Source organism: Ischnura elegans, chromosome 4, assembly GCF_921293095.1.
Source record: "Ischnura elegans chromosome 4, ioIscEleg1.1, whole genome shotgun sequence".
Classification (NCBI taxonomy): Eukaryota; Metazoa; Arthropoda; class Insecta; order Odonata; family Coenagrionidae; genus Ischnura; species Ischnura elegans.
The window spans coordinates 120237405-120309493 of NC_060249.1; the positions used below are offsets into that span (position 1 = coordinate 120237405).

The following is a 72089-nucleotide window of genomic DNA, read 5'->3' on the forward strand; positions in this document are numbered from 1 at the left end:
TATAAATATTTAAATTATATTATTTTAAATTAAACAAATTTAATATCGAGATAGCCTTAAAAACTCACTGAAATACACAAAACATTCAAAAATTTTGAACCCCTGGTGAAGTGTGCCCCCCCGAACATTTGACTCACGAGCCGCCGCTGGTTTCCATGCAGGCCACAGGGAATCTGCTTGCTGCGTGGATGGAGGCAGTGCTTAATTTCGGCTTAGTAATAAACGCAAAAAAAACTTCATGTCGTGTCAAAAAATGTCATTGTTTTTTCTAATATTTGGCAAAATACGTTTCCTCACAAGAACTTTTATTACAAGTTTAAAAAAAGTTTTAGTTTTAGCGGAGGGGCTAATTTTTGACAATCGCCTGGATTAAATGTGTCGGGAATCGTTCCGTTACTAAAATTTTAGATTTTTTAATCCGTTTTCTGAAATTCCCGCAGTGTTGTGATAAGAGCAGACCAATCCATTTATTCTCAATATTTGGAATAGAGTGTTTTCCCTCACGAGGATCAGGAGAAGTTATGAAGTTATGAATTAGTCTGAACGATGTCTCGAATATAAATTTATGTCATTGTTAGCTTACTCTCCGTGAATTTTGGATCGATCTACCGCCAGTGACCGTTATAGACTTGGATAAGGCTTTCGATAGGGTAAATTGGAAGAAACTGATGGAAATTATGAAGATGAAGAAAGTAGACTGGAAGGAAAGAAGACTAATAAGAGAATTGTGTTTGGGACAAAAGGAAGCAGTGAAAGTGAATGAAAATATGACTGAATGGGTGGAGCTAGGTAGAGGGGTTAGGCAAGGATGTTGTTTGTCACCAACTCTGTTCAATATGTATGTTGAAGACATGATAAGTGTGACATTGGATGAAAGAGAAGAGGGAATAAGTATTGGTGGAGTAAAAATAATATGCATTAGATTTGCTGATGATATGGTGGTTTTAGCTGCAGATATTGGTAACAGCGTTGGAGGAAGGAATAGAAACATATGGAATAAAAATAAACGTTAAGAAGACTTAAGTGATAGAAGTGAGAAATGTAGATGGTATGAGGGTGAAGACAAAAGAAGGTGAAATACAGAATGTGAGAACCTACAGCTATTTGGGAAATTTGTTAAGTGAAGACTGGAAAAGTATAGGAGAAATAAAAAGAAGGATAGGAATGGCGAAAGAAGTTTTCAAGAAGAAGAAAAGAGCCTTGTGTAACAAGGCACTGGAATTAAAATTGAGGAAGATATTGGTGAAATGCTATGTGTGGAGTGTGTTTATGCATGGATGTGAGACTTGGACGATGGGGAAGAGAGACAGGGACAGGATTGGGGCGTTTAAGATGTAGGTTTGGATGGAAGATGGAAGGGACGGTGGAAGGATAGAGTTAGGAATGAGCGAGTGTTAAATAGGATAGATGAGAAAAGAATGGACAAAATGAATCAATTGATGGACAAAATAAATCAAAGGAATGGAAACTGGCTGGGACATTTGATGAGAAGGAATGGAATTTTGAAAGTAGCTATGGAAGGAACGGTGGAAGGGATCAGAAGAAGGGGAAGGAGAAGGCTGAAGTTCATTGACAACGTTAAAATTGGCAGATATGGAGACTTGAAGGAGATGGCCGGAGGACAGGAGGGAATGGATACAGCATTGGCGCGGGGGACCTTCCGACGGGCAGAACACCACTAGATGATGGTGACCGTCAGTGACGCGAGTCGTTTTTATTCAAATTCACAAACTCATTTTTAATTGTGTGGTATCCCATTTTAAGCTGTCTGGGATGGATCTATCACTTCTAAACCTTCTTTTGTTTTTAAAAAAAGCGAACCGGCTTTCGATGAATAATCATCATCCTCCAGCGAATCTATTTATCAAATCATTGTAACCTTAGTTCCGTAACGGAGGAAGAGATGGATTTTGAAACGGACGCCGGAATATGGGAAAATGATGGGTATTTTTATTCGTTTAATTGAGCGTTATCCTGGTTATTAATGATTTTTGAATTATTCAACTGCTCTCTAGAATCTAATTCCCAGCGGTCGTCGCATAATTTTTAAATATTCATTTTAAAATCACTCCTATTGCACTTACGTATCGATGGCTAAGTTCTCACAACAAGTATCTCAAATTCGGCCGGTTTCATACAGGTATCTTAAACAAAGTGTAATAACATTAAAAAAATAATATACAAGCAAAAAACAACTATTTATTTAGAAAAATCTTCTCGGGATACCGCGCGGGTTAGATTATTTAAGAGCGCCGACGTAGTAAATCTTATTTTTAACAGTAGCCGTGAGAATGGGTAGCGAGTCGGTACCCGAAACGTCGGCGCTCTAAAATAATCTAACCCGCGCGGTATCCCGAGAAGATTTTTCTAAAGTTGTTCGCCGGGAAAGTGTAAAATCATGTGAGGTAGTGGTTTATTAACAGAGGTAGCAAGGATTATTACAGCACTCGAGTGATACTCCATTAACAAAACTCGCACCGTACTGTGAGGTAGCTTGTTATTAACAGAGGTAGCAAGGATTATTACAGCACTCGAGGGATACTCCCCTAACAAAACTCGCACCGTCTCTCTACACACATTCCGCGCGACTGACTCTTTACACACATTCCGCGCGACTCTCTCTTTACACACATTCCGCGCGACTCACTGCGCGTCACCCTCCTTACTGGCTCTACCGTCCGAGTTCCTCGGCGTCCCCCAGAGGGGCAGCACCTGCCGGACCATTTCGAACAGCCCGTTGATGACAGTCGGCCTTTCCTGATTTCAGGGCCGTCCTCGGCCCGCTCTTGCGGTTGGCTGACCTCTTCTTCTACAGCATCGGATTCCTCTTGAATCGGCTCGTTGGCTCCCTGGTCTCCGAGGCTGCATGGGGGTGGGTTGTCATCTTCTTCTACAGCATCGGGGTCCTCTTGGATCTGCTCGTGGGCTCCCTGGTCTCCGGGGCTGCATGGGGGTGGGTTGTCATCTTCTTCTACAGCATCGGATTCCTCTTGAATCGGCTCGTTGGCTCCCTGGTCTCCGAGGCTGCATGGGGGTGGGTTGTCATCTTCTTCTACAGCATCGGGGTCCTCTTGGATCTGCTCGTGGGCTCCCTGGTCTCCGGGGCTGCATGGGGGTGGGTTGTCATCTTCTTCTACAGCATCGGGGTCGTAGTCTGGTGGGGGTTGGCACCATGGTTTCATTCGATCTGCACAAAGGACCGAATGAAACCTCCTCTGGGTTCTGGCTGCTCCTGGGATGTCTGTCAGCAAATATCTATCCCTGGGGAATACCTTCTCCACCCTGTATGGTCCCTTAAATTTGGGTGCTAGCTTTCGAGACGTTCCCGTCGACTGGGCTTCTCGCTCGACTAACACTAACTCTCCCCGCACGTATTTTCTTGGCTCCTTGTGAGCTTCGTCAAACCTTTTCTTCTGCCTCTCCTGACATGTTACCATCCTGCCTAAAGCTTCCTTCCTAACCTCCTCTATCACTTCTTTGCTCACTTCATGTTCATCTTCCTGCAATGTCACTACAACTCGGTTCCTTAACGCATTCCGCGGGCGGTACGCGAACAACAGTTCATGTGGGCTGGCTCCCACCGTCTTGTTCTTCATCGAGTTCATGGCAAATTGAATGTCTTTCAAGCGCCCATCCCAATCACTTCCATCCTCCGTTGAATTCATCGTAGTGATAGCTCGAGTAATTATGGCGTTTGATCTCTCTACTTGTCCATTTGCCCTAGGCGTTGCAGTGGCGTTCTTGATGTGTTTTATCTGATGCCCCTCGCAAAATTCCTCAAATTCTCTCGACGTATATGCCGTTCCTCTATCCGAGATGATACGGTCCGGACAACCAAACAAGCTAACTATCTCACTCAAGGCCTCACAGACTGGTTTTGACCTCGTGTTTTTCACAGCTCGTAGTACTATGAACTTCGTAAAATTGTCTTGGTACGCGAGGACGTATTCACTGCCTCTTTTGCTACGAGGGAACGGTCCTAGGTGATCTATGTTAACGGTATGAAAAGGCGTACCCTCGCGCTTAGTTGGGTACAGTATTCCTTCCCTTTTCCCGCCTGGTCTCTTGTGGTACGCGCATTCGATACAGGCTGCGATATATCTCTTTATCCTTTGTCTCATCCTCGGGAACCAGAAATATCTTCTCAGGTGTTCCAGAGTCTTTTCTTCTCCGTAATGTCCCATGTCATCATGGCTCCCCTTTATGATTCTCCAAATCGCATCTCTTGGGACCACCCAACGACTTCCCCCCTCCACTCTTCGACATATTCGATGGTCTCTTACTACATAATCAGTGTGCACTTGCTTATCCTCGTTTGTCTGTGCTGGCTTTTTCAATGTCGCATGTATTTTCTGGAGACTCGGATCTTGCAGCTGCATGGTCAACAGCCAATCCTCCTGCTGAATTCTGGTGGTGAATATTTTTGAGTCCACCATCTCAGGTTCTACCGCCTTTTGCATGCTCTCTCTTTTTGCGTAAGGCAGACGATACGGACGTGACGTCACGGGTTTGTCGTCATTCAAGTCAATGCTGAGGCTGGTGAAGTTCGCCTTGCCTAACTCGCTTAAGTTTTTAGCAAAACATCCCCTGAATTTATTTACGAGGTCGCATAGTGCCCCTTCGTCTTGCGTCGTCAGGTTCTCGTTCATGTGTATCTCGTCTTTCTGGATCCGTGACTCCTCTTCCACCTTCCGCACTTGAGAATTCTTTCTTTCACTAAGGTCGGCGTTTTCTCTGGAAATGGTGAGTCTCCCAAACTCCTTTTCGACCCGAATTCCTGGTTGGTCTAAGGCACTCCGCCCTACAATGATAGCATCCTCCTGAGAATTTTCTGGGACAATTAAAACCTCTACTTCCACATTCACATCGTCTACTTTCAAGATCATTCGTTTCGTGCCAATAGCTTCACAACCCCTTGATCCAAACCCAACTAAACGCTTCTGGCTCGCCTCATATTCGACTCCTAGTTCTTGTGCAACGTCTCTTCTCAGGGTGACAACATCGCTTCCTAAATCAACGAAGCCAACCACCCTGTCGTCGTTTATCTCTATCCACTTGTGGTACTCGTCCTTTATGATGCAATTGGGTCTAGTGATTTTCCTAACGTTCCACTTTTTCTCATTCTGGGTCGTTCTCGGTGTTGCCTGCAAACAATCTTTCTGCATATGTCCCGTCTGCTTGCACCGGTAACAAATTCTCTCACGGGCAGCTACTCGGCACTCCCTAGCGAGGTGCCCCTCTTTTCCACAATTGAAACAAACGCCCTGGGTAGGCGTCCTTTCGCCCCTCACTTCCTTGACTTCAGCCCTTTTGTCAATGGTCACAGGAGGTCGATTGTGAAAGTTTGCCCTATCTCCCAATTTGGCCCTATCAGTGACACTCTCGTATCGTCTTATCTTGCGTAATAGTCCTTCTACATCTTCAAAGTCACACATAGTCAGCAGCTTCACTAGTTCCTTATCCCACATGCCATTTAGAATGTACTTGATAAGGGAGGCTTCATTTACTTCACCACGCCTAGCGATAGTCTTCATCGCGTAAACATATGACTCATGCGTCTCGCCACGCTGCATTCTTCTCTTTGTAAGACTCAAGTGCACGTCGGCTTGGTCCTCCACTGATGGGAAACAATATAATAGTCCTTTTTTGAACGCCTCCCAAGAGTGTACTTCCTCGGCTACGCTGTTCAGCCATAGTTTCGCCGCTCCGCGTAACTTACTAACGGATTGGGCTAACAACATCGACTCGTCCCATCCGTAGGCTGATGCAATGCTCTCTACTCGCCTGACCCACTGTACCGCCGTGAACCCCAGGGTTAGCGAAGGTTCAAACTCCGGCAATAATTGCTCTGCTATTTCTCGATAACCCACCATACTTTTATCAAGAACTAACGATTGCCCATTTAAAAGCTCTCGTTCACGTTCTAGAAGTTTCCTTTCTCTCTCTAGCAATTCTCTCTCGTGTTGCAAGAGCGCTTGTTCCCTCTCCGCTGCGCTTCTAAGGACGCTACTCTCTCCGACAGGATACCGCCAATTTCCCAACGACGGTTCTCTGCCCTTAGTAGGCCACACGACAGTAGCCTCGCGCGGTTGCTCACCGGGTCCTCTTGACTGTATATCCTCCGTAGCCTTGTCTCTCGCGGCATACGGCGTCGACGCAGGCAGAACCCACTTAGCGGTAGCCTCTCGGTGCATCTCACTATGCTCCCTGGCCACGCCGGCCTCGCTCTCCTGCTCTCGACATGTTCCCGCCAATTCAGTCGCGTCCCTTCCTTCCGCAGAATGGACCCCGTTGAAGCTACCTACGCGACACTCGCCATCCCACGACGCATTCGTCGGACTGGTCATTGCTACACTAGAACCACACTCTCTCACCTTACTCAGTCCGCACTGGGGTTTTTGATGTTCTATCTATTGATGGCTGGATGTGCACGAACAACTCCACCGCAGCTCGCTGGTCGATCCCACTTCTGAACTGTGAGGTAGTGGTTTATTAACAGAGGTAGCAAGGATTATTACAGCACTCGAGTGATACTCCATTAACAAAACTCGCACCGTACTGTGAGGTAGCTTGTTATTAACAGAGGTAGCAAGGATTATTACAGCACTCGAGGGATACTCCCCTAACAAAACTCGCACCGTCTCTCTACACACATTCCGCGCGACTGACTCTTTACACACATTCCGCGCGACTCTCTCTTTACACACATTCCGCGCGACTCACTGCGCGTCACCCTCCTTACTGGCTCTACCGTCCGAGTTCCTCGGCGTCCCCCAGAGGGGCAGCACCTGCCGGACCATTTCGAACAGCCCGTTGATGACAATCATATATAACTATTTATTTGCAAATGAATGCTTCTTTCTCAATTTTATGAACTTTAGTTTTCAATTTCAGTGTGCAACTTACAAATGTTAATGGTTTTTTTTTGCTCTCCTGAAAATCTGTTATTTTTGAGATACGTGTTGTTAGAACTTAGCCATAGATATTAAGTGTTTAGCAAATTACTTTTACCCACGTCATATATTTAGCAGCTTAATACTAACTAAATCATGTAAAATTTTGATGGGCTCATGAGATTAGTGTAATCCAGTTGGTGGGTTCCTGTTCGTTGCGTTGTGCGGTCGCTACTTGTTTTGTATAACTTCTGCAGAGGAAAATGGGTCATGCAAGATAAAAAACTTTTGGGCTATGTCGCTTCGTCAATTTTCGGGTGGCTTAAACGTTTCCCCACCGATGCTGGTCGCTTTTTCACGGGAATATGACCCATTTCTCACATATTCATGGTAGGGAAGTATGAAAATGGGTCATTGTTCTTGTCTCTAATTAATATTTAGGAACAAAATAAATCGAAATTTAAAATAAATGGGGAGAGGAATGATTTTTTATGGGATAAGGGCCATGCCAACTCAATTCCCTAGTACGGCAATCTTATTTTTTACAGTGCTACCTCTAAGTAGTGCTACATAGATTTGTATTTTATTTTAAATATTTCATGATAATTTGATATTGTTTTACTTGACGCTTTACTTTTTAAATATTTTGTTCTCAAATCACCGAATACAGCTCATATTGGCCATTTCAAATCGGGGAATTCAACAAATTTAACAAACAAACGTACAAGTAGAACCATGCCCTGGACAGGGGAAACCTACTCAGGCGGGAGTCGAACCCGCGACCTCTTGTTGGGCAGGCGAGGAGTTACCCCGCCGCCACCGAGAATCCGTTATAATGAACGAGATGATAACTTAAACTATAACTGAGAGTACTGTATTGGGAGCATAGTGCCACAGTGACTATGGAACGTGCCTCCTGATCAAAGGACCACAGGTTCAAGTCCCGGTCGAAATTTCGTGGGACGCCCCTTTACGAATCCTCGAAGAGCGAGATGATTAAGAAAAAGGAATTTGCTCCCGTACCATTAATATGTGAAATGCCTGTGCCTCTGCCTGAGCTCTACCCTCACCTAAATAAATAAACTCGCACAATCCGGTCTCATTACATGACAGAATAGGGTAGTTTCCTTCATCAAAGAAAACGAAATGCATTGATTGCGATTCTATACCCACCATAAGTGTATTCATAATATACAAATTATTTGGTTTTAGAAATACCGGTTTAGACGAATGGCAATGGTCAATTTTATCCTCATTTGAAAAAGGCCAGATTGGCGCCCATGCGATGCCGCTCCACGTGACGTCACAGGGACCTAGTTTCTTTACGAGTAGATAGGAGATTTAAATCGTGTAAGATTATCAATGCATGCATGAGGAACAGAGCTCAGGGAAACATGTCTTAATAATCACCTATTAAAACTGGCTAAGATCGGAAAGTTTGCTTCGTTTGCTAAGGTATTAATAATCCTTATTTAAGCCAACCGCTACCAGCTAGCAGGGTACTCTGCTACCTGCTAGCATCCTGCGTCGTATCAGCGCTCAAAGCCTCCCCCAAGGTCACCTCACTTGCGGCAGGGGGAACCAGAACGACGTCACACGGGGTTTTTCCAGCATTCAAACGTATTCGCTTTCAGCATTCGCTTTTCATTTTATCGCGAAAAATAGATATCGTCATTTAAAAGTATAAATGCGTACTCCAGAAGTAATAATCTTTCGATTTAAGCCATAAAAAAGTAATAGGAAACCACCCTCATTTGTCGCACGAGTCCCTCAGCGGTTTCAATAGGTGACTTCTCCCCTAGCTTACTCTGCTCTATATAATGAGGGCGAAATGATTCAAGTAAGTGCTCATCAAATCCTCCTCAACCATCCTTCCAGATTGACCGCGGACCGCATCACAGATTCAATCGTTATTAATATTTAATTGATTTCCAGTTCCTTTACTCAGCTTTACCAGTTTCGGCGTCCATTGAGGCGAAAGGAAAAAGCAATTTTTTTGCGAAGTTGATGAAGTGAATATATATTGGACACGACTCCTTGAAATGAAGTTTAAATTTTTTGAGAGAGTCCTTTGATGTAGTGATTATCGTCGAGACGACGTGCATTTTTAAAGGGATTTATGAGTGCCAATCTGATGGTTCTTAGAAGTGTCCATTGTTTTCCGCTAATGCATGGGTAATGCAATGTGAAATCCGTTTGATTTCTTATTGATTTTTATTTGCTTTTTCCTTCACTCATTACTGCTGCTTCCGTTCCCTTGGTATAATATAGCCATTAATAGAATTCTTAATGAGCATAGGATTTTTCTTGCAGCTCTTTCAATATTTCTCCAGCAAAATTCCTCTCCTTCGCCAACTACATTGCATCCTGTCTTTCCCACCATGATCCTCCCTTCAAACATACCAACTACGTCTCGCACTTCATCCTGTCAACCAACCGTTTTATTTTCATGTAATTTTGTTATCTGTCGCTGACAACTTTTTTTAGCTCCTGTTCCGTCAGCGGACAAAAATTGCCAATAACCATAGTATTGCTGATATTTTTTAAGGGATAAGAATCAACCGTCGCGTCGCCTTATATTCAAAGTACGAGGGTGGTTTGAAGAGTTCTCGGAATCACCATGAGTTGTCAGCGATAGTGCAACGAGCTTTTCACGTGATATCCATAGGACTGTTCGCTGTAAACGCATGCCACGTCAATACTCGTGGAGAAGAACTGTGTCGGTGACGTGACTTTTTTGTAGTTCCCGCATAGTGATTTGCGAAGATGAAAAAAATCGAGATTCGTGCAGTGATTAAGTACTTCGTAAAAATAGGTATGAAAGCGAAGGACATTCATGCCCATTTCCAGAATACACTAGGAGACTCTGTTCCTTCATAGTCAACTGTTGCCAAGAGGACAAAATAATTTAAATTTGGTCGGGGAGCTTAAGATGATGGTCCGCGCAAAGGTCGGCCAAGAAGTGTCACTACTCCAGAAATCATTGCAAAAGTTCACAAAATGGTAATAAAGGGTCGCCGATTGAAAGTGGGTGAAATTGCTCTTGCTTGCCAGATGTCGTATAAAAGGGTATATTACATTTTAACGGAAAAATTAGAAATGAAAAAAATTATCTGCAAGATGAATCTTGAAGCTGGATCAAAAACGCATGGGAATGGACATATCGGAACAATGTTTGGCCCGTTTCAGGGAAAACGAACAAGTTGTTTTGCACCGGTTTGTGACCAAAGATGAAAATTGGGTCCATTTATATTCCCCAGAGACAAAAAATAGCCAAAGCTATGGAAACATGATGATTATCCACCACCAAAGAAAGTAAAAACAATTCTTTCGACTGGAAAGGTGATGGCATCAGTGTTCTGGGTTGTGAAGGGGATTTTGTTTATAGATTGTTTCCCACTAGGCTAACACTTACTAGAGGATACTATGCTAACCTCTTGGACTAATTGCAACAAAATATACGCGAAATATGGGCAGGTTTAGCACGGAAGAAAGTCATCTTTCATCAATACAATGCGCGCCTGCACATATGTGCTGTCGCCATGGAAAAGTAACACGAACTATGGTATTAATTGTTGCCACTTCCGCTTTATTCACCTGATGTGCCTCCGTCAGACTTCCATCTCTTCCCAAAACTGAAATTGTTTGATGGTGGACCTGATGGGTAAAATGATTTACTTCGAATAAAGAACTGATAATCGGAGTTGACAACTATTTTGCAGGCCTAGAGCATTCTCATTTTCTAGATAGGATCAAGTCACTAGAATATTGTTGGACCAAATGTGGTAATCTACAAGGAGACTATGTATATTGAAAAATAAAATAAGTTTCAGTGATGTAAGAACATTTTTTCTATTCCATTCCGAGAACTTTTCAAACCACCCTCGTATCTTGGCCGCCGTAGAAATCCTTTTGTCTCGCATGGATGCCGCTCCTACTGATGGATGAAAAGAATCAAACGGGTTTATTTTTAGCTCATGTTATGGTTTCAAAGTGACGATTTTTATGAAGGCTACTGATAATGTAGTATTCATACTATTACCCTTTGAAGGTCGCATATTGCAGCAATTAATCTGCTAATTTTGGATCCTGATTATGTATTAGGCTCTCGATAAACTCAGCTCTTATTAGACGCCAATGTAGTACTGTGTTATCGTATTTGTTGACGAAAAATGTTCATTAAAAAAATTTCAATCAAAAACAGTAACGTGTGTCAGAGTTGGGTACGTCGAGATTTTGAGATGCTAATATGCTACGGACATTCGAGCTATTTCGCATTTTGCCACCTAGGAATTAAGGCTGGGGGGTTTAGGTGCAACCGATACCGGGGTGTGTGGGGTATGGAATACCCACCAGGATAAGCGGTAGGTGCGAGATCAACAAATTGCGGAATTTTAAGATAAATGGTTCAAAATGATGAGTTTCACGGCTTTCTGAGGGATATTTTATTAATACTTACACTATTCTATTAATAATATCAATGGAATTGAGTAAAATGGATTACACTTAAAATTTTCTCGTAGCTCTGGGGGGGTTATAACCCCCAAAGCCCGCCCCCCCTTGCTGCGCCACTGGCCCAGACTGGGGATTAATAATAATACCGGGGATTTATAATAATATTAGTAATATCAATCTAATTAGGTAAAATGGATAAAACTTAAAAATTTCTCTGAGATCTGGGGGAGGGGGGGTTTTACCCCCCAAACAAAACACCCTAGCCCCCCCTGCCAAACACCCTAGAGCAGGGTATTATGTAGATGTAGATGAACCCCCCCCCTCGCTTGCGCCACTGTCCGAAGGCGTCTACACTATATTCTGATTCGGTGCTCTTCGATGAGTACTCAAGAGATCCACCCACGTGACCATGATTCTCCCCTCAAATAAGTTCGTATCCAAGTTTGAAAAACAGATATTCTTTCGCACCAACGTAATTGTTTCCTTCAAGGAAACCTTTTATTTTCCTTAAAAACTGGTATACGTACCGGCCTCGGTGGCGGCGGGGCAAAGTCCTCGCCTGCCAAATATGAGGTCGCGGGTTCGAGTCCCGCCTGGGTAAGTTCCCCCTATCCAGGGCATGGTTGTTCGTGTACGTTTCATCGTTGACTTTGTTGAATACCTCGATTTAAAATGGCCTATTAGAGCTGTATTCGGAGGTTTGGGAGTAAAAAAAAATAAATAAAAATATACATGCGTAAAAGGAAAACCAGTCGATATTGACTCGATACTTATTTCGTTTATCGTTTCTCTCTCGAAAAGGGAGAGTCAATCAAAATGCCACTCAGAACAATAATAATAATAATAATCTCTGGAGTGGCCGAGGTGGGTTTACCGGGGAGGGGGAGAGGGTGGACGGACAGTCACGCGGAGAGCGAGATGGAATAATTAATGGCGGCCAGGGAGCCATTAAACGAAGGCGAGGGCCGCCGGTGGGTGGGTGGGCGGGGTGGATATATTAAGCGGAATATCTCTCCCACATCGACTCATCGTCTCTTTATTTCGATGCCTCTCTTTTTCGACGCGACCGTTCCCCAATCGACCATTTTCACTTTTCGTGGTTGGTACCTCGAAATTCCCCCAAAGGTCGCGTCTCAACTCCGAATAATAATTTTTTTTCTGATCTTGACTTCGTTTAATTCATGTTAAAATGGTTCTTGGAGTGTAGGTCAGCGTATGTTATGCAAAAACGCTATAGCCAACGTTTCTGTTTTTTAAAATCTATCATCAGGGCTATGAAAGATAAAACATAAGAACAATAGAAAATACCAAGGTAACAAAGATATACGATATTTTTACAACGAATGATTAATATAGTTTAAGATAGCGTTTTTTTTTAAATCGTAACATTTATTTATGTAAAAATATTGTATATCCTTGTTATCTTTGTATTTTATATTGTTCTTATGTTTTTATTTCATAGCCCTGATGATAGTTTTGAATAATTAGAAACGTTGGCTATAACTTTTTTGCATAACATACGCTGACCTACTCTTCAATAACTATTTTAACATGAATAATAATAACTGTCTTCTCTAGCAAATTTCACATTCCCGGCGTCGAAATGAAGAGGTTTTTTTGTTCATCGTTTTTTTTGTTTATATCGACCGCTGCTAGCCGCAAAGTAGTATCTCAGAAAGTCATTGTCAAAGTGAGTATGTTGAATTTATAGTCCAGAATATCATATCTCTACAATTTGAGCTTTATAATATTATCTGAGATTTCGTCCATTGAATCTTACGTCAGATTATCAGTCAACAATGGACTAAATTTCAGATGTGGTTATGTGGCTAAAATGTTACTCATACGATTCTCTGCACTAGAAATTCTAGATACGCCTGGATGGTATGATTGTTTAGGATACTACTCTGCGCCTACAGTACGGTATGAGGTCTCGGAAGTTTCGTGGCTCTAAAAAAATTAGACCCCTTGGCTGTGGGTGAGTGCCAATCATCTCCTAATGCCCGCCTATTCTGCAGACCACTGGATACACTCCTTCATTCGTGAATGGCAAGGGAATGTATGGAGTGGACTGCGGGGGACTATAGGGTGGGATGCAGTGCACAGTGTCCGCGAGCAATGCCTCCCCTAGCTCTCCCTCCCCCACTCATCGGATGACAGCTTTACATTTCATTGGAGAATTGCCTTCGGTCATTAAATAACCCTTCACCTCGCTGGCATCCTCTTCTCGGCGAACTCAAAGAGACGCTCTAGTCTGCTATTGCATCTCGATTTGCAGTTCAGTTCTACACAGGCATGGCAAGTGAAACGGAACGAAAATGTTTTTTATTCGACCCGTAGCGAAACGAAAATACGGGGCCTAGGTTTAGTTTCGTTCCTGCACCAAATTAAAATCACCAAGGAGTCAAGTTTCAAACCGGGACGAAACTTTACGCCCTGGAACGAAACTAAATTAATCGAAACTTAACTAAAATTAACGAAACTGTCATGCTTAAGTTTCGATCTCAAGAAGTGAGTGGAGAGGGAAAAGAGGGAATAGTTTCGACCCATTTCATGACAGAATGTGGAGAGGTTAAAGCATATAACTTCGTCATATTTCGACTGAATACTGCGTTGCGTATTATGAGTGGACAAGTGCCCCATGCATCTAGACGCGGTGGGCGAACCCCCAATCCATTCAACCATACTTCGTACTCGGTGTGTGGGTCGAAACTAAACGGTTCGAAGGTGAAGCACGTGATCCCTCCGGTGCGAAACATAATCTGTGTTTCGTCTCGTCCCAGAGTTTTAGTTTAGTTTCGACCCGAAGTAGTTTTGACTCCGATTTCATTTCGACCCTCAGTTTAGCTCCCCGGGTTTAAATCCATTCCGTTTCGTTCCTACATTTCGCTTCTGGAAACGAAACTATTGAAATTTTACTAGTTTTGACTTTCGTTTTGTTTAGATTGCCACCCCCTACGCATTGGTTGCATCCTATCCAAAGAGGTGTGCTCAGAAAATAACGAAAGAATTTTTAAATTTCGCGGGTTTGGAGAGTCCGATTGTAAATGTTTTACTATGGTAGTGTACATGCACATAAAGTATGATAAATTTTTCATCAGTAATCGTTGTTACTTTGTCTGTAGCATCCGCTAAGGTTAGACGTGTTTTTATGTGCTGGGCGATCTTGGCTCACACTTCATTGCTTGTTTGGGAATTTTTGGCCAAAAACAATACTGAAACGTTGGCCAAGCCTCCTTGTTCCCCAGACATGGCTCCGTGTGACTTTTTCCTACTTACCAAAATACAGAGAACCTCAGTGGGCCGCGGTTTTTCAAGCATATGTGGCATTAAAAGAAATCGCTGATAAATCTTAAAGGCAATCCCAATCTCTGCATGGGTATTTTCTAGGGTGGTCTCTTGCTGCATGATCCCTCTATCCCCTCTGTCATCAACATTGGTGAGCAGTGGAGTTACTGTGGTGATAGGATGTTACAATTGTTCGATAAATTTTTATGACGCGTTGTCAACGTATTCGGTTGTATTTGAAACTATACTTTGAGACTAGACCTCCTTTATACTTTCCACCTATCTTGTATTCGTTCGTTGACAGATTCAAGAAGTAAGTTTCCATATTTTCTTTTTGGAATCTGACCGAGTATTGGGAATTGGGTAGTACGTATAATAGGAGAATAATAATCCGCGTTTTTCCTCTAATATCCAAAATCTTCATTTAAGATATCATATAATGCCATTATGGGTATCAGAATGCCTTTAATATCGTATTTTTGAGATTTGTTCCAGTTCTACTCCTGCTTATCATCCCTGAGTTCATAAGCGTGTCGAATCTAATGAGTGTCGCTAGTTGATCAGTGGTCTCAAATTTTCTACTTTCCGCCTATTTGAATTCGGTCGTCGATAGAACCGGAGATACGTTTCCATGCTTTCTATTTGTAATCTGAACGAGTTATGCGGGAATGGCGGGTAGTTTAATATGAAAATAATCTGTCTTTCCCGAAGATCGAAAGTCTTCATTAAGACGTCAAACAGGTATAATGCCGTTATGGACTTTAAAATGTCTGTAATACCGTATTTTTTGAGATATGGTCTAACTCTACGATTGTGATTTTGTTTTTTCCCGGCGTTTGATATCAGTGAAATCTTCTCGGGTTTTCTACCGGGTGACTTTCTTGTAGGCCGACGTTTCGGAAGCTGTCTCTGTCATCGTCCTCAGGGTATGACATTTTTCGTACAGCAATGCTTTGAGGATGTTGACGGTGGCCACCACTGAAACGTCGGCTTGCAAGAAACTCACCCGATGGAAAACCCGAGAAGATTTAACCCAGTTCTACGCCTGCATATCAGCTTTGAGTTCATTAGCGTTTTGAATCTAATGCGTGTCGCCAGTAGTTGGTCCCTGGCCTCAAAGAGTGTGTTTCGCCGCCCCAGGGCCCTTACCTCCACGGACAGCACTCATCTCCATAGAAGCCTTCCCTTCCCCCTACCCCCTGCCCCCCGATCGTTAAAAGCCCGCCATGAAGGTTGCATAATGGCCAATTAAACCTCCGCCCCATTCGACCCCCCTCCCGCTTCATCGCACCGCTGAGTTATGGACCCGCCGCGCCCCGGCACGCCATCTATGCCGCACACTCCGGCCGAGAAGACTTCCACTCGCACGCCGGAGACTACTCACGCAAAGAACGAGCTCAAACTCCATCGCTCCACGACTTGGATCACTTGCGTCCATTGCGCTGAATTTATTAAAACTTTTCGAATGCATCGATTCTTTTTCTCGGGTTGTCAACGAGTTGAAATGGTCTATCATCCTTAACGTTTCGACGATCGTAGCGCTCCTGTGACTAGTGCCTTTAAGAAAAAAGCGAGACACCCGAGTTTGAAGAGCTCTAACGTCCAAACGAAGCAATCGATTTCAATGCAACAAAAACCATTCGAAAGAGAATTTATTTCCACGTTGGATTGTTTAATATAAAAATCTTAGGCTCCATATTATTTCTTGTACTTAATTTTTTCTCTAATAATTACCAGTTTTTTGAGTGTAAAATCAAGTTGCTCAGCTTTAAGCGCTTTCCCTAAGTATGACCGAAGTGTTTTTCTAATAACTTGCAATTTTGATATTAGGAAGAAGTTTAAGTAAGAGAAGTAGTAGCATAAGTAAGATGTGTTACATCCCTCACAGTCATTCAATCAGTGCTTCAACTCTCATCTCTTCCGAACGTGAATTTTATGTTTTAAGTGGACATGATTTTCAAATGTGGAATTAAATATTACTAAAAAAATGGATTGAGCCAGCAAACTTACGTTGTGCTTCGTGGGTGTGTGCAACTCAAGAAACGTGGGCGCACTCCGCAGGCAGCCTGATTGATGACTCCGTTATCACTGTGGCGTTTCGATTTATTCTGCACCACGTTCAGAGGAGGGTTCGCAATGGCATGAAGTCGCTCCCGTCCACGGAGGAAAAACAAACGAAAAACAGAAAGTTTTGTAGTACTTGGACGATTCGAAAAACGCAACCGAACGAACCCGAAGATTGGGTGAGGGTAGAGCTCACGCCAGTCAGAGTCAGAGGCGGACCGACACACATTCAAGGTGGGGAAAGGGCATCTCCTTTCGTTTGCCGGGTGCTAACGTATACCATGGCAATCCCAATTAATGAAAAGTGATACTCTATTATGTATTTTTTTCTTTCTCTCGGCCTCAATTATTAACGTTGATTATTGTCTTGGAGTGAACGCCTATGAGAATTAAATGCAAAGTTTTGCTATCGTGTCAGTATTTTCTTACACCTTCATCAGGGCTATGAATGAAAAATGATAAAATTAATTTGATACAAATAGGCAAGAAAGGTCATTTAAGGTAGACCCTCTACTACAAGGACCTTCAAAAACATGCCCTGATATTTTCATATATTGGAGAGAAATGATGCCTCAGTCGATCTGTGAAAAAATAATAGGGGGTCACCGGCCATTTAGCGCTAACAACTGGATTTGAAAATCGTGATATTCAGCTTAAAATTACATTGCTCTTATGGCGGAACGCAGACGTCCCTCGCTTCAACATTTTATTTCTCAAGATTTTCCCCGATAAGGCTACCTCAAAAACTAATATATGGCGGTCAAATAATCAGTGAACACTATGTGTTTTTTTCAGGATACCTTATCGGCCATTTAAGGAAGATATTTATGATTGAAAAACGATGACGAGCCTCACTTCCGTTTTACAGCCGCCATATTGAAACAAACTTGGCAACAATGCTCGAGGAGTAAACAAAAACATTGGCTCAAGTTGAGATTGCAGACGATTAACTATGCACCGAAATATATAATTTATCAGTTATGGTTGTTAACGGAATTGCAGTAAGCGCCCAAATTTTATTAAACTTGCGAATAATCATGACTGGAATATAAAACATCTCTGTAGGCTTGTCGCTTTCGCGACAATAATAGAATTAATTGCGACTTGCGACAGTTTATCTGTTCTTCAGACTACTACTTCAAATTGTAATACGTTTATTTCGAAAAATGTACATCGTTTTCAACTTGTAGAAAATAATTATTTAAATAGAAGTTGATAACCTCGCCCACTATGAATTTCATCATCAATTTAACTGATATTAAAATTCTAGAAAAAGGTCAGCGAGTAAATGAACGTAACCACGAGACAAGCATATTGCTGTTGGGTACCGACTATGTAGTGTCTGGAAAAATAACTCCGCGAACATACCTACTAATTAATCGAATATTCACCCATGTAACCCTTCGACAGTATAAAGTAGGATCTCGTAGGATGCTCATGAGATTGCAATTAATTATTCTGATAAAAATATTTCCATGTAATTATTGTTATAGTTATTCCGTAAATTAATAGTTTACTCGTATAGCTGATTCATTAGATCCCACCTTGAAGCGAGACAATCGTCAGTTTACTTAGGTGAGTGGTCATGACTCTCCGAAATGGGTCAATACCTACATATTCACTGTTGAGAGGTTTCAGAGATTTTCACTCGTGAGTTGGACATGAATATTAAGTTTTTTCTTAAGTACCACTATTTTTCACTGTCCAACCAATCCACTTTGATACGTTTTCCAAAGGTTCAATTAGTATAATTTGAAAACACAATAGAAAAAAACATCCATTCATTTAGACATTGCAGGAGGATAAAAATTAGGATGCATTTTCGAACAATCGGTGACAGCTACAAGTGAGTCTTTAGAAGTTGCAATGCCGGCCTTCCAAATTTACTGAAAACTTAGGCACTAGGAACGAGGATTATTTAATTATACTGATACTAATGATTCGAATTGCATTTGGGTGATAAATGCAAATTAGTGTCCTATTTTCACTAATCAACTCCTCAATAATAGTATGGATGAGGCTATTAAATCGAAATATCAACAAAGAAATGAACATTTATAAGCTTTGTGTTAGTCATTTAGATACAGTGATTTTAATATTCTTTAATCAAGGCATGAAATTTCATTATTTAAACAATCATAGACACCTTAGGTAGGCAAATATTTCAAAGATTTCTTAACAAATTAAAAATCAGTATATTATCGTATTTTTCACGATTTTAACTTTTTCAGCTACTATGCCTGGAAGCTAACATTCACAACATCAAATGAATCTGATTTTGAAAATGCAATTCCAAGCAAGCAGAAATGGAACCTCTTGCTTCAACAGTTACATACTGTTTTGGGTCATATATTAACATAAATCTACTGTACTACCAACCACTAAGCAGCATGACTTCTACAAGGATGCACATTTCTTGAACCAGAAGTGCAGAGTAACTTTCTGTTGTCTCAGGCTTATTTAAAACCCTATTCTGTCCTGTTGTAATAAATCTATATGGAAAAACTAAGCTATCTATCATTTACAATGCAGGGTAATAAGAAAAAAGCAAATGATACATTGGCAGTGTTGTCCTAAAACTCGAAGAAAGAGATATTGCTGTGAAATTCACTACTTACCCCTGAAAGCAAATGTTATAAGCTAAGTTAAAGAAAATCATACCAAATAACTTTAGCACTTACCTGACAGAAAGGATAAGTTAAATTTGGAGCAAAATATTCTGATGAGTGATGCAAACACTGAATAGACATATACATACCAGTGCTAAAACAATAACATCTTGCTTGACAGCAATGTTATGGCTACAAGCAAGTCTGGAAACCTTTCAAATGTTATAGGTACGAAATAAATACACAATATAAATTTCACTTAGATATTAATTCTTCAACAATTTTTGAAATGTTACAAACAATAACTCTATTTTTTGTGACATTCATGGTACAACACAAACTCTTTACACCTTCATCACCTTCAGATTTCCAAGTGTTCATCAACAATTGAAGGCCAATTCCCTTCTCTGCCAACCTGTTTACCATATACCCTGATACACCCTTATCTCGCAGAGGTTTTAGAGTAGGAAGTAATTCCCTTTTTCTCTTGCTCTGCTCTTGCCTCTTTAAGAAGGACTGCAGAGTAAAACTGTACTGTAAAATCATATCTTCACCAACAAACACCTTTTCACAAATTTTTTTTAAGTTCAAGGCATCTATGTGTGCATTATGCCCACTATTGCTGAAGTCTTGCAAAACTTCTTCTACTAATTTACCCTGAGCATAAGACTTCCTGCCAGGCAGCACTTTCTTTAAAAGGGGCAAGGTGTCTGAAAACCCTGCAACAACAGCACCAAAGTCTTCCAATTTATTGCAGTGATTCACTGCTGCCAACACCATTCTGGCATCAAATTGCACATTGTGTCCTACAAGGATCACCTTCTTAAAACTCTTCAAGTAATCAATGAAGGCACATAAACCTTCCTCAAGTCCACCTGAGATGACTGGCTTGCCTTCGTAATACAGTAGTCCATCCACTGCTCTAAGGCTAGTGATCTCACTAACCCTGTCTGGAATACCCTTATGAGGGTAAAAGTAGCATGAAAAACTCGTGCTTCCCACTGCACCAATTTGCAGTAGCTCTGCATTCCCTGACAAGCCAGTCGTTTCAACATCAAAAAACACAGTGGAGCATGCATCACCCACAGGAACAAGATCGGAATAAAAAACACTATTAATGTCAGGGTCATAGGCCATCCCTGTTTTATATGTTACCCCTTCTCTAGCCTCTTTTACCTTTAGCATGCCCATAGAGGAAAGATTTTTGAACAATCTCCTCCGCTTAAATGAGCACGTTTTCCTCTTCTCAGCCAGTGACTTTCTTCTGAGGCTAAGTCGTGCCCTGTAGCGGATTGTGTTGTGACCAGGGGATATCATTAGACTTTTTTTTTACATCACTGACATATGTGACACCAACATTTTTTTGGCAGACTGCAGCTACCACCCGGAAATCATTGGACTCAGATGACCCATAATGTCTCATTTTCGGTGCCTTACTGGCAACAATGGCATTAAAATTTTCATTGCGTTGAGTAGAGCCACAAGGAGCCAAACAATCAGGATTACTGGCAAATTTCTGATATACATTTTGTAACTCACTTTGCAACCTCTCCCCTACAAGACCTATTCCTTTAGGAAGACCCTTGTGCACATATGACTCCGGATCTTTCACATATCCACACCATGAGCCACAATCTCTGTGGATGTCAAAAGCATGCGGAACAATATTTGTAATGGCCTTTCTGAGTAGGTCTGGTTGGCCTCTGTTTTGCAGCAGGGCATAGCCAAAGCACCTCTGGAGATACTTGATGACCATAGGAGTAAGAGATCTATGGTTCGACCTCAAAGAATACAGGGAATTTCCCAAATTCTTCTTGGCGTGATTGATGTCAGAGACCTTTTTGACATCACCCACTTCACTCCTCAGTTTTGCAGCTGTTGAAGAATCATCATCACCAACAACTGTCCCTACTTTAACATTAGCTGCCTTCAAGGGGGTACTTTGGGCAACTAACTCCAAGGCTAGATCAGCTTCCATGGCTTTAGCACTTCCAGACCAGTTACGACGACAATCATGTTCTCTCTCTTTCCGTAATGACATGCCTTACATGAAATATTCCTGGTGCCATAAGCTAGCACTTTCTTAGATTTCTGGCCAATCAAACAGCCATGTCCTGTAAGGCTGGAGTAGCTCCTACCATTACCTCTCTTTTGCCACCCCATGTCGTAAGACACTGCAATGGGCGACACGTCAAGGGGTGAATCAGGTGAAGGCAAGCTGCAAGAGAAATATATTGTCATCAATATCACTCAATAACTTCATTATTAAATTACAAATGAAAAGGAAATTCACTGGAGCTTAGTTTTATTACATTCTATAGCGTGTGTTGCTGGAGAGATGAAATAGCTAAGAGAGCAATGAAATTGAAGGAAGGTCTGATAAAAATATTTTTTGCTTGAGATAGAACTGCTCTTACTGAAGGAAAATAAATGATTGACAGAATAACTAAGGAGCATTATAGAAATTGGATCATATCTATGGCTTTACATAAAACCTTCTTTTCAGTTGCTTCATCCATGATGGCAGAAGACATTTTAAATCTATGAATGTATTTAGAACAATGCATATTAAAATTTAAGATAAGAGCAAGAATCCTTAACAACTTGCCATATTACTAATTGCCACTCATTATTAATAACTCATCAGTGACAGCACCTCCACACATGAATTTTAAAACCAATATATATAAATGTGCTCATCCATTAGTAGAACCAATAAAGACTTTAAACATCATAATTCTATCACAAGGAATTATTAAGAATTAACAATATATTCACATGCACCAAAACTTTTTGAAGTTACAATTAAATTAGAATATTAATCCTGGATTATGTATGCTAACTCAGGAGAGCTTATATCAGTGTATGGAGACCTAAGGGGTCTCATTTATATCCTATAATTTTTATAAAATCCATAAGTGATATAACTAAAATTTTTCATGGAACCATTAACTTCATACTAGATTTAGTAAACGTATGAATGCTGAAAACTTTATAATTGATATTATGGTTCTAAGAGTAATAATATAATGAAAGATATGGGTTTATTGCTTGATAAACCAAGTGACATAATGAAGGACATAGGTGAATCATGAACAATTATATTGTTTAAAGGATCATGCATGTGAGTGTTAGACTATGATATATTAACTTCATTAGTATAATGGTATTGGAATATTTATACTGTGTTCTTGTTCACTCTCATTTTAAATATGCATCTGCTAAATGAAACATATATATAAATTCCACATCACAACTTTGGCTGAGTTCAGCTACCTTTATAATATGTTAAGATCACATATGAAAACAAGGCTGAGGCTTAGAAGGCATGCCATTTGCTTTTATTATTAAATAATAGTCCTCATATAACTAAATAAATAGGTTATGATTTCATACAATCAGTCACTGTCTAAAGGACCTTTTCCAAAATAATGCAAACTTAGGTATGTCTCACGCATTTATGAGTATCGCAAATCGGGTGATAAGTCTACTACAAATAATTATTGAGGATTAACAATCCAGTCACTTAAACTAAAACTTTTCAAAGGGATTATAATTTTATACACTAAATTATTCATCAAAGTTATACATGCCATGCCACTGAAAGTGAATTATAAAAGGGGTTCAATGTATTTACAAATTTGGGATGCGTTCAGCACAGTTTTTGAGGTGTTTAGGTATCGCATAGGTAACAGTAACCGTATGGGTACAAATTATATTAAGGTACAAAGCATAATGAACATTACTGTATTACTATTGCGATATAGGTGAAACATCCATAGTAGGAATACTACTTTCACAGTATGTTTCTAGTTGATTTGAGATTGTAAGGCCAAACACTCTGTTGTAAATGACAAATAATTACCTTTCTTGTAGTATAGTTAGACCCGTGTGCTCCAATTCTCTCTCCAGCAATGAAGAAGAAACACAGCTTTCATTCGCCACATTTTCGATTTCAGGTCCAATAACCCGCTCACTTCTCTTCGGCAACGACTCATGAACCTCCGGAATGTTAAGGCACGACAAGAAAGCATTAACATGAGCGGCTCCAATTCCAGCATCAATCAGACCTACAATTGTAAACAAAGCCGTATGTTAAACAAACTGAAATGCATAACATCATTGATATTGAAAGGCATATTAAAAGTACATTCATGAATGTCACTTACCAATTGCAGCTTTCAAATTAATGTCGAAGTTCTGCCTATTAGTCTTTGGGTTGGCTTGAGATTTTGATGTCAAGACGGTATTCACAGCGCCGCAAGCTCTTCATGTTATATGCCATTTACATGCGAGTCAGATTAGATTTTCTTCAGTTATATCATTCAATGACAAGATTGAAGAACAATGCGTACAAATCATCTGCTTGCACAAAAAATTCACGTCGACGATTCGGCATCCTTCAACAGGTGCACTCTTTGGAATCACTTCGTTGGAATTGATGGATTCACTTTCGGCCACATTTCGTTTCCTCAGATTATCCAAGCTCTTACCCTTACCTTTAGACATGAATTTGCCTTTAAATCGGCCTGATGAAGCCATCACTTCAGCCCAAAAATATATTTAGTAATTTAAGGCTCAGCAAATTGGATAATAAAACGAGTAATATTATCAAAATGCAACGTAACGGTATCGTACACAAGCAAAGGTGCTCAACCGGTGTGAAGCTACGATATATTGACAGCGTTGTCGAGTCGGTGGTCGGCAATTATATGTATATAATGTTTCCAAATTAGGTTAAAATTAACAGAGGAAAAGCTCTCACTAGTTAAGTTCTTTTTATTCGTCGCAAATTATACAGTTATGAAGCTTTACCGTATTTCCAGAAAGATTTTTTAAATCCTTCCGATACCTAAGAGTCAATATAACAGCCATTCTTCATATCACAGGATTATTCCATTTTTAGTAAAATACATGCACTGTACAGCTATTTTGATTGATTTATAATTACTTTTAATTTTTATAAATGACACATTTAGCCATTATAACTCGTTGTTGTCGAGTTTATCTTACTAATGAAAGCAGTATTTCGAAGCGCAGGTTCTACCTTAAATGTTTTTCTTACAAAAATAAAATAAAATTAGTCAAATGTTAATTAATCAAAAATAATTAACACAAAATTTGAAAGACCTATTTTGCAATTAATATAATTTGTTTATTGATGACAATTGATCTAATATAGGACAGAGTTACCTATCAATACTCAATTACTCCTTTGAAAAAAGCTGTGATTTACATTACCACCTGCGTGAGCTACATGAATGTTCATTTCTATGAGAAGAGATCGCTTCCTCGTCACCCCGTTTGATCGATACAGACAATCTTCGATCGGAGACGTTGTTGGAAGACGAGAGCTATCTCGTGTTTTTCCGTGAGTGGAGCAAATTATTTACGCTCAAATTGGCAGTTAAACTTCAAATAAATTGATCGAACGGTCGAATGAGTAATTTTGTGAAACATTTCGATGACGCAAATGAAACAAAACCTGCAAATTTAACTAAAGAGCAGTGGCGCTACCTGGATAAGGACAAGTAGGAGGTAACCTCCCAGCAGGAGTGGGGGTCCGAGCAGCATTACCATTATAACTACTCACAGTAAATTGAATACCCAATGGGGGAGTATTACCCCCCAATTAGTGGCGCCGACTCCATGGGGCCTGAGGGGGCTCATGCCCCCCCAAAATTTCGTTACAGATGTGAGGAAAAAATGTGTCAAGCTTGTAAATTTTCCCCGGAGTGTCCAGATATCGAGATTCGAGTGATCAGAGTTCTAATGTTGATCATATGACTCTTCTAAAATGCTTAAAAAACTTAAAATTCAATACTTATAAAATTTACCGTGGCAAGATCCCCGGTTTGGGACCCCCAATATTATTTATAAGTCGGCACCCCTGCCCCCAATAGCCCCTCTCTGGATCTACCATTGCTTATGTGTGATTAGGTGTCGCAGTCATCTGAAGATTATTCAATGTTTTGGCCATGTGCTCGGAAAAGAACACGGAATTAAGATGAAGGAGGTTTTAAGAGCAAACCCATATGGACGAAGGTGGAGAGGAAGACCAGGAAAGAGATTTGGAGAAGGTTGGAGCTTCAGAGCAGGAAGTAGTGGACAGAAGGAGGAGGAGGGAAATAGGGTGGTTTCCTATTATCTTTTCATTGCCTAAATCGAAAGATTAATACTCCTGGAGTACGCATATCACGCTCTTATATTTTCCATTGACGTTATCTATTTTTCGCGATTAAACGAAAAGTGAACTTTTTCAAGCGCGCGAAAACGCGACGGCTAAGTAGGAATGATGGGATAAGTCCATCTGACGTATTTCTGGTTCCGGCTGTAGGCGCGTGAGGTCACCTTGGGGCGAGGCTTGAGCGCTGATACGACGCAGGCTGCTAGCAGGTAGCAATGTACCCTGCTAGCAGGTAGCGCTTGGCTTAAATAAGGATTATTATTCCCCTATCAAATGAAGGAAACTTTACGAGCTTAGGTAATTTTAATGGGTGATTATTAAGAGATGTTTCCCTGAGCTCCTAAGCTTCCTAAGAGCTTTCCCTGTGCCTCATGCATGCATTGGTAGTCTCAGACAATGTAAAACTCCTATCTACTTGTATAGAAACTAGGTCCCTGTGACGTCACATGGAGTGGAATCGCATGGGCGGCAATCTGGCCTTTTCCAAATGAGGTTAAAATTGACCATTAACATTAGTCTAAACTGGGATTTCTAATACCAAATATTTGTATATTATGAATACACTAATGGTGGGTAAGGAATCGCAATCAATGCATTTCGTTTTCTTGGATGAAGGAAACTACCCTATTTTTGGTTCTACTGAATTAATCGCATTCTCGAAACTGATTTGGAATTTTTTGCATTATTTGAAATTGTGGCGGGATAGCTTGGTGGCCCATTGGGCCCCTCTGATCGAAGGGTATCGGGTTCAAACCCGGGTTGATGGCTCACTACACTCCAAAACAAACATCTTGAAGGTGCGTGGTGAACCAGGGAAATGAACTTGCCCCTAAACGTGAATATTTTTAATCGCACGTTTGTAGTGTAGTCTGGGGCGATCTGTACCCATTATTATTTCATCCTGATGCCTTTGTACTAGTCGTCCGTTAAAATATTGGTGATATGCAACGATTTAAAGCTGTGGAAATTCGGTGAAGGCTTCACTCAAATTAGCGTCAGTATCTGTCCCTCATCTATCCATATCTGTTCCCAACTGTTCAAACACTGTAGCTACGTAAGCGACCTTTTAGTAAAAACGAGTTTTCTCGGGCGTATACCGAGAGGGCGTCTATTTATGCCAACGTTTCGATCTTCGCCTCAAGAAAATCACTTGAATAGGGTAAAATATAATCGGGTGTTTTCCCGGCGTAGGTGTTGGATGAAAAGTTCTCGGGCTTTCCACCGGGTAATAAAATCCTTCTCCGCCGACGTTTCGATGTCCATCAGGGGCATCATTGAGAACATCAGCCCGAGAACTTTGATATGCGTACTCCAGGAGTATTAATCTTTCGATTTAGGCAATAAAAAATTAATAGGAAACCACCCTATTAGATTTGCTGGGAAAACACTTAAGCCTGCAAAATTATATTTTAAGCAATAGGTACGTGAGACTCTAGACATTTTTAGGAATTCACTTGCGAGAAAAGGACTAAGCTAAAGGAAAGGTCGATTTAAAATGAATTAAAATCCGTGTCATTTAACAATGAAACATGTGTTAGTATTTATGATGTGCCTACCTGAATTGTTTCCAAGGTAAAATGTTATAAAATAGGTTATGTTTTGTCTCCTTATGATATTCTGAAGTTGCCAAATGTGAAATTGGTACCGAATCAATTTGACAGTGCCTTAGTGAAGAGCTCATTGCACTGTATCATACGTCCATGGTTTAAATCAGTGGGACTTCGCCTCTGCTGACTTTGAACACCAGCTAAATTCAATCTTTTTTCCTTCCCATCTCTTTTCTAGTTTTGAAAAATGATATGCATTGTTCTCATTTGCTCGATTCAGAAGTATTTATGGAGTGTAACCGAGGGAGTTTATGTTAGGGCAGCGGCCGAACCTGTTTTGGTAGTAAATTAATCGGAAGAAATATGAATATTCTTTGATCATTTGCATGCGACATAAACTTCACCCTTGGGAGGTGGCGAGGAGCACTATGGGTAATGGGTATACCTCCCGTGAACTTGGCACTGATGGCCGTTTCTTCTCTCTTTCAGCTCATTTATTCCCAACAAGGGTCCGTTTTAGGCCGCATCCGATCGTAACTCGCGTCTCGTTCCAATTTGCTCCATCTACCTCGCGAGGAGCGAACTTAAATCATCGCTCGGACTGCGCGCATAAAATGATCGCGTTCGTTTGTTTTCTTCCCGACTCCCTTTTTTGTTTGCGAAGGAGTTCGTTTCCTGGGAAACCTGTGTATCCGTCCTTTCCCGCCGATGAAGATCAAAGGGCCGCCCGGTCGGGCCTCGTTATTCCCTTCGGGCCGAAACAGGCGGCGCCACATTCGCCCCATGACGATCGCCTCCCGCGATGCGCGCCCACGAGTCTCTTTTGTCGAGCGCCGCTTGTTTGAGCGTGCGGCCACTTTTCCAGCGGCGGCGCGGCAGTCGCCTCGATGGGCCGCCGTGCGTGATTAACGCACGAATCGGGAGCCATCATTTACGCCAATCACGACGACTATCGAGTAGGGGCTGCGGACAAAATGTATGTATATAACGTCAGTGAGAGAGATACCAGCGGAGAAACGATTCTTTCCACGTGACTGGTTACATCGAAGCACGGTGTTATTCCTATTTACAGTCTCTGTTTATGATTATGGTGTAGAACAGCAGGGTGATCGGTAGTTTGCTCCACATTGGTCCAAAGCAGTTTGCTTTAACTGAGGAATGATGCAAAGCATACTCTTATATTCTCCTACGGCAACACACATTGATCTATTCAAACAACCATTACTATATACGAAATGTACTAATTTTAATTAATTTATTAATTATTACAGGCCTTTCTCTATATTATGGCTGTGAATGCTGTAAGTGCTTCTCCGTATGGCCTTAATAACTCATGTGAGACGTCGAAGACGAACCATGGAAACAAAATATAAGTTATGGTCGCTGCGTTCCTGCCAGAAGTGGTACTGGCCTTTATCTCTCTTTGTTAGAATCAACAAAAAATAGCTTTGCGAAAGTCTTTAACTTTAATAGGAGTCTAAACCGAATTCGGTAGTTTCAGATGACATGGGCCTATCCCAGTAATCCTATTATGTCATAATGTGTTGAGAGACTTTCCTTGAATTCTATTTTTCAGTGTTCGAGTCCTTGTTGGAATTCAACGATTTTCATACCCGAAGATATTTCACGCGTGACTGAGCATCAAGTCACGTGCGATTGTGCACTCCCTCCCCCTCCTGTTGATATTCGTGCTCCGTGAGGGGGTTTCCTCTAGAGTCGCTGACGTCATGTCTTCGGGAGGTCACTGGCGAGACCCATCAGCTTGCGAAGGTACATCTCTCGACCGGTGGTACCTATCTTGCCTTTTTCCCTGACCTATTATTCAATTCAAACTTGAAACACTATTGAAACGTTATCTTCTTGAAAATTTCCGAGTTTGTAGAGTTGGCCCTCGTCAACATCAGGCCTTCTCTCCAATTTGAAAACTTTGTCTCGTTATTTTCTCAGATATATTATATTATTATGATATACAGTAGATTCCGGTTAATTGGGATATATTGGGACTTGTGCACTTTGACCCGATTAAGCAGCTGCCCCAATTAGGCGAACTATCCTGAATACGGGCATAAACAAACGTTGAAATGATAGAAAGATGGCTAAAGAATGTTTATAATGCAACATAAGTTTATTAACCTATTAAATTGATTTATAAATCAGCGAGTTTAGTTAATTTATTATCATTTTTAAGAATTATAAAAATTTAGTTAAAAATATATTTCACAGCCTCGGGCGACGCTGAATGAATGTCTTTTACTAAGTCCCATTAAAGAAAAGTCCTATCCTTTTGCGGATATTATAACAAAAAGAGCTTTCAAAATAGGGTAAGAATAGGAAAATTTGTGAAAAATAAGGGTGAATCAAAGGAGGAAAAAAATAGTAGTCTGAAAACAAAAAGTTTTAATTTTGTCGCGAGTATAGATTCTATATCGCCGACTCATGGCCCAATAAAGCGGCATGCTGTCCCAATTGAGTGGAGAATACTCTGGGATATTCCTCTATTGGGTTCTGTTCTTCAAGATCTGCCCCAATTAAGCGGCTGCCCCAAGCAACCGGCGGACTCATTAAACGGAATCTACTGTATTTCAGTGTCTTCGAAGGTTTTTGGTCTTCCTTCACGCGGACAGTCGTCAATTTTGAAATGACCGTCTTTGAAGCGACGTAACCAATCACGGCACATTATTAAACTTATATAGGAGCATCTCCAAAAACTTTTTGGAGCTCTCGATCTGCTTCAACTCCCATTTTCTTCGAATGAAAGAATAAAATCAACTCTCCCCGCAAATGACGGTTTCTTAGAATTAACATTTTCACGCAACAATAAGGATATGACACAAAAAAAAACTCACCATTGTCGTCAAGCGGTTCGTTTACTAAATGTCCAATCATGGTTCATCTATTGGCAAACAACGGGAACTTATTTGCGCGCCTAAAAAATTGAAAAAAAAAGATGAGGATTTACTTCGATTAAAACTGCCCTCAAATCGAAATGGTGCAAGTTTAAAATGACTGGATATAAGTGGCCGATAACGAGTCAAAATGGAATACCAATGCAGGTGCAACTATCTAAATATGAAAATATATATGTATACTGAGCTTTATTTTTATGTAATGGAAAAAAAATCTGTGAGAAAGAAATCAAAATAAAAAATAACTGCTCAACGCGACTGCATCTGAGCGTGTTCCTGCCGATTGCTGACTGGGGTAACCCCCTTCCTCCGAATCCGACCCCTGGATATCGTCTCGCTTGTCTTCATCGTCGAGTGCATAATGAAAAAAGACCGGTGGAGCTGAAGTGGTGCATTCTTCTCTTCGAGTTTGCAGAAAATCAATGTGTCGTCCTAATGGTATGGTAATTGGAGGAGGCGACCGACAGCTAAGACCGTCTGCGTCCTCTGGGAAGGGTAGGGAAGGAAGGGTTGGAAGAAACCCTGCGTCGGCATTAGCTTACTCTAAGCGATAGGTATCAAGGGGATTTCGGCTTAGCGTCCCATCCGACGGACAGAGTGTTGCAGTACTGGGAGTGCCCTCCACAGAGCACTCAATTCGATTCCCTGCCTTGGAGAATTTTTTGAAATTGTAGCTAATTACTTTATTACAATTCTGTTTGAATACTATCCCACGCGCCGAGAACCAACGGAATTTTAAACTAAGTGATCTGTAAAAAATAAAAAATGTCATCGAAGGATCTAAGGTTTTCCCGGCGAACAGACTGGAGGAAGAGTTCTCGGGTTTCCAGCCGGGTCCAAGGGTTTTTCAGCGCCGACGCGACGTTTCGAAGGCTAAGTCTGCCATCGTCTTTAGGGTGAATTGATTAAGCCAAGATGTGTCCATCCTACATTATACCGTCGCATTGGGTTCTGGTATATAGGACGGACACATCTTGGCTTAATCCATTCACCCTTAAGACGATGGCAGACTTAGACTTCGAAACGTCGGTGATGAAAAATCCTTGGACCCGGCTGTAAACCCCAGACCTCTTCCTCCAAAAATGTCATTGTCTAAAATCCTCCCGCCTCCATTAAATCCGCTCAGGTTTTTCTCATAACAGGTAATCTTTTTCATCTTTTTCCCCGAGAATTCCAGCCGATGACTAATCATATGCGTGTGAGCAGAGAGGGATTCATTCCACGTATTTCTTGACGTGTTCCTTTTATTCTCGGTTGAACTTCTACCTGCGTGAACCCATGTTCACGATAGATGGATCGCCTCCTTTTCTGGGCGTGTACGCGATTAATGAGAGGCTCAGACTCGAGACGGATGACGAGCGCGGAGAAAAAACAAAAGAAACGCAATTACGAAGTTGATTCGCGCCCAGGTGAAAAAAATTAGCCGGGCGCATATATCGGTAATTTTTGGGGAACGTGATATTATGTGTGAGAAATAGTTCAACAGCGAATTCCGATAAATCATAGGCGGCCCGGGTAATAATTTACCGCCCAAAGTATTTTGAGCCCTTATTTATTTCAGATTATGAGATACTTGAATAATGAACGCGATAAAAAAACTGCTGTCGTTAAGTGAGTGGGAAATCGTGATGCAGAAAAATCTCATAACTTTCACATCGGGTCAAACTCATCCGGAAAAGGGAGTTTAATAGCCCAAGCGAAGGTCATCCGGTGGAGTGATCAATTATTTTTCGGGAAATAAAACCGCGTTGGGCTTCGAATTTGATTGCTTTTCTAAAGCTCGTTATCGCGGATATGTGATATTCGTCTATAAATCGTTACAAAACATTCTTCGTCTGTCGCTTCCTCGGCGATGAATTCACGGCGATTCAATTTTTAAAAAGGTTCTTGACATCGACGGATGGAAACCTTACATTTTAAGTTTCAGGGTATTGAATCGTTGCAAAGCACGGGACAACAGTTGACCGCCACCATTAGACATTCGGAGGTTTGCCAAAATCTTGTTTTTTGTAGATTATTTTCCGTATCAGGAATGAAAGACATCACCCTAGCTTTCCAGGCGAAATATGCGCACCAAAATAAATATGAAGTTAAGGCTTTGGAATTGTTTATTAAAAAAAAATGAAGCAATCCGATCAAGGGGGTACCCAGGATCATAACTAGGGAGGCAAGTCATGGTGTATGAGAAGGGGGGGACAAGCCATGATCTAGGGGCATGTTTAAAAATTTATGCTCTTGCTATTGGAAAGTATTTATTGGTTTTCAAACTTGTTAAGTATGCATTTATTTATTTCTCATTGAGATTTCAACTATTCATGATTAATGTTTTATAATATTTACCTCAGGTCTGTTTGAAATCGAATGCCATATTTATTGGAGTTAATGATTTATCATTATTCATGTTCAATTAATTAAGTTATTTATTTATTTTTTCATGTTCTACCCTAAAATTTGTGATGGGTATATGTGCATTATTAGATTTTTTTTGCTGTGGTTGATTAAGTTAACTTCAAGATTTCATTTCTATGCCCTGATCTGTGTTAGTTGTGCTGTATTCCATTCGGAAATATTTGATATATTTTGTACAAGTTTATTTTGTAATCTCTTTTGTATGTAATATCCATTTTATGTACCTAATGGACAATTTGTCCCAGAGCAATAAGAATTATTATTATTATTATTATTATTTATTTATTTATCAGGGGCGGGGGCCAAGCAATGGGATTTATGAGATTATTTCCTTGAAAAAATAATTTTATTTTAGTTTTGAAATGAATAAATAAAAGTTTGTAAGGTTCTCTATTATTTTAATATTCGATCACGACCCAGGTTTCGTAACGCGGGTACATATTCGTTGCGAAAACCGGGTCGTGCCCATATTAAAATAATAGTGAAATTTACAAAGTTTTATTTCTTTATTTCCAGTATGGAGAGGTTTCACAAAGTAAAGCGTGAAGTTATCAGTTATATTTATTTTAGTTACATACCTCATACTAATATATATAATTTTTCGTGGGTTTAAAGAAAATTTGTTGAATACTTTCGTTTCAATTCAGTACTGATTTTGCTTGAAGACTTTTGCGATTTTTGCTTCTGGGGGGGGGGGGGGTAGGGGCAGCTGCCCCCACCTACCCCACGCTGGGTACGCCCTTGAATCCGACTGTAATTAATCATGTATATTCAATAAAGTGTTCATCATTGCTTATGGACAATGCTTTACCGCGCAAATTCCGTGGAAGAATGTTGCGAAATATTTTACTCATTGATTACGGTTGCATATCTGATTGTGTTCCCACGATTCATGTAAATCCATTATCATACCCCGTATGGTTTGGCAGTGAATTAATTGCTGACCTAAAAGCTAAGAACAGTGCTTCTTTTCGTTGGAATCGCTCAAAAATGCAGTGTGCCTATGCTGAGTTTTCACATTTTCGAGCTACCTTTAAAAGACTACAAGTTTCCAAATATAAGTCTTATCATAAGGATATTGATGAGTCTTTAATCGAAGTTCCTAGGTTTCTTTGGCGCTACTTACGTAGAAAAAGAGGGTACCGGCGCCTACCTTCCTCTGTATTCATAATAAGGTAGTTTCCTTCATCAAAGAAAACGAAAGGCATTGATTGCGATTCGTTACCCATCATTATTGTATTCATAATATACAAATTATTTGGTTTAGAAATACCAGTTAAGACGAATGTTAATGGCCAATTTTTACCTCATTTGAAAAAGGTAATTCCTACATACACTCCATACGGTCATACAAATGTTACGAATACTTACAAATTATACTTCTACATTCATGCAAAAACAAAATTTGCCAACGAAGGGATGAAAGCAATCTGTCTATGAAGCTAGGACACGCAAAAGATGCTGTTAGAAATAATAGTAAAATTCAGAAACATGCATTAAGGACTACATAAGTTAGTAGGCTGCACTACAAGTCAATTAAGCTATTATTAAGTTATTTCGTAACCGTTATTATTTATTATCGGCCGTGAAAAAAATGACATTCTGAATCTGTCACTTCTACAGTCTATCTCCCATATTTTATTTTTATCGCCTAATCTACCGTAGTATGTTGGTGTTCGTGAGATGTGTCTAACTTCGTCGGAAAAAATGCTCTTTAATTTACATCATAGGTTTAGTCTAGTTTTCAGTCGACGGGATGTTTCTCAAATACAGCCCTTCCATCCCTACAGAGGCTCTCATGCCAATACTGCAATCTGGTAATATACCATGTCTTTAGCGATCCATCTTCGCGTTGGGTTAAAGAATGTGGGAATGCGCATCTAAATTCGTTTGAATTATCTCAGCCTCTTCATCGACGACACCTTGTGCGTAATTCTTTTTTTTTTGGTGAAATATGCGAAGGAATCAATTTGTTTTTGCGCGATTGTTAAATTGCGAACGTAACTTTCGCAATTTGCAGCTCGCATCTCGGTTGAATTATCGGCGCGCGGGTATCTTTTCGTTGATGGCGGCGGTGCAGCGTATGTAATTAAGCGCACATTACGGCTTCCATTTCCCTCCGCTTGTATCTCGGCCAGCATCTATTAGGCATGCGCTTTTGAGCCGCCCATTAACCGGAGGCGGGCGACCCGCGGGGGTCACCGCCGCTATGCTTTGGGCGCTGCCATCGCGCCGGAGGCCGGTCAAGGACTCGCGAAGAACAGCCCAAGGAGCGAGAGGGAAGATGAGGAATGTTGCAAATTAGGAAGACAGTTGAAAGGCTAAGGTTCCACTAGCTCCTCAGAAGCGATCCACAGAGAGACGAAGGAAGCGTCATCTTCACTCCTAATCCCCTAAGAATATTCCTCTGATTGTTTGCTTCGTTTATTTATTTAATGCAGCACATATCCAATTACAAAATACTAATAATAACAAAGAAAACAATTAACAAGTGGTAAGCAAAACGGAAACAACAATGAACAAAATAATGTTCAACATTATTATCAAATAGCTAACGAATAAATGGTAGTATTCATTGGCTGGTTCGAAAAGTAGGGGGAAATTAAGGTAGAGTTGGTGCAAGATAGATGAGGGATGAAATAAAGGATCAACATTTGGAACACATTTTTAAAAGGAGTTGATAGAAGAAGGGAGTCTGAATAGAAAAGAACTTTTAGAGACAGAGACGTTCATCGACTATTATTAAAGTATTACCTACAGATACCTCTATAGTATTAATCCACCGATTAAGGTAGGTTTCCATGAAGTGCTTAAGAAGAAGTCCGGGAGCCTCCCCTTCTATCATGCACTTCCGTCATCAATTCACAATACGACCTACTCCCTTTCATTCTATCTAAAAAAACCTATTCTTTTCCTTCCTTTCCCTCACTTACCTAACATCCTACCCTCTACCACTGTTTTCAACATTCCCTACCCGCTAAGTACTTCTTGTTTCTCCAATAATGTATTTTGACTTCACTGACGGATTAATCTCAACAATAACTCAGGGTGTAGCATAGGGAGACATTTTGTGTTCCATTTATATCATGGCTAATTGCTGTGATGCATTTTGAAGGTGTTAATATTTTTTTCTGAAACGACCTACTCATTGTTGTTTGCATAAACAATCGCTTTAGTAGGAGCCTATGGAAAATTAATGTATTTTGAAATTCCAATTCCAGAGTGTGTGGAATAATTCTTCGTTTAAATTTTCACGCGTACTGGTCATGTTAAATAAAAAATTTTGGGCAATGTCGCCGCGTCAACGTTTGGGTGGCCCAACGTTCCCTGACCGATGCTGGTCGCTTTTTCAATGTGATTACCCTTGAAAAAGCGACCAGAATTGGTCGGGAAACGTTGGGCCACCCAAAAATTGATCCGGCGAAATTGCCCAAAAGTTTTTATTTAACATAAAGTATGGAATAAACGGTTAAATCGTTTGAAAAGGCAGTTGGCGGAGCAGTAGAAGGAAGGAACATTTTTAAATTTTAACAAATACGACATCTTCCTCGTCTTGTGGTGCAATGTGTTTTCAATTTTCATTTCTGCTATCTGAATCATCAAGGAATCCACCTCTTCAATTATTATGGATCGCCATCGCCGTTGATAAAATTTTATCAAGAGAAAATTAAAATTCCAAAGTTCGTGTAATGGCTCGGGTACATATTTTTATGTTGGCGTTGCTCACTTCTGCAGTCTGTGTTCAGGATCCTTTCTTTGGGATCTAAGCGTTGTCTTAATTTCAAACTGATGTATGTGAATCGTGAAATCGAAAGAATAATTACACTTTGGAGTTTTCGGCTTTCACGAATTTATGTAATTTTCATTTCTATGACTGCTGATGTCAGACTACAAAAGTTTTTCATCGACAAATTCGAATAGAATTCACAAACTTATTATTAACTGTGTAGTATTCCATTTTTAGGTTTCTTGGTTAGGTGGGGAAAACAGGAAGAAGGTCCGACGTCAGGAAGACAGAACATTTAAGCGCTTACAGAAATATCAAGACGATAAAAGCAATTATGCTAAACACTTAAAATGTGACTGGCATAGGAGTGATTTTTGAAATGAATATTTTAAATTATGCAATGACTGCCGCGAATTAGATTATAGAGAGCAGTTACAAATTTTAAAAGGTTTTTATCATCAGGACAACACTCTCATTAACTTATACATTTACCTATCCTTTTCCCCTATTCTGGCGTCCGTTTCAAAATTTATCTCTTCTTCCGTTAGGTAACTAAGGTTACAATAATAAGATAAGTAGATAATAATTCACGCCTGGTGATGGTAATTATTTATCGAAACCCAAGTCGCTTTATTTAAAAAGAAGTGGTATTGGTAAAAGTTATGCAACCAAGAAGCCATTTCCTTTTTATAGCTTTGCCGTGGCTTCATATAAAATTGAAGTTTCACTTGGAGTGGCCTTCTTAATTATCCTCGATGCTCTAGACATCTTTGGCAGCCATGATAGCCCTCCGTGTACACCATGACCTCGAAAGGCAGTCGGTATCTCGCCCATCAGATTCCCATCCCTCCAAAATTCAAATCCCCATTCTAATCTCGGCGATTATGAGCGAGCACTCAAAAATTTTAACTTTCGTCCACGCAGGTTTTTCGCGCGCGCGCGTGCGTGGTCGGACCGTCCGGCAGACGAGCGTGTGCAGCACCGTGTAATTAGCATTGATCATCGCCCGGGCAGTCCAGCCCCAAATGGATTAATGATTGCACGCATTACATGGAGGCCAAATGTCTCGCGGGGAAATTACGGCCCCCTCATCCCCCCTCCCCTCGAAACGTAATGTATTCACGCCCCTCCCATCCAATCACCATCCGTGCCCTACACGCCCACCACCCCACCCCCAAAAAAACACCCATTTGAATGTTGCTTCCACGGCCGGCCGAGGCCACAGCTGCTTGCCGACCCACGAATCAAGCCGCTACGGCATTCTGCCTTCGCGCTCAGGCAGTCAATCATATTTTATAAGGATCAGCAATAACTCGGAATGGATTTTCATACCTCTGGCCACTCCCCTTGACCCCTGCACCCACAGAGAGAGAGAGTAGCCTCAACCCTCCTACCCCCTACCCCCCCCAAAGTGCGATGCCCAACATTTAAAAGCGGAAGCGTCTCTTTTTCTCGGCTGGACCTATTTCGTCTCTCGGCGACTCATTCACAACTCACGATATCATTTTGAAAGGGCATAGCCGAATAAGAGGTCGAAAAGTCCACCCTCCGAGATTTTTCTCGGACTTGGAGCATAGGATTTGGGATCAAAAAGAACTAACCTCCCCACACTTCCAGCCCGCTAGAAGCCCACCAGGGCCGGCTAGCTCGAAATTTCCATTTCCACTGTTTTTTTTTAAATATCTCGGGATAGAAAGCATACTTTTCAATGCAGTTTGCGCCATTTGATGGCTTTCTTAATGGAGAAGATTCCCAATTTTTTTCACAATTTTTCAGTGACATAAGGAGAAATGGCGTCGTTAAACTTGTATGTATTTCATTGTTTTTCGCGGTGTTTCACCACCTAAATGTTTGTTGCCGGATGCTCTGGACGAAGACAGGCAAAACATTCGTAGTCATGATTTGATCAGAGAATCCGGCAACTGGGCAATTTCGCGGCCAATTGGAGCACTTGGCTAAAAAGTTTCTGTCGTTTAAAAATGCGTTTTCGTTCTAAACATCATCTCTAATTTTGGTTCCTTTTGTTTTGACAACAGGCAACATGTCAGTATTTCGTGACTTAATTTTTTCCACCCTGCAGAGTAAGTAAACCGTGGTAAACATTTATCACTGTCTAAAATGCATAAATTTGAGCTCAGAGAAAGTACCGATTCTTGCACTTATGAATTCTTCATACATCGTCTAGGTCCAAACAATTCAAGATTATAGCTGAAGGTTTAAACACGTAATGCATCGCGAAATAGAGACCGGTTGAAGGGGAGTGGTGCTTTCTCATGAGGATTCATCCGTAACGAAATTAAACAGCGGAGGCCACCATCACCTTGACTCCCGCCGACTCCCCTACCCCTCCCCTCCCTACAACTCCCCTCTTCCCCCCACCCCACCCCCACTTATGCTCTCCTCTCAAGAGGACCCTCAATCAACCGATCTTTTATCGTGGCGAAGTATTCGTTTAAAAAAAAATTATCACCTTGAAACTAATAGATTAAATGCACATTATGCTTCTCTAATTTATAATTCTAGCTGTGTAGCCTCTCAGGAGTGAATGTTTCACGCACAGTTGACATAATTATTATTTTATTAAGTTAGGTTTCCATGGAGTTCTGAAGAAGCAATCTGGGAACATCCCCCTTCGTGTACTTCTCTCTTTATTTCACAATAAGCCTATATATATACGACTTCATTCATTCACACGACGCCACAAGCGCAAACATACGTAAAAATTCACAGGTAAGGAAAGAAAGGGATAGGAACATATAATGGGAAAAGGACGAGGACAACGGTGCTGTGGTGGATGGAAAAAAGCCAGAAATCAGAGGTTCTGGGTTCGAGTCCCAGTCAGGCCGCATTTTTACCCTCTGATTTCTGGCGTTTTTCTATCTACCACAGCACCGTTGCCCTCGTCCTTTTTCCATTATATGTTCCTATCCCTTTCTATCCTCACCTGTCAATATATTTGTATGCTTGCGCTCAATGCGCCGTGTGAATGAATGAAGTAGTGCATCAGCTATATAGACTTCTTTCACTTGGGCTCAGCGTGCCCCGAAACGCATGTTCCTGTCTCTTTCCTGCTATCGTGTGAGTGAGTGTGTTTTTCCATGTGCCACAGCACCGTTGTCCTCGTCCTTTTTCAATTATATGCTACTGTCCCTTTCTTTCCTTGAAACATAAAAATATCCCAGGTTGGGCAAAATCACAGGACACAAAAACATTAAAAAAAAAACACTTACTGAACTTAATTTTCGGTGGTATACATCCACCTTCCTCAAAGTTAGGTAGGAGACTCAAGATTGGAGTACATATTCTACATAACTCTGAGGAAGGTGGATTTAGTTCCGAAACCACCACCAAAAGTTACCACCGAAAATTTAGTTCAGTTAGTGTTTCTTTTATCTTTTTGTGTCCAGTGTTTCTGCCCAACCTGGGATTCTTTTTGTTACTTACCTCGTCGAGGAACATTTCGAAGAATGTATACATTTATAAATGTATATGTACGGCGCTCTGCTCAAAGTTGCTGTAGTTTAAAAACGATACGCCTCTGGTGATTTTGCTTAATACCGGCATCAGCTCTACTGGGTCAAAATTTCGTTACACAGTATTTCTCCACCCTGTATACAACTCACAATTTGTACCATGTTTATCAGCATTATAGTTAAGGTGTTTTTTTAAATCTTCCCCTAGAAACACTTCCATTCAGAAACACCACATGTTGTTCCGTCATATAAATAATAATAATAAATAATTTTATTACTCCACACACAAATCACATGACAATAGCAAAATTGAGTAATTTTAGGTAGCCGCGAAAGATAACCTGTTTGAGGCTACCATCCAAAATAATAATACATTATGCTTTACATATACTGTAGCTCATTTTGTGTTACCTTGATAATCTATACTAACAAAGCTTAAGTGCGTAAATGAAAAAAACAACTGAAGTAGTATTTATAATTCATTTACATCAATATTTTATAACAATATTAGTTCTACACTTTCTTTAGCGAGAAGCCAAGAATGTGCATCGCACAAAAACTTTTTCAAATACTGAAATAAAGCATGACTGGGGTAACAAATTAAAAACCTTTGGTCCTACGTACAAAAAACATCTTTCAAACAAAGTCAAATTTGGTTGTGATATTACCTTAGGATATGATGGACACTCTTTTCGAGGAATTTGACGGCTGGGGATGCGAAGGGGTGTCACGTCCCTTCCCTTCATCCCCCTCCGCCCACCCTCCACCAACGATGATGCTTCGGAATCGGTGGGCGCGGCGGCGATTACTCCCAGCAAGCAGCGGCGAAAGTTATTTTGAGACGAGGGCTTGCGGGGAACGCGAGGTTAACTTAATTTAATGAAAACTCGCGGCGCTCGGCGTGATCTGCTGAGCTTTCGTTGGGAGCAGCTGGGAGGCGCGCAACTTTTCCAAAGAAGTGCCGGATGAGATCCGATTTTCCTCCGAAAAGAACCAACCCCATGCTTACTTTGGGCTGCCATCTCTGCTGGCATTTGTTAAAAGGCAAAGGAAGTCCTCGCTCCGAAATCATCTTTTCTTTTCTTTGGTAGACTCGGATTGGGAGCATTAAAATTTCATTTTCATCTCCTGCTTAGTTTATTGTGTGTGCTAGATCCGTTGGTGTGTCTTTCCCAGTCCGTCTTCAGTTCTTCTACATCTACATGATACCCTGCGAGCCAATGTAGGGTGTTTGGCTTGGGTCGAGTATTCCTCCCCTATATACACAAAGCTACATGTAGGTGCTGCAGCAATTTCACGCGCTAGGACAGTTGCCACCAAGCACCTTTATGTATACAAAGTAGTCGAGATATTCACCACCATTCCCTTGTATATGAAAGTACTTTGACACAGATGGGTTCGTCAAAAGCTGCTACGGGCGTGCAGACAGCGTTACCTAGATGTTAAGTGAATTAGGCTGGGAGCCGCTGGAGGCTCGGAGGCTGCGCGCTAGGCTTAGATTGCTAGAACAATTGAGAATAGGAGCGACACGGAGAATATAATATTAGAGCAACATTATATTTCCAGGTCCAGCAGAAGCGATAAATGAGGAATAATATTTTGCTGAACGGATATAACTAGGAACTCGTTTTTCCTCCGAACCATAAAAGGCTTTAATAGATGATAATCGTAGTTTCGCATTTCCTTTTTATGTGTAAACGGCTGCTGTTCTAACACCCCCTGCCACACGCCTTTTAATCGGCTTGCGGGGTAGTATGTAGATGTATAGATATGTAAAAACGTAGAACATAGTTATAAGAAACGCTTTGCATAGACTATTTGTTCATCATCATCATCACTGGTCAACAATCCTAGTATTGGTTTAACGCAGCTCTCCACTCAATTCTCTTATCAGCTAATCCTTTCACATAGAGGTATTTCTTCTCTTCCACATCCTTCTTTACTTGTTCCATATATTTTTTCGAGGTCTTCCTTTTCCGTTCTTGCCTTCCACTTGTCCCTCGGCGATTGTCTTCATCAGGCCATCATGTCTCAAGATGTGGCCTATAAGGTTGTTCCGTCTCCTTATTAAGGTTTACATGAGGCTTCTCTTCTCTCCTACTCTTCTTAGGACTTCCTCGTTACTAACTCGGTCGATCCATTTGATCTTCATCATTCTTCCGTAGCACCACATTTCGAAGGCCTCTATCCTTGCTTTCTCCGCTGCGGTCATACTTCAGAATAAATAACCAAGTCACTAAATATTAAAACTAATGACCATCTTTTGCATCGCGCTGAATTCCAGTGAGGTCTTTCATCGTTCTCGGGTGGAATTCTGTTGGTATTTTATTGGAAAGCACTGGTAGTTGTAAATGAATTAAATGCAATAACTCTTCATATTTTAAAAGTTTTAGTAGTACCGTATTTTAACTTCACACACATAAGGATTGTTAACAAATACAGATCAATAAACAATCTTGGTAACCAACCAACAGAGACAAAACACAACTGAAAATTACAAATGTCAACACCCCCCCGTAATTGAAGATGTGCTGAAACAGCTCTTTAGCATTTTCATCAAATGAATTACAAATTTTTTTTTTTAAATTATTTTTAAACCATGCCTAAACCTCTCATACATTTTTCATGTTTTATACGATTTAAGCCCTTGGTAAGTATGTCAGCTGTCATTTCCTCAGTGGAGAGAAAATCTACGTTTATATTACCGTTTTCTACTTGTTCTCTAACAAAATGGTATTTCACATCTACATGCTTCATTCTATCATGGAAAACAGGATTTTCTGCTAACTTGAGAGCGCTCTGATTGTCCTCAAAAATAGTAATAATTTCTTGTTCCTGAAATAATTCGGAAATAAGATGTTTTAGATGAATAGCCTCTCTAGTAGCCTCGGAAAGAGCAATATATTCTGCCTCACAAGACGATTGGGCAACACATTTTTGTTTTCTACTACTCCAGGAGACTGGTCCACCTGCACAAGTGAAAACATATCCAGAGTATGAATGCCTATCATTTAGATCATTTGCAAAATCTGCATCAGAAAAACCAAAAATAGGCTTCCCAGTGCATTTGTATGTGAGTCCCATTTCCATAGTACCTTTTAGATAACGAAGTACCCGCTTGGCCATCTTCCAGTGTATATCTGTATGCTTCTTATTAAACTGGGAGAGATAGCTAGTAATGAAGGAAATATCTGGCCGCGTGTTGACGGAGAGATACATGAGAGTTCCAATTAATGACTGGTACGGGACATCTATGATATCCTTACCCTTCTCTTTCATTTGACTAACGTCAACTGGGGTCGAAACAATCTTACAATCTTCCATGCCAAAACTCTTTAAAGCATCTTTAATGTATTGTTTCTGGTCTATCTTGAATACTCCCCTCTTCTCATCTCTTGTAAAATTCATTCCCAGGGCATGTTTGATCTTGCCAAGATCCTTAATGACAAATCTCTTCTTCAATTCTTCCTTCAATTTCTTCTTTTCTTTCTCATCATTGGAGAATATAAAGAAATCATCAACATATAATGTAATAATAACTATTTTAGTTCCAATATGTTTAAAGTAGACACAGGGTTCATGTTTTGATTTAATATACCCTATCTCATACAATAACTTGTGAACTGTTTTGTTCCAAGCACGACTAGCCTGCTTGAGTCCATAAATAGACTTCTGTAATAGACAAACCTTCTTCTCTTCACCTACAGCTATGAAACCTTCTGGTTGTGTCATATAGATGGTTTCATCTAAAGTGGCATTTAAAAAAGCAGTTTCGACATCCAGATGTTCAACATCAAGATTCAGTTCTGCTGCCATAGCCAACAGCAAACGGATAGTTGAACCTCTGACTACCGGAGAAAAAGTTTCTTCAAAGTCTATACCATGAGTTTGAGCAAAACCTTTAGCAACTAAACGAGCTTTGTACTTGATGATCTTACCACCATTGTCTCTTTTCAATTTGTAAACCCATTTACATGGTATTACACTTTTATTTGCAACTCGCACTAGCTTCCAAGTTTCATTTTTTCTAAGACACTCTAATTCCTCCATCATTGCTTTCATCCAATGCTCTTTGTCTTCACTTTGCATAGCCTCTTCAAATGTGGTAGGTTCTTTGTCAAAGAAATTTTTTGCTTGTAAAACAACATGATCAGGAAATTGTTTCTTGTTACGTACCCTTTGAGGATATCTAGGACTCTTAGCAGTTTCTTGAACATTAGTCCCAGCTTTATCTTCTGTTGAGTCTGCATTTTCACAAGGAGAATCCAAAAGAATTTTAACAGCAGCCGCAGCTTCATCTTTTGTTGAATCTGCATTTTCATTGTAAGAATCCAAAGGAATTTGAGCATCAGTACTGCTCTCACCGGAAAAAATATTTTCTAAAAACACAACATCTCTAGCATGGACTACCTTCATATAATTAGAAAGATCCCTAAATTTGTAAGCTTTCTTATTCTCACTATATCCTACAAATATATGTTCCTTGCTTTTGCTATCCCACTTCTTGCGTTCCTCCTTTGGAATATGTACAAAAGCTCGGCAGCCAAATACTCTTAAGTGTGTCAAGTTGGGACGCTCACCTGTCCATTTTTCTTCTGGAGTCATTCCTGTAACGGATCTATGAGGTGATTTATTCTTGAGATACGTAGCAGTTCTCACAGCTTCTTCCCAAAATGACTTAGGTAGTCTGGCACTATGCAACATGGAACGAGCCTTCTCCACAATGCTTCTGTTTCCCCTTTCAGCAACACCATTTTGCTGAGGAGTACGGGGTATGGAAGTCTGGTGAATAATTCCTTCTGACTTAAGATAATCTGAGAATTCCCTATTAACATACTCAGAACCATTATCTGATCGTAAAATTTTAATTTTCTGGCCAGTTTGCTTTTCCATGAGGTTTTTAAACTCTTGAAACTTTACTCTAACTTGATCTTTTGTTTTAATGAAATAGGTAAATATCATTCTAGAGTAATCGTCTATAAATACAAGTAAATACTTATTTCCTTCTAATGATTTTACACTGAATGGTCCACAGAGGTCAGAATGAATCAACTCTAGGCATTTAGTCGCCCTTTTACTTTTGATTTTAAGAAAAGGTTCTCGACTCTGTTTCCCTTCTAGACATGCAGTACATACAGTTTTATTTTCCTCAGGGGCGTAATCAACTCCATCAGCTAATCCATTTCTCAGTAGATTCATACCATAGCGGCAGAGATGTCCCAACCTCCAATGCCAAAGAGTTTGCTGAGAAGGGTTAGTTGTAGCAGCCAGGGACTTTTCTGATACCTGTGACTCTATCTTATATAACCCGTTACTGGGAAGAGCAGTCATTAAAACATTCCCTGAAATACTACAATCATTATCATGAAAAAATTTAGCACATTCTTTCGTAAATACTACAACAAAACCTTTTGAAACACATTTTGACACAGATATAAGATTTGTAGCAAGATTAGGCACATGAACAACTTCAGAAATACTACTAATACTGTTGTTGTTATTACTTTTGTGAATCATGACATCACCTATACTGTCACTCTGCAACTTACGTTTATCAGCACACACAATCTCCAAACCAGAGTTACTTTTAACATTGAACAGAATATCTTTATGAGGAGTCATATGGGCAGTTGCCCCGGAATCCACAAACCAATCATTTTTATTGCTTTGAGCACAACCACCAACACCTAAATCCGAGAATAAAGTGTATTGTTTCTTGTGTAGCTGCTTGTGGGTTGAACTCGATGTCTGTGCCGTTTTCTTGGTCTTGTTTGGACAGTCTGGTTTTTTTATGGCCGGGTTGGTTGCATCCATAGCAGACGATACCATCTTGAGAGTTGTTGCGTTTCGGGAACTTCTTTTTCTTCGGAATAGTTCGAGACGCATTGGATGCAAATGCAGTCTCAGTTGCACCATCATTTTTGGACATTTCATTTAAGAGTTTAGTTTTCACCATGTTCACCGTTACTTCAACTCCTGAATTCTCGAGTGCCATTACTAGGGGGTCGTAATGTGAAGGAAGACCTCCAAGCAAAATAGCAACTAAATCCTCATCAGGAATCTCCTTCCCAATATCAGCAAGCTTCTGAGCGGTATCCATTACGGCAGTTAGGTACTCTTCAATGGACGTATAATCTCCGAGGGATAACCGGTACAAAGTCTTTTGAAGGTTAAGTCTCCGGGCAAAACCCTTATCTTCATATGCATCGGCAAGAACTTTCCATGCTTCAGCAGCTGTTTTGCATCTTCTTACATGTATGATAGCGGAATCGTCCACGCACAAACAAATCTTAGCTAGGGCACGCTCATCCTTCCTGGACTTTGAAGCAGCATCAGTATGATCATCATTTGGGTATCCATCAACAGCATGCCACAAGTTTTGATCTATTAAATACGCCTTCAGCTTAAATTTCCAAGTTGGATATCCTTCACGCCCACACAACGGCTTAATGTGAGACGATATACCGGATGCGTCAGACGACATTATGAAGACTTCACTTACTTCTTATAATTTACCAGTGCTGGGCCCATAACCTCTGTTGGTATTTTATTGGAAAGCACTGGTAGTTGTAAATGAATTAAATGCAATAACTCTTCATATTTTAAAAGTTTTAGTAGTACCGTATTTTAACTTCACACACATAAGGATTGTTAACAAATACAGATCAATAAACAATCTTGGTAACCAACCAACAGAGACAAAACACAACTGAAAATTACAAATTTATGGAACTTTCCCTTCTCCATTCTGTTTCCATGTTTTAGTGCTCATTGGCCATCGATCGCAGCTTCTCTCAAAACATACTTGACTACGTCTGCAAAAATTTTACCCTTTACATTTATTCATAAGGTTAAAATCTCAGAAAAAACACACATAAGGATTGTTAACAAATACAGATCAATAAACAATCTTGGTAACCAACCAACAGAGACAAAACACAACTGAAAATTACAAATGTCAACACCCCCCCGTAATTGAAGATGTGCTGAAACAGCTCTTTAGCATTTTCATCAAATGAATTACAAATTTTTTTTTTTAAATTATTTTTAAACCATGCCTAAACCTCTCATACATTTTTCATGTTTTATACGATTTAAGCCCTTGGTAAGTATGTCAGCTGTCATTTCCTCAGTGGAGAGAAAATCTACGTTTATATTACCGTTTTCTACTTGTTCTCTAACAAAATGGTATTTCACATCTACATGCTTCATTCTATCATGGAAAACAGGATTTTCTGCTAACTTGAGAGCGCTCTGATTGTCCTCAAAAATAGTAATAATTTCTTGTTCCTGAAATAATTCGGAAATAAGATGTTTTAGATGAATAGCCTCTCTAGTAGCCTCGGAAAGAGCAATATATTCTGCCTCACAAGACGATTGGGCAACACATTTTTGTTTTCTACTACTCCAGGAGACTGGTCCACCTGCACAAGTGAAAACATATCCAGAGTATGAATGCCTATCATTTAGATCATTTGCAAAATCTGCATCAGAAAAACCAAAAATAGGCTTCCCAGTGCATTTGTATGTGAGTCCCATTTCCATAGTACCTTTTAGATAACGAAGTACCCGCTTGGCCATCTTCCAGTGTATATCTGTATGCTTCTTATTAAACTGGGAGAGATAGCTAGTAATGAAGGAAATATCTGGCCGCGTGTTGACGGAGAGATACATGAGAGTTCCAATTAATGACTGGTACGGGACATCTATGATATCCTTACCCTTCTCTTTCATTTGACTAACGTCAACTGGGGTCGAAACAATCTTACAATCTTCCATGCCAAAACTCTTTAAAGCATCTTTAATGTATTGTTTCTGGTCTATCTTGAATACTCCCCTCTTCTCATCTCTTGTAAAATTCATTCCCAGGGCATGTTTGATCTTGCCAAGATCCTTAATGACAAATCTCTTCTTCAATTCTTCCTTCAATTTCTTCTTTTCTTTCTCATCATTGGAGAATATAAAGAAATCATCAACATATAATGTAATAATAACTATTTTAGTTCCAATATGTTTAAAGTAGACACAGGGTTCATGTTTTGATTTAATATACCCTATCTCATACAATAACTTGTGAACTGTTTTGTTCCAAGCACGACTAGCCTGCTTGAGTCCATAAATAGACTTCTGTAATAGACAAACCTTCTTCTCTTCACCTACAGCTATGAAACCTTCTGGTTGTGTCATATAGATGGTTTCATCTAAAGTGGCATTTAAAAAAGCAGTTTCGACATCCAGATGTTCAACATCAAGATTCAGTTCTGCTGCCATAGCCAACAGCAAACGGATAGTTGAACCTCTGACTACCGGAGAAAAAGTTTCTTCAAAGTCTATACCATGAGTTTGAGCAAAACCTTTAGCAACTAAACGAGCTTTGTACTTGATGATCTTACCACCATTGTCTCTTTTCAATTTGTAAACCCATTTACATGGTATTACACTTTTATTTGCAACTCGCACTAGCTTCCAAGTTTCATTTTTTCTAAGACACTCTAATTCCTCCATCATTGCTTTCATCCAATGCTCTTTGTCTTCACTTTGCATAGCCTCTTCAAATGTGGTAGGTTCTTTGTCAAAGAAATTTTTTGCTTGTAAAACAACATGATCAGGAAATTGTTTCTTGTTACGTACCCTTTGAGGATATCTAGGACTCTTAGCAGTTTCTTGAACATTAGTCCCAGCTTTATCTTCTGTTGAGTCTGCATTTTCACAAGGAGAATCCAAAAGAATTTTAACAGCAGCCGCAGCTTCATCTTTTGTTGAATCTGCATTTTCATTGTAAGAATCCAAAGGAATTTGAGCATCAGTACTGCTCTCACCGGAAAAAATATTTTCTAAAAACACAACATCTCTAGCATGGACTACCTTCATATAATTAGAAAGATCCCTAAATTTGTAAGCTTTCTTATTCTCACTATATCCTACAAATATATGTTCCTTGCTTTTGCTATCCCACTTCTTGCGTTCCTCCTTTGGAATATGTACAAAAGCTCGGCAGCCAAATACTCTTAAGTGTGTCAAGTTGGGACGCTCACCTGTCCATTTTTCTTCTGGAGTCATTCCTGTAACGGATCTATGAGGTGATTTATTCTTGAGATACGTAGCAGTTCTCACAGCTTCTTCCCAAAATGACTTAGGTAGTCTGGCACTATGCAACATGGAACGAGCCTTCTCCACAATGCTTCTGTTTCCCCTTTCAGCAACACCATTTTGCTGAGGAGTACGGGGTATGGAAGTCTGGTGAATAATTCCTTCTGACTTAAGATAATCTGAGAATTCCCTATTAACATACTCAGAACCATTATCTGATCGTAAAATTTTAATTTTCTGGCCAGTTTGCTTTTCCATGAGGTTTTTAAACTCTTGAAACTTTACTCTAACTTGATCTTTTGTTTTAATGAAATAGGTAAATATCATTCTAGAGTAATCGTCTATAAATACAAGTAAATACTTATTTCCTTCTAATGATTTTACACTGAATGGTCCACAGAGGTCAGAATGAATCAACTCTAGGCATTTAGTCGCCCTTTTACTTTTGATTTTAAGAAAAGGTTCTCGACTCTGTTTCCCTTCTAGACATGCAGTACATACAGTTTTATTTTCCTCAGGGGCGTAATCAACTCCATCAGCTAATCCATTTCTCAGTAGATTCATACCATAGCGGCAGAGATGTCCCAACCTCCAATGCCAAAGAGTTTGCTGAGAAGGGTTAGTTGTAGCAGCCAGGGACTTTTCTGATACCTGTGACTCTATCTTATATAACCCGTTACTGGGAAGAGCAGTCATTAAAACATTCCCTGAAATACTACAATCATTATCATGAAAAAATTTAGCACATTCTTTCGTAAATACTACAACAAAACCTTTTGAAACACATTTTGACACAGATATAAGATTTGTAGCAAGATTAGGCACATGAACAACTTCAGAAATACTACTAATACTGTTGTTGTTATTACTTTTGTGAATCATGACATCACCTATACTGTCACTCTGCAACTTACGTTTATCAGCACACACAATCTCCAAACCAGAGTTACTTTTAACATTGAACAGAATATCTTTATGAGGAGTCATATGGGCAGTTGCCCCGGAATCCACAAACCAATCATTTTTATTGCTTTGAGCACAACCACCAACACCTAAATCCGAGAATAAAGTGTATTGTTTCTTGTGTAGCTGCTTGTGGGTTGAACTCGATGTCTGTGCCGTTTTCTTGGTCTTGTTTGGACAGTCTGGTTTTTTTATGGCCGGGTTGGTTGCATCCATAGCAGACGATACCATCTTGAGAGTTGTTGCGTTTCGGGAACTTCTTTTTCTTCGGAATAGTTCGAGACGCATTGGATGCAAATGCAGTCTCAGTTGCACCATCATTTTTGGACATTTCATTTAAGAGTTTAGTTTTCACCATGTTCACCGTTACTTCAACTCCTGAATTCTCGAGTGCCATTACTAGGGGGTCGTAATGTGAAGGAAGACCTCCAAGCAAAATAGCAACTAAATCCTCATCAGGAATCTCCTTCCCAATATCAGCAAGCTTCTGAGCGGTATCCATTACGGCAGTTAGGTACTCTTCAATGGACGTATAATCTCCGAGGGATAACCGGTACAAAGTCTTTTGAAGGTTAAGTCTCCGGGCAAAACCCTTATCTTCATATGCATCGGCAAGAACTTTCCATGCTTCAGCAGCTGTTTTGCATCTTCTTACATGTATGATAGCGGAATCGTCCACGCACAAACAAATCTTAGCTAGGGCACGCTCATCCTTCCTGGACTTTGAAGCAGCATCAGTATGATCATCATTTGGGTATCCATCAACAGCATGCCACAAGTTTTGATCTATTAAATACGCCTTCAGCTTAAATTTCCAAGTTGGATATCCTTCACGCCCACACAACGGCTTAATGTGAGACGATATACCGGATGCGTCAGACGACATTATGAAGACTTCACTTACTTCTTATAATTTACCAGTGCTGGGCCCATAACCTCTGTTGGTATTTTATTGGAAAGCACTGGTAGTTGTAAATGAATTAAATGCAATAACTCTTCATATTTTAAAAGTTTTAGTAGTACCGTATTTTAACTTCACACACATAAGGATTGTTAACAAATACAGATCAATAAACAATCTTGGTAACCAACCAACAGAGACAAAACACAACTGAAAATTACAAATTTATGGAACTTTCCCTTCTCCATTCTGTTTCCATGTTTTAGTGCTCATTGGCCATCGATCGCAGCTTCTCTCAAAACATACTTGACTACGTCTGCAAAAATTTTACCCTTTACATTTATTCATAAGGTTAAAATCTCAGATCTAAACGGCTTTTAGGCAAAAGTGCCCACCTGAAATGTTGTATTAGAATCATAACGCCAATTAAATTATCGTTTCGCGCTTCGCTAATTTTCGCGATAGATCTCCAGCTCATTGATTAATCCCATCTCGAAATGATCCCATATATATTGACAGCGCACTCCAAATATGTCTTACGAAGGTAATGTATCCCGTTTATCTGACTTTGTCTTCTTCCATTCATCTTGCAATAACTTTTGCCTATGCTTCTTTGAAAGGTTTGAATGATATGCTTATATTTCCCTTTCAAACATCAGAAACGGAAAATAGGTAATTCAGGTACTTAGAAAAAAGGCTTTGATATTTTAAATACAAAGAAACTTTTTCGTGAGCACAGCAATTAATCCACGTTTTAGGAGTCAATTTTTTTGTTCTTGGATCGGTTTAATAATCAAATTTATAACTTAGTTCCACTAGTTCTTTATGTTTTTGTTAGTGTGTTGCTTTCCTTGCTACTTTGCTTCAGTATCGTCCTGATTCTATAATAAACTGCGTTAAATTAATATGTTGTAAAATTAAGTTGAACCTCAACTTAATTAAACTTAACTCAACTTCAAGGAATGGATTTTTTGTACCGCATCAGTGCATCGTTGATGACGAAATTTTTCGCGGACCCAGTTAACTGCTTTCTCTGAAATCTCGAAGTGCTTGATGCAGTTTTTAGAATCTTTTTATCCATCTCATTATCAATCAAGGCTTGCCTTTTTCCTTTAGTTGAAAAAAAAAACATTCGTCTCCAGGCGACGCGAGGTACGGAAAGCGTGTATCCATCTTCTTTGTTAGATTTATTTGAATTCCAATTATTTATTTCTTTTTCGTGTCTCTTGCGAAGTATCGCATTTTCTTTTTTTTCCAATTCTTTGAGTCATTGATTCCCTTTCGAAGGCCAATATCCAATTTATTCCAATGTAAATTGCGCGTCGCCACCACCTCCTCGGATCAGCACAGTTCCGTTGTCGACCACCCATCCACTCCGTCCTCTCTTCATGGGAAACCCGTGAATGGCCTCCGTGCTGTGAGAGTGACTCTCTTCAAAGCATCGGTGGTAATTTGCGCTCGGCTGCATCAATTGCCTCTCCTAATCCAATCCTTTGCTCGAGGAATGCTGCTGGGACCCGAGTACAGGGATCGCCCTTGCCATGTCCAATTCCTTGCCTCATTCAGGAGATTTCTTTCTTCTGAATAGCGCGGAACGAGCTTCCTTCACGGCACGCCAAACTATCACGGATTGTAAGATGCGGGCTGGCAGTATATTGGCTGCTTATTCAAATCAATGTGAGGTGACATTCAATTACCGCCTTGATGGATAGAATATTGTGCATGGACGTGGTGATCCTGTTCAAAAGCCGGTTGCAGAATATTAAAATAAGTGTGACAAGAAAAAAGTGTTTTTTATTTTATTTTAGCATTCATAACTTCAACGAAGTTAATTCGCTCACCATCAACTTCATTCATGGATATTAATCGACTTAACAGTTTCTCTTCATTTCGTAAACGCCCCGCCGCAAAGCACTCTACCAAAACGACGACGATTTTCGCCTTTTCGGTTTGTTTTAAGTAAGAGGAACAATATAAACCTTTCCCTACATGAAAAGTTTGGAAGTATTTTTTACATATGGTTTACGTAAATTAAATTTTCATGCATTCTTCTAAACCCAAGATATTGAAATCTACCTTTCGGCCATTTAAAAAAATCAAGGAAAGCGTAAAATTTAATGTTAAAAAACTCTTTGAAATGCGAAGATGTTGTTCTCTCTATAAAAAATACAATGAAATGGCACCAATAAAACACTCCTTTCGACCGTAGAAACCAAACGTTTACGTTTAAGCAACGTTTAATGATTCATTGTTGTAGCCAAATAAACAATGAGTAAAAAGATATATCACACGAGTTGTTAGTGAGCATTTTATTTTCTGTGTTTGCGAAGGATATTGCGTACATGCTGAGTCCGGAATTCAGGTGATGGAGAAGAAGAGTGAATTTTATGTCTCGCCTCGTCTGCTTGTTGCTTAGGAACCAAGGAGCCCCGAGTATTTTTCTGATTATGACATTTTCCGCTGTTTGTAACTTTTTCAAATGGGATAGGGCAGCATAAAGCCAATCCCTAAATGACATAGCTGAGCCTTGGTTTTTGATTTTGCTATGGTAAAGGAGGAGTTTTCTTCGTAATGACAGTGGTGCTGATGATTTGATAAGTGGATAAAGACTTTCGACCTGCCCATTTGCTTTTATTACTGGTGTGTGGATGCGGGTTGACAAGGTTAGCATTTGGTCAAGTGCTACTTCTATACGTTTTGAAACTTTTTGCTTTGGTGAGCGAGTATTCCCGAAGTATAATGTCCGTCGCTATTATAATATTTTTTAGAAATCCAATTTCATTTATATTTATGAGCGGTATTCTATGAAGCATGTGCGATTGAAAGATATTATGCGGAAGTTTCTCCGGAAATGACGTCTGCTTCCATTCTTGGTATCTCCAGCGGTGCCAAGACGAGTCGACGGGAAGGGGAGGGAAACCCTGTGAGGACATTCCGCATCGCAGACACCCTTCCCCCCACCCCCCATTCCCAAAAAAAGTGAAAGGCGTGCGCGTGATTTCGGGAAGCGGCCCTTCGTCTCGGAAACAGGAAAACAAAGGAATGCGACAATAGTGGCTATTCTGGCGGTGGCCTTTTGGGACAACTCATCGGAATTCCACCGTGTCGCTGTTTGTGTGTGATCCCACGTTCAAGGACTCCGGAAGACCTCAATTCATACGAGACTTATGAGAGTTAGTTCTGATGTCCTTACAATCAGATATTAGGCAGTAATTAAAAACTGAGAAACATTTCCTCACTGATATTTTTAATCGAATATTAACTTTAAGAGTAATATTTTTAAAATAGGAAAATTCCATAACAGGATAGTAACTTTTGCTAGGTCGGTCCATCATCCTGATATTTTACTTTTTTTAAAACCTTGTGCCATAATTTTTAAATTGTAGGGTAAATTGATTAGACCTCAATCAACATGTACTTGTTATCGAATTTCGACCCAAGTAATTTCTCAAGAGGAAATTTTTCAATATTTGCGACGCCGGTGAATATTTACAAGTGGCTGCTCCGTAGACCCTAAAAGTATCAAGATAGTAGCGTAGGTTTCAGAAATTTAAAACGTCTTGAAAATAAAACACCGAATACGACCGTCCGTCGATGTTCTTTTGGTTAAATCCACGTCATAATTTAAAACAATGTACCTATCCACAGTCTCGTCTCCGCATCTCGCGGTCCGTTATATTTTTTGTCAATAGGTTAAAATTTCCGCAGTCCATGATGCCCGACGATATTCTTATGAGTAAACCTGCATCTGCTAATTCCCAGCAGCGGAAATCGAAACTGTTGATCCATATTTATTAATTTTCACGCGGATTTAGTCAAAACACGGTATATATTTTTAAATAATGACGCGGATTTATCCGAAATAATATCAATAGACGGTCGTAGTTCTTAACATAGATTCACTTGAATGTAGGTTTTTGCAGCGAGGGGCATCGTTGCTAACGGCTTCCGGGAGCAGCTGCGTGTTGCGCTTTGTCGTGCAAGCTTTCGCGTCCATTACAGGGTGCATCATCAGGCGATGAATGATGCCTGATTATGCGCCCTGTAATGGCCGCGAATGTTTGCACGGCAAAGCGCAACACGCAACTGCTCCCGGAAGCCGTTAGCAACGTTAGTTTTATTTGTTTGAAACTTGCGCGACTATCATGAAATTTTTAGGGTACATAGATTGGCCACACGTCAAAATTTTCATGCGACGCAAACGCTGGGGGTCAAAATTTGGCAATAATAACATGTTGGCTGGGGCCTAGTAAATTAACTCTGACAGTTTCAAAATGGTGGTTTTAAGTTTGAAAAGAGTAAAATGTCAGAAGAAAACACCGATCGAATGGGAATGAAAGATCCTATTGAGGATTTTTCCTATTATTTGAAGGTTAGTCTTTAAGTTAATATTCGATTAAAAGTTATATTAGTGATGAAATTCATCTCAGTTTTTAATTATTGGCTTTTGTCTGCTTTTTTACGGGATTCACGTCTCGAGAGTATTGATCGACACCCGAAATGGGAACTAAAGGAGATATATATTTTGTTTACAGCGATGGATAGATCTGTAACTTCATTAGTATGTGTCAATATCACCTATAGGTATTGTTAAGAATATACTGTAGAAGCGGACGTCTTTTTAACGCTTTTCTTAAGATCTTCGTGAAAAGTCAACATATTACCTTTTGGCCCACCTACTATTTTCGATTTGGGACTCCTGCGTGAGCTGGTGTTATTAATCCTTAGAGACCCAGGGAGCGCTATCTTTTTACCTTCATTCCTTTGCTTTCAGTTGTATTTGAGACACATCCTAGAGATTTCTTCTTTACAGACTTCCCACCTTGTTCAACACCATTTCGTGGATCTCTCAATCCCTTCGGATCGTTCTAGAGGCAGATCCGAAAGCCATCTTATCCTGAATCTTTGTTTCATACTTTTTATAGTTTTTTAATAGTTTGTATTTATTTAATGAAGTAAATTTCACATTCAGCTGTAATTTTTAACAATAACATGAATTATACACAATACAGTAACAATATGGAAACAAACAAAGAATTAACCAGTAGGGAATTGTAACATTCAATTAGCAGACATATGGGTCATAGCTTGTGCGGTAAATTTTTTGCGTGACAAGTAAAAAGGATCTATGGAAGGAGGAAGCGAATTTAGAAGGGATGAGGGGCGATATAAGGGTGAGCGCTTGGTCAGGGAGATTCTGGGAAGAGGCAGATGGATTAGGGAGAGCGAGCGGGTGGAACGAGTCGGTATTCTAAAATTCAACGGAGAGAGGAGTTCAGGGCAGTCAAAAATCGAGTTCAAGATATTGTGTAGAAAGTTGAAGTCCGTTTCAAGTCTGACAATGAGATTATGCAGATTAGACATGGATATATCTTTTATTTTATCTTTTATAGCTGCGGATTATAAGTTTTGTGTTTAATTTAAAGGAATTTATGGCTTTTTTTGAATAATTAATATAAAAATAATTGATTTTTTCCTCAACTAATGTAAAATCAGCAAAGATACCTCGGTAAATTTAGTGTTGTACCTAGAAAATTGGCTATCAGTCAAATGCTTAAGCGTTGATGAGGGATGTATCCGACTTGGAAGAGGAAGTACGCATGTTGTCGAGGATCGAACGTGGTGCGGTGAGCTACAGGGATACTCTTCCGATGCGGGCGGGCGGACCGTTTTTTCTTGCCTATTCCTTGCATCCGCGCTTCTCATTCGAGTACACGGATTTAGATTCCAAAGATAGCGAAGGGAATGCGTGCTTCGAACTCTTTTGCGGATTATTCCCTGGGGGAGTCGTCTCCTCGCCGGCCGGGAAGAAAGTATCTCACGCCCCGAATGCTATTTGAATAAACAGGCGATCGGAGTCTAATGTATGCACTGGCTGCGCTGTTCTCCGCTCTTTCGATGCCTCCGATACGGAGTTCGACCGGCCATGTTGCTTCTTCCGCGCGGAGCGATACCGTTGCCATGAGCGCCTGTGTAAATAAATGCTGAATTTCCTCCGCATGAGGCCGGCTGATTACCCAGCTACCCTGAACGTGATATTCCTTTTTAGAGGCTGAATTTTAGAAAGAAAAAAAAACTAGTTTTATGTATCTTCCTTCGTTTGATAAGGTATTAATAATCCTTATTTAAGCCAAGTGCTATCGGCTAGCAGGGTACTCTGCTACCTGCTCGCATCCTGCGTCGTATCAGCGCTCAAAGCCTTGCCCCAAGGTCACCTAACTTGCCGCATCGGGAACCAGAACGACGTCACACGGGATTTTCCCATCGTTCATACTTACCTGTCTCGTTTTCGCGCGCTTGAAAATTTTCACTTTTCATTTAATAGCGAAAAATAGATATTGTCATTTAAAAACGTAAAAGTGTGAAATACGTAATCCAGGAGTAATAATCTTTCGATTTAGGCAATAAGAAAATAATGGGAAGCCACCCTTTTGATTACCAATCGGCTTACCATTTGCATCGCCTGGGCTCAAATGCCGTCGTTGGCACAGGCGTTTCAGGTCCTTCCTATCGTTTCAAGATGGGATGGGACGGACGGATGGATGGATGAACTCACAAAAAACGAATAGAGATCAAATCACTGAAAGCTACTTTTGATTGAGACCATTAGCGCCTTTTTACGGTATTTTTAGGATTGAATTTTTTTCAAACGATAAGTACTGTATTTATGTAAGGGCAGGTATCCTTTGCAAACGATATTTCGCGGTTAGCCAACCTCAACTATCCAAACTGACTCTAGACTGAATGCGTGATATTCACACCCCTGTGGCTTAGTTCGAGATAAGCTTTACCCTCACCTATCGAAATCGACCTTCGAGTTGAACCACAGAGTGAGTGATTGTCACTGAAACGTCTGAAAAAGTCTTTTCAACATCGAGCGCTTCATTATTTGGTATCGGACTCTTATTATGCCGAATTCAGTTTAAGCCACGTTTTCTTGACTTTTGTTATCATTAGAATAGCTACATTAGGATATCGCTCACTTGAGTCACCCAAATTTCTTATTAATGTAGTCCACCATTGCTAATAACACAGGCCAACAATGAAAAAAACTTTTTTACTGAAAGTACCTTATTCTTGTGTTTTTAAAGTTGCTGAATCCAAATATGATGGTTTTAAAGTTGTATCACCCACCATTTATTCACATTTTACAGTTAAATTTATGAAATCAAGCAATATTTTTAGAATTTAACAGCTTTTTTTATAGTTCTAATAAAATTGAAAAAGTAGGTCTAATGAATGAAGATAATGGGGGATTACTGTTGGTACTTCACCGAGAAATTCAGCAAGCGATTCATCGCAGAAAAAGCTACACAAGAAGCTTCAAGGAAAAAAGGGAAAGAAAATGTAGACCAATTCCAGTTGACAAGTGAACCCTGTATTATCACGCTGTAGTAAATATGAACAATTTTATCACGATGTAGTGAACAGTAAATACAAACAATTTTATGATGTAACACAGTGATTCATTGATTTCCCTATATACCGTATAGACTAAATATTAAATACATGTTGCTCGGAAACTATGGGTGATAAAAAAAAAACTAAGGCCAGGTTTGGATTCAGCACATCAAAATCTATAAAGATCAGCTATTAAAATAAAAAAGTTTTCAAACAAAATATTTTTGTTGGCCGCTGTAATTTGAAGGCATACGATGTCACTACTAAATATTTAAACGTTTCCAACCCTGGTCTCATTTATTTGGAACATCCATCATCTCTAAGGAATGAGAATACTGACATTTTTCGAATCGAATCGTTAAAGTAGCAGGGGGAATGTCATTGTCATTGTCAAAGCTTGCCGCTGGTGAAGAGCGCCAATAATGTCGGCTCACATTTCCAGAAAAATGAATTAAGATAAACTGCTATTAAATGGAAAGTATTCATTATTCTTTATGCAATTTGTAGGATAGAAATAGTTCTTCTTAGATTTAGTTTGCATCGCACTATTAACCCGTTTTCTCCTTCACTTACGCTGGAAAGGTCACACTGGTTCCTTTACACTGGTTATGCCATTTTCCCCATTAGTGCATTCTGTTGCACAATCACTTCCGCTGAAGAGGTGGCAAATTCTCATCGGCATCTTTTACACAATCCGGGGTATAACCAGGGCAAATTTGGAGATCTTCGTCGTCATCCAAAAATGATTGTAGAGGATATATGTGAAAATCGCCCAACCATATCCAGCACTTCGTCGTTCCTTTTCCTTTCCGTCCATTTCACCCTCTCCATTCTTCTCCATACCCACATCTCGAATGCCTCCAATCTTCTCTCGTCTTCTTTCCTCTGTGTCCACGTTTCCGCACCTTAGAGAGCTACACTCCAAATCAAACTCTTCACTAACCTTTTCTTTAAACGCTTACATAAGGATCCTCTTAGAAGCTCATTCCTGTTCAAGAACGCCTCATTTGCTAGAGGAATTCGCTTCCTGATGTCCTTGCTACTGTGTCCGTTTTCCTCTAACGTACTGCCTAAATAGTTGAACTGCTCAACCTGCTCAAGTTTTTCACCACCCACTTTTATCTTAAGTCTCACATTCCTCGCTCGCGATGCTTTACAAAACCGCATGATCATGAGGATTGTGTTATGGCGTGCGTTCGCGAAAGTGAGGTATTAACTTTTTCCGTGAATAGTGTGGGTGTATATAGTGGTGGGGGAAGGCCTTGCAGCTGTGGAGGCGGGGTCGTGGAGATGTTTCCTCGTGAGTTAAAGGCGTCCCTCTGGGGGAAAACCCTAGAACCCTTCTCGCGAGTGGAGAGCCATTTCGAAGGAACAGAGTAAAAGAAAAGGTGTAAATAACTTCATCCATGCACCTTTCTTATTCCTATATGATGCATGTGGTGTGTATACCCCTGGCAGATCAATACGATATCACTCATCGTCATTGGTCAACAATCCTAAGATTGTTTTTACGCAGCTCTCCAATGCATTTTCCTGCAACTATTCTTTTCACTCTCCGAGTTTATTCCTTTTCACATCCTTCTTTGCCTGTATCCAAGAACATGCCAAGCCATAATTCACAGTTTGTAAATAGTATGAAAGCACGGGTTCAATCTCCATAGTATTTTCTATAAATGTTGGTCGCGCTCATCAACTAAGACTTGGCGAAACATCTTCTCAATGTCCGCAGTAAAAGCAAAGCGAAAAGTTCGCCAACGTAATACCACATCAGCTAAATGTAGAACAACTGTACACCAATATTCCACCATTAATTCACATACAAGGGTGTGGAATGATATTCCTGACTGCATATCGAAAGCTAAAACTATAAATCAATTCAAAATAAAAATGTTTGCATACCTGATTAATGAATCTTATGGTGATTGAGCGTGTACCTCTACCGTTCAATCATTCATTGATTTTTTTCTTCCTTTCCAAGAATTTTCGTTAATTTCATTAAAGGTTTTTGAATGTTTTTTGTTTATTCCATTGAATTGGGTTGATATTCTCTTGGTAAATTCTGTCATTTTATTTGATTTTATATTATGTTTGTTTTTCAATGATCCTGTTGTTATATCTAGGTGACTTGCATATTAGGGCGGATCGCAAAAATCGATTTTTTTCAAATCCATCTGGCCCAATGAAAAAAAGTTGTGGGACCGATCAAAAATAAGGCCTGAAAATTTTCAGACCTGTACGTGAACCCCTGACCCTCGCTCAAATGCAATTTAGGGGGGGAAGGTCAAAATTCGAAAAATATAATATTTTATGGTCATTTCCTATAGATTTTGCCGAGTTACTGTCCTTTAGGACGAAAATTTCGTGCATTTTGACGTATCTGCCACCGTTTAGCCACAAAATGCCTAATTTGAGTCCGCGTCCGCGAAGAAAATATTCCAACACCCACGCAGCGTCGCGGATACCAGAGCCGCAGGCCGATCCCTTCCCCTCCACGCTCGCTTCTCCCCCTCCCACGCCTCTAATACAGCAAAATTCATTCCGCGCATGCTGCTAGGAGGTCGTTTATCTTTGATAATATAAATCAGAAGATGGTAGAAGGTAAAAAACGATGCGTAGTGAGACGACTTGTCCCTTATTTGGCGCCTCGTCGGCGTTAAACAAATCGATGTTACCAACTTTTAGAGAAGTGATGAAATATTTTTAGATCTGCGCACGCAGGAAAGGAGACTACGATCTATGAAGACGCCTCTCGAGTGGCTATGAAGGTGTGCGAACTATGGTGACGCGCTTCTCTTCCATTATGAATGTGACTAAATGGATTTAGCGGTACCACAGGAAGTACTAAAACTTACGAAAATCGTCATTTGCCAAAAGTAGGGTTTTACTGAAGTAAAGACTCAAACAATTTTAAAGGAACATTTTAAATTGTGCGATATTTTTGCGTGCAAGTGCATTGAGGAGCGTAAGGTTCCCCCAATGAAGAAGTATTTTGAGAGACAATCTGACGAAAAGATAAATGATGGCTGCTGGATTGAACCCTAAAGAAACTCGGCAACTGAGGAAAAAAGGGAATCGTAGGAGAGCGTTGAGTCATCATCGTCAATTCTTGTACGGGAAAATAGTATCAAAAATTTTCTTCATCTATTCATCCGAAGAAAATTAAACTGACGAGAAATTAGCCGATTTGTATCTCTACTTTCCTCATGAAATAAACATTAAGGACTATAACCTCAAATTGGAACTTCTTCGCGGAAAATGCGTCTGCCAACTGTGAAAGAGGTATATGCAAGAACCAAGCAACAGCAATTATCGTTCCCGTAACTTTAGCTGACGCAAAAGTCATAACTTCGTAAGATACATCAAAGCTAGTGTACCAGAATTACTTACGTAGACAGAAAAAGATGCTAATTACTGTGAAAAAGAAAAGAGAGGTGTCATTAAAGGGCTTTTTTTTATTGGAATGAAAGACTATGCTCTTGTCTGATGAAAAAAGGGAAGAGGACTTATCAATACAAGTTTAGAGGGGAATGTGTGGTGTTAGTTGAAGAAACAGGGTTCCTCTTTTGGAGGTTTGCCTCCCCCGTCGGAGGATTAGCAAAAGTTATAAAATCTGCGATTATCGATTCCTTTCCGAGTGAAAATTAGATACACAGAATTAAAAAGGATTTGATTATGATGGTACTAAGCGAATAGCGCCCAAAAAGGAGGCATCATCCCTTTGCTAAGTATAAGCATAATTACAACATCCCTTGCAGTGTGGGTAGACTCTTCTCGGGATTCCCACCGGGTTAATTTTTCCATAATGGCCAAAATTTCAAGCTCCGACTGGGGGCTCATCCTAAGGGATAAATTTTGTTGAACCCCGAAAAGAGTTTACACACATCATTGGCCGGGAAAGCATCAAATCGTATTTCATCCCTTACAGTCTAATTACTTAGTGGTCTATTTACTAATTGCACTAAGTTGACTTGGATTTGCGACATAAACGTTGGGAGGGTAATCTAGGGACTCAATTTGCGTTTCTGCAAGGATTCGTTTGGCGACCAATCTGAGATTTTTTTAATTGCTGGATTTTAATATCGACGTAAAGGACTACCCGCTGATGATATATTGGAGAGAGACTCCGGTTCCTTCGGATATATCTGAGCTTAGAGCTGTGGAATTTAAAAAACTATTGATGAAAGTTCAAATTTGAATTTCAATATTGCTTTTATTATACATACGGACGAGAGATTCGCGAAAGAATTTACCAAAACTTTGTTGAAGGCAGCAAAAGACGAGGAATGACACCAACATAAGAAATACAGACTGGAAAGCAGGTAATTGAGTAATTCCTTCATGATTGTTCCTCACTGGACGATGCTGATACATCAAATATTAGTAAGACTAACGAAGAAAGACGCACTTGGTGTGAATTTTGGTGCATCTGGGGCGTTCGAGAGGGGAGCGGGGAGGTTACGCCGGCGGCCTTCACCCTTATTCATCCGTTTAGTCATAGCTGTCGGACAATACCGGAATAGAAGTGCATAGCCTAAGTTCCCAAACTTTCATAGCCACACGAGAGGCGTCTTCATAGATCGTAGTCTCCTTTCCTGCGTGCGCAGATCTAAAAATATTTCATCACTTCTCTAAAAGTTGGTAACATCGATTTGTTTAACGCCGACGAGGCGCCAAATAAGGGACAAGTCGTCTCACTACGCATCGTTTTTTACCTTCTACCATCTTCTGATTTATATTATCAAAGATAAACGACCTCCTAGCAGCATGCGCGGAATGAATTTTGCTGTATTAGAGGCGTGGGAGGGGGAGAAGCGAGCGTGGAGGGGAAGGGATCGGCCTGCGGCTCTGGTATCCGCGACGCTACGTGGGCGTTGGAATATTTTCTTCGCGGACGCGGACTCAAATTAGGCATTTTGTGGCTAAACGGTGGCAGATACGTCAAAATGCACGAAATTTTTGCCCTAAAAGGGCAGTAACTCGGCAAAATCTATAGGAAATGAACATAAAATATTATATTTTTCGAATTTTGACCTTCCCCCCCTAAATTGCATTTGAGCGAGGGTCAGGGGTTCACGTACAGGTCTGAAAATTTTCAGGCCTTATTTTTGATCGGTCCCACAACTTTTTTTCATTGGGCCAGATGGATTTGAAAAAAATCGATTTTTGCGATCCGCCCTATTGCATATATCTCTTCTAATGCCACAGAGCTTGTTCTTTTTCTTTATGTATTGGATGCATGTTCCATAGGCTTTGCCTTGAACAATAAATTTGTTTTCTATTCTATTCTATCCATATTGCATCTTATTCGATGTATTCCTTTTCTGTTCTACCCACTAAAGTGTCCCTTGGTGATTGCCTTCATCAGGAAAGCATGTCTCAAGATCGTTTCGTCTTCTTATCAAGGTTTTTACAAGGCTTCTCTTCTCTCCTACCCTTCCTATTACGTCCTCATGACTGACTCCGTAGATGCATTTTTATCCTTATCATTTTTCAGTAGCAACTCACCTCGAAAGCCTCCGCTCTTGATTTCTCAGCTGCTGTAGTGTGACAGTGCTCTCATCTGAAGTTAGTTTTTACTAGGTCGGATGGTCGGATCGGATACCTCGGATCCAAATATCCGCGGATATTGCCCTTCATCGGATGCATCGGATCCAAAGTCACGGAAGACATCGGATCTGGATCCGAAATTTTAAATAATAGCTTCAGTGAATGCAACGCAATAAGGGTGGAAAGAGTTCCAATTCTATCTTCGAATGCGCCGTCGCATGCGATTCTTGTCCTACTGATGAACCGTCTTGTTTAAAAGCTCTCGCAGAGGTTACGTAGGAGAATTTCAGCCGTGGAAAATAAAAAAGGCAAAATACGACTGGCACATAGTGTGACTCTTCCCAAGAGATTGAACAATCATCGGGGGAATCTGAGCGTCAGGAATTTGAAAATGCATTTGGATCCGAAAATATCCGATCCGAAAGATCCGGCTCCGAAAATCAAGGATCCGATCCGAAAAAAAATCCTGGATCCGTCCATCCCTAGTTTTTACATTAACTGAGCGTGTTTGTCCCCGATAGCGAAATTGGAATTATAATCAGGAATGTAGTGCATTAAAAAAGGGAAAGGAATTTTACCTGTTGAGATCCAGCTACGGTTAAATTAAACCTTTATTTCCTCATCGATCCATTTTCCCCCATTCTGGATGGAGAATAAAGTCGGTGCCTTTATCCACGCCCTCAATAGTTCATTCAACGTGCACCACCCACGAACCGGGTCATGTTCCAGTCGTAATATGTTGAATTTAAAGTGTGCTTCCATGCACCTTTTGAAATCCTTTTTCTCGCTCGTGAAATATTTATTTATTTCGTCGGAGCGGTCGCCATGGGGAGGCGTTGTCGGTCTCTGCAGCGGTAGCAATTCCAATTTGCATGTGTCGTTCCTGATCCGCAATCCGATTATTCCAATCTATTGGTGTGTGGTTCATGTTGGCCAATAAATACGACATACCCCTGTGGGCCACACAAAAAACGTCCCGGGAAACCGGTCATCGGGACCTCTACTGGGCCGTGTGTGTACAAAACGCGATAGCCATCTGAACCGCATCCTCCAGTTCCCACAATTGCAGCGGCAGCGATGTTGTACGTGTCTGCAGAACGCACTTCCTTCTCTCTAAGGGTATTCCATTCCAATTGTGTTCCCTTCCCCTCCCTCCGTCTTCGGCTTGCGCTGAGGGGCGTCCCCGCCGGGAAGTTAAAGAAACTAATGACAAAGATGGATCGCCTAAGGGCAAAAAATATGTGACAGGACATAGCATAATTTTAAATTAAGTTTTTTGTAAGCATATTTCGATATAAACTTCATGATGTATGGTTACAGTGTCAGTCATTCACTCTGTGATTCGGCCCAAAGGTTGATTTGATATATGAGGGCAAAGCTCATCTCAAACTAGGCCACAGGCGTGTGGATATCAAACATTTAGGTTAGGGCTGGTTTGGATAGGTGGATGTAAAGCTCACCTCAAACTAATACGTAGGTGTTTGAATATCACTCACTCAGTGTAGGGTTTCTTTGAAAACATGAGGGTAAAGCTCACCTCGATCTAAGGTATAGGCGTTTGAATATCACATTGAGGATATGGTGGCCACTTCCTTTCCTTAGGCCACGTCGGATATCGAGAATTTTGTTCGGGGGTATTCGGAGGATTCACCCGGGAATAGAACCCGGGACCCCTCGATCTACAGCCAAACGCTCTAATCACTAGGCTACCACGCCCTTCCCCCCCACATTGGCAACGGAAATATAAAAAAATCAACTTTGAATATCAGTGCAGGAGACCCCTAGCCTAGGACGATATAAATTTGCAAAAAATGCATTCTAACACGTATTTATTTACTTGAAAATAAAATAGCAAACTACGAGCGGGGTTGGCATGACTTTTTTCCACCGATACTAACATTTGGAAATGAGGAGGAGGAATATAACGTCACAAAAAAGAGCGGGATCCCTTCCGTCAATTTTTTTCTGACTGCAGAACCATCACGAAAATTTTCTTAGCATCGGCAGCATTCATCATTCTAAGTTCTGACACCGCGATCGGCACAGAAATCGAATTTCGCAGCGTAGCGCTTAAAATTGGCGTGAATGATGGCCGGCTCCGCCTTTTTTCTGAAAAGGATAATGATGCAGCCAGAGAGGTAGATTCCAAGACGTCGCCCCCTCTCCCCCTCCCCGTTGCCCCGGGCAAAGACCTCTCCTGCAACAAAGATTGCACAGCCGATCCACAGCTATACGCTTTTCCCGCAAGTTTCGATTGTCACCGTCCGCAAGTGACCGACCAAACAACGATCCCTTGCCAGCTCCTCTGTCCGTCACCAATCGGGGTGGTTCACTATAAGACCCGAAAAAGCAATTCATCGATATAATTTGGTGTAAATTGAAAGGACAATTTATGGTGACATTTAGTGGGACAGTGTAACAGAAATGATCAGGAAAACATTAATATTGTATTATCCATATTTTTAAGGAAAAAAATAAAATAAAAAAATTCAAAAAATTTAAAAAAATGCATGAAAATTAATCGGAAGGGAAGTTTAAGTTACAAAGATAAAGAAAAGCCTTCCTCAGACATCCAAACTCTAATAATTTTTAAATCCAAAAGTAATAAATCTGCCGCCTACTTTTATTGAGGTTGTGACGTCATTACAACGTATCGGGTCCTAGGCCATTTTGGTAGTGCGCATGGCTGCGGGATGATTTTCATTCATGTGGTTTATTTAAAGCAAGGGAAACTATCAAAATTTCCTTACGTGAAAAGTTTGAAAATATTTATTCCATATAGCATTCGTAACTTCGATATTCGTGTCATTTTCTGCGCCTCGGAAATCGAAATCTACCTTTAAGACATTTAAAATATCAAGTAATAGGTAAAATTTAATATTTAAAAGCTATTTGTAATGTGGAGATGTTGCTCTGTCTATAACAAATACAATGAAATGTACCATTCAAATATTTAATCCGGGACGAGATGAAGAAAACGACCGTTTCGCCGTTCTCATGGTTTTACGCGTGTTTAAAGTTCTAAACGCTCTGCTAGCGTAGAAGCTAAACGTTTACGCTTAAACAATGTTTAATGATTCATTGTTTTGGTCGAATAAACAATGAGTAAAGCGATATACAACACGACCCTATGGAGCTTCGGTAGAATTTCATGCAATAGGGTAGTTTCCTTCATCAAAGAAAACGAAGGGAATGGAATGCGATTCCTTACCCACCATTGGTGTATTCATAATATACAAATTATTTGGTTTTAGAAATAACGGTTTAGACGAATGGCAATGGTCAATTTTAACCTCATTTGAAAAAGGCCAGATTGGCGCCCATGCGATTCCGCTCCACGTGACGTCACCTAGTTTCTATACAAGTAGATAGGAGTTTTACATTTGCCTGAGATTACTAATGCATACATGAGGCACAGAGCACGGGGAAACATCTCTTAATAATCACATTAAAAATACTTATGGTCAGCAAGTTTCCTTCGTTTGATAGGGTAAAATAATAATCCTTATTTAAGCCAACCGCTACCAGCTAGCAGGGTACTCCGTTACCTGACAGCATCCTGCGTCGTATCAGCGCTCAAAGCCTCGCCTCAAGGTCACTTGCGGCAGTGGGAACCAGAAAGACGTCACACGGGATTTTCCCAGCATTCATACTTAGCTGTCGCGTATTCGCGCGCTTGAAAATTTTCACTTTTCATTTAATCGCGAAAAATAGATATCGTCATTTAAAAATCTAAAAGCATGTAATACGTACTCCAGGAGTAATAATCTTTCGATTTAGGCAATAAAAAAGTAATAGGAAACCACCCTATTAGTTAAACTCCCTCTCACGTTGTTGCAGTATAATTTAGTCCTCCATTGAGGCCATACGAGTGCAGGGCGACATAGAAGCATGGAATTTATTTCTTGATTGCGGCATTCGCGTACTTAATTTAAAAATTAATGACGAATAATCAAATAACCAGCAGACCTTTTACTCTATTCTTAAAAATGAAACACGTTATTCGAAAGTATTTCATCATTCGCCAGCAGAAATACTTTCGAATTCCTCGGAAAAAAAACCTGCTACGTTAGTGTTCATGCTTAAGTATCACCTAAAGTGATTCATAAACAACATCAATGTATGCCACGGTCCAAATTAAGGGGTAAAGTCGGGCAGTGGTGCAGTGAGGGGGGGTTTTTTGGGGATGAAACCCCCCACCTCCCCACAGTTCAGTGATTTTTTTAATTTTTATCCATTTTACTTATTTGGATCTGTATTACTTATAGAATAGTGCTAGGGTTTATCAAAGATCCCTTAGAGAGCCATAAAACTCGCCAATTTGAACCATTAGTCTTAAATTTTTCTGGAGGAGGGTCCCCGCAACTCCTGCTCACCCTGGTGGGTATGAAATATCTCCACTCCCGTAAGTATTAGTTGCGCCTAAAACCCCCCCCTAACCTTAATTCCTAGCTGCGCCCCTGAAGTCGGGAAGTGGGTGGGTGTGGTTGAGCGGAAAAAGGATGTTTGTGGGGTGGTTTTCTTGATTTATTTTCGGCTGCAGAGAGTGCGGGGGACTATTGGCAGAGGCACGTATTTACGTAGACGAATTCCGTAGATCCAGAATCCCTTTATGTTTGGGTCATTTATTCAAAGCAACAAACTCGTCATTGGTCATGGATTAAAAAGGAAAATTTGGCATCACCTTGGTGGTCAAAAATAGTTATTTGACTAAGCTGCTGCTCTTTTAATTAAATCTTGTGCACGCACTATAAATGCTGATTGTTATTATGCGTTAACTCAATGGAGACAACCACTCATCATCAGAGTCTCATCCGGTCATTCAGTTTCTCTTTTCTTCTGGGTCAACTTTTTTATTTACGCCTGTAGAATCTCAAGTTTTTTTCCGCATAATTTTCCGCACATTCCACATGGCTAATATAAAATGATTTTCATTCAAATTTTAACGCAAGATTTGTTTTTGTAATGAGGATGTCCAAAAGAGAATAATAATAATAAATAATTTTATTTCTCCACACACAAATTCCATGACAATAGCAAAATTGAGTAACTATAGGTAGCCGCGAAGGATAATCTGTTTGAGGCTACTATCCAAAATAATAATGCATTATGCTTTACATATAGTGTAGCTCATTTTATGTTACCTTGATAATCTATACTAACAAAGCTTACGTGCGTACATGAAACAAACAACTAAAGTAATATTTATAATTCATTTACATCAATATTTTATAACAATATTTGTTCTACAATTTCTTTAGTGAGAAGCCAAGAATGTGCATTTTGCAAAAACTTTTTCAAAGACTGAAATACAGCATGACTGGGGTAACAAATTAAAAACCTTTGGTCCTGCGTACAAGAAATATATTTTAAACAAAGTCAAATTTGGTTGTGGCAAGGGCACACTTATTTTACCAGAATATATTTATGATAGGAGACGTTTATGAATAGGAAGGAGCCGATGAGAGGATCGTAATCTGAGGAAAATATTGATGATGTGTTGCTCTTTATGGTGCAGAAACGTCGACGCAGAGGATACCTAGAGGGCGATGTAAGACTGGAGGCCTTCGAGATTTGGGTGTGGAGGAGAATGGGGTAGGTGGGGTGGACGGAGAGGAGGAGGAGGAGTGAGGAAGTGTGAGATATTGAGGGTGAGGAGGGGGGGAACTTCTGGAAGAGATGTGGAGGAGACTGAAGGGCTGGGATGAGTACGAATCGGGAAGCGAACGCTGATAATAGTATGTGAGGGAGATGTTAAGTAAAGGAACAGAACAATAGGGTTTATTGATAGGAAAGGAGAGGGCCTTATTGTGAGCCAAAGGGAGAAGTTGGAGGGAGAGGGTTAAGTCCTTGCCGATTCGGGAAATGCTCCATATAAATTCACCCGAACCGGTGGGATGCTTTGAGATTGATCCATCAAATAAAATGCTATAGTTGCGTAGCAACTGTCCATATCCGTGGACCGATTCGGTAGAATCGTGGTCACTCATAATTATTTTAATTAATTTTGATGCTCACGTCAGTCATAATAAATAAATCAATTTTAAATTTAATATTATGATAAAGATAAAACGGTTGTTTTATTTCCACAGGTTTTTATTTCTCAACCGACCTTAGGTTTCGACCAAATACACTGTCATACTGTACTGTTATATTACTGTTGTACATACAGTAGCATATTGTACTGTTACATTATATATTGTATTATTAAGACAAGGTATCTTGATAATGACAGTGCACTATATCGAAACCTAGGTCGGCTAAGAAATAAAATTTGTGGAAAAAAAATGTTTTATCTTTACTATGAAATCGATTCATGATTTCCACAAGGTGTCACCTAAGACTCGATTTTATATTTTTTTCACGCTCGGAATGAATGATCTCGCTGGGAATATTACCATCGCACTTCCGTGGCATGAGCTTACAGCGTGCTCTAAAACGCCCGAATCCACTTCTTGGCCGAGGGAGTCCTCAAGGACGACTGCCAAATAAGAGGGGCCACTCTGCCAAATCGAATTTGCCCTCTTTCGCCGCTAGGTGCGATCACAACGACGAGGAGGCCGTTCACACAGTGTTGCCCGCCAAAGGGTGGGCGGAGCTCAGTCCCCTCTTAACCACAATGGGGTGCTCTCGTAAAATTAAAAAGGTAATTTTTATTAACATGTCTTGATAAGTAAGTTAAATTTATTAACGTATGTGAAATATTGCTTTAAAATTCTCAATACTCTTGTTGCTAGAGAGCCTCAAAGTTCTCAATAATTACAAAATATGGTAGTTTCCTTCATTAGAGAAAACGAAATGCATTGATTGCTATTCGTTACCCGCCATTAGGGTTTTCATAATATACAGATTATTTGGTTTTAGAAATCCCAGTTTAGAAGAATGGCAATGGTCAATTTTAACCTCATTTGAAAAAGGCCAGATTGGCGCCAATGCGATTCCACTCTACGTGACGTCAAAGGGACCTAGATTCCATTTGAGTAGATAGGAGTTTTACATCGTCTGAGATAACCAATTCATGCAAGAGGCACAGAGCTCAGGGAAACATGTCTTAATAATCACCCATTAAAATTACCTAAGTTCGGAAAGTTTCCTTCGTATGATAGGGTATTAATAATCCTTATTTAAGCCAAGCGCTACCTGCTAGCAGGGTACTCTGCTACCTGCTAGCAGCCTGCGCCGTATCAGCGCTCAAAGCCTCGCCCCAATGTCACCTCACAGGGCGATAGCTGGAACCAGAAATACGTCACACGGACTTTTCCCATTATTCCTACTTACAATTAGCCGTCGCATTTTCGCGCGCTTGAAAATTTTCACTTTTCGTTTAATCGCGAAAAATAGATATCGTCATTCGAAAATCTAAGAGTGTGAAATACGTACTCCAGGAGTAATAATCTTTCGATTTAGGCAATAAAAAAATAATAGGAAACCATCCTATTATTTCGCGCTACAAGAACGCCTTGTGACGTCAGAATGCGAGTGAGCAGCATCGCTCCATGGCAATAACAAAACATTAACGACGATAACAAACATCTACGATGATACTGATTCATAACTTGACGGGTGTGTGAAAACAGTTGTGAACAGTTTAATAGCTTTAAGGTGCGTGTATTGCGCAATGGTTGACTCCGACTTCGAAAAGACGCATTCAGGGAACTTTCTGATGGTAGATTAATTTAGTAATTTTCTCATACTGTGGAAATCGCTGTATATAATGATGATGAAAAAGTAATAAGCGCTATTTGTCAAGACTGTGCTGCATCTTCCAGCATGCATACATTCTTTTAACCTGTCAATTATTAAGGATTAATATTTCACATTACTGATGATGAAATTAATATATAAAAAAATTAATTGTACAGAGAGATATATAGATTTTTCTAAAACTGGGATAAATAGTCTACTCTCTACAGACACCACGCCAACGTATTGTTTACTGGACTCTGACGTCACGATCAGCCAATATGGCGATGGGTCGTTTGGAGCGCAAACTTCAAAGACAATTTTCAAATTGTAATTTTACGAATAATGCGCAGGTTAGAGAAGAACTGCTTTCACTGTAATTTTCAGCACGAAGGATATTTTTTTATCGCTTTATCATCCATTTTCAGTGGAATTCCACATTTGCATCGCAGCGATGGTCACATTCTTAGCCGCCTGGAAGTGGTAAACAAAAATCATGATAAATAAATCTTATCCTCAGGACGACTTACTGTTCTAATCGGAAATGTAAACGGATGACAGCAAATCTGAATATGATATCTTTATCTAATGTAATATAAGAGTAAGTTTAGTATTACTCCATACAACAAATTACATTTCAGTAGCAATGGTAGAGTAATTTTACGTAGCCTATAAGAATAACCTATTTAAGGCTATTATCGAATAATAATAATACATCATGCTTTTACTTAAAAATGCATATAGCTGGTGTAGCAATACCATGACTATCTCTTAAAAGAGTCAGTACCTTAAAGCTACTTACTAAGAGCTACCTAAAGTACTAAAGATACTTAAAGCTACTTAAACTCATTTGCATAAAATATTTTTTAAAAAATATTTTCTCTATAAGCTTTTGGTGAGAGGCTAAGAGTATGCAATTTCCAAAAGTGTTTTCACAAAAATGTTT

At 40.1% G+C, this 72089-nt stretch overlaps 2 protein-coding genes across 2 annotated transcripts; both read right to left on the reverse strand.

Annotated features, from left to right (window-relative positions):
- Window positions 1–19564: 19564 nt before the first annotated feature.
- Window positions 19565–20446, reverse strand: LOC124158232 (DNA polymerase III subunit epsilon-like). Its single transcript, XM_046533420.1, has one exon. It carries the CDS (start codon window positions 20444–20446, stop codon window positions 19565–19567), a length of 882 nt encoding a protein of 293 aa, XP_046389376.1.
- A 133-nt stretch (window positions 20447–20579) lies between these two features.
- On the reverse strand, window positions 20580–21287 carry LOC124158233. Its single transcript, XM_046533421.1, has one exon. It carries the CDS (start codon window positions 21285–21287, stop codon window positions 20580–20582), a length of 708 nt encoding a protein of 235 aa, XP_046389377.1.
- Window positions 21288–72089: the final 50802 nt, after the last annotated feature.

Bases quoted from the DNA above. Each gene is read 5' to 3' on its own strand.
- LOC124158232 (XM_046533420.1), bottom strand. From the start codon at position 20,446: ATGGCCTATGACCCTGACATTAATAGTGTTTTTTATTCCGATCTTGTT.
- LOC124158233 (XM_046533421.1), bottom strand. From the start codon at position 21,287: ATGGAAGCTGATCTAGCCTTGGAGTTAGTTGCCCAAAGTACCCCCTTG.